Raw genomic sequence first — 72,089 nt, forward strand, 5'->3', positions numbered from 1 at the left:
GCAAGAGGGTAGTCTTGCAGAAGTTCCCAGTTATGGGGCAATGTCCTGTCTAGTGGGGTAGGAGGTTGCAGGGGCTGCATGGGAATTCCTGTGGGGTGGTTTTCTGCCATGCTAGTGGAGCTCCGGTGACTGCCTTCCAGCTCCTCTCTGTACTATGCAAGGCTTTGAATAAGGTCAGAAAGGACCCAGGTGCTTTTGTCCCGCACTCTTTCAGGATTGGGGTGGCATCTGAAGAGGTTGGAGTACTAACAAGATTATGAGTTTGGGGATATGGTCATCTGATTACTTATGCCACTATGGCGGTCATTCTGACCGCCATGCGGTCACCGCCATTTGGCCGCTCTGCGGTCAAAAGACCGCGGAGGCCATTCTGGCTTTCCCGCTGGGCCGGCGGGCGCCCGCCGGCCCAGCGGGAAAGGCCCTGCAACATAGAAGCCGGCTCCGAATGGAGCCGGTGGTGTTGCAGGGGTGCGACGGGTGCAGTTGCACCCGTCGCAATTTTCACTGTCTGCTAAGCAGACAGTGAAAATCATGCTGGGGCCCTGTTAAGGGGCCCCACGACACCCGTTCCCGCCATCCTGTTCCTGGCGGTAAAAACCGCCAGAAACAGGGTGGCGGGAAGGGGGTCGGAATCTCCATGGCGGCGCTGCTTGCAGCGCCGCTATGGAGATTCAGCCCAGACAAGGGAAATACGGCGGGAAACCGCCAGATCCCCTTTTCTGACCGCGGCTTTACCCCGGCGGTCAGAATGGGCAGGGAAGCACCGCCAGCCTGTTGGCGGTGCTTCCGTGGTCATCCACCCTGGCGGTCGATGACCGCCAGGGTTGGAATGACCCCCTATGTGTGCTTGGGGGGAGGGGAAGTGTTGATTGTCCTGGGGGTGGGGGGCTTTCTTTTGGATTTTGTGTCTCTCACATGTATTGTATTTTCAGGTGCTGTCACATGCCCAGATGTTTTCGTACTATTTATATGGATTGTGGGGCATTTGTTTATCAAGTGGCCGTAGAGGCATGAAGTCCAGAGAGGTCATGGAGTAAATCTGGGCCTGGACGAGGTACTGTACGCAGTGAAATGTCAAGGTAGAAGAAAAATGAGATGGAAAGAGCTGTTGGAATGTTTGGGTGGCATACTTCAGCGTAGTAGGTGTCCTGATGTATTGTTGTTACACCTGGGTGAAAATTATATGATACTGTGCAAAGGTTTGGCACTACTCAAGGAGATAGAAAAGGACCTTAGGGAGCTAAAGCACCAATGGAGTGGTTGTCATATGGACCGAGTTTGTTCCACAGAGGGAATGGAGGGGGGCAAGGTGCCCCTCTGTGATTGACAGGGCACGGAGAAAGATAATCAAAGAGATGCATGCCTTTTGTAGGGAGGAAGGTTTTGGCAGAGTAGAGCACCCTTATTTGATATATGATGCTGTTGAGTTCTTTTGGCCCCCCTGCTCCTATTCGTCGCACCCCTCCAGCCCCCTGCCCCCCGCCCCCAGCTGACCCCTCCTCCCCCCCTCCTCCCTCTTATGGCGGCCGCTGCGCGACAGAGTTAGCGACCCTTGACCCGAGGGTAGGTCGCTCCCCATGCCGCTGCAGCTCCACCAGCCCAGGCTCCTGACACCTCCCAGCAAGACCTGCTAAAAAACAGTAAGTACTCCCCCCGCCCAGCCCCGCGCTACTCACCTCACTTCTCCTGTACCTCTGTCTTCTGCCTTCCGCTCTCTCCTCCTACCTCTCTCCGCACCTCTGCTGTCCTTCTTCCCTTCGCTCTCTGCTCCTCTTCTGCAGCCCTCTTGCTGCGTGTTCTGCTCTTCCTCAGTCCCGCTCCTCTTCCTCACCACGTTCTCTTCCTGCTTCTTTCTTCATCTTTGGTCTTCTTCTGTGTTCTTCACCTGTGTTCTCCTTTCTCCTCTGCACCCTGACCTGCGTGTCCTTTCTTCTTTCTTCATCTGTGTTCTTCATCTGTGTTCTTCTTCCTTCCCTGCACCCCGTCCTCCGTGTTCTCTCTTCTTCTTTGTCCTTCTTCTGTGTTCTTCATCTGTGTTCTTCTTTCTCCTCTGCACCCCGACCTGCGTGTCCTTTCTTCTTTCTTCATCTGTGTTCTTCTTTCTTCCCTGCACCCCGTCCTGCGTGTTCTCTCTTCTTCTTTGTCCTTCTTCTGTGTTCATCTGTGTTCTTCATCTGTGTTCTTCTTTCTTCCCTGCACCCCGTCCTGCGTGTTCTCTCTTCTTCTTTGTCCTTCTTCTGTGTTCTTCATCTGTGTTCTTCATCTGTGTTCTTCTTTCTTCCCTGCACCCCGTCCTGCGTGTTCTCTCTTCTTCTTTGTCCTTCTTCTGTGTTCTTCATCTGTGTTCTTCATCTGTGTTCTTCATCTGTGTTCTTCTTTCTCCTCTGCACCCCGACCTGCGGGTCCTTTCTTCTTTCTTCATCTGTGTTCTTCATCTGTGTTCTTTCTTTCCCCTCTGCTTCTCAGGTCTCTCCTCTTCTGCCTGACTCCTCTTCCTCGACTCTTCTCTCCTCTTCTTCTTTACTCTTCTTCTTGGCTCTCCTCTCTTCTGTTCTTGACTCTTCTCTCCTCTTCTTCTTTACCCTTCTTCTTGGCTCTTCTGTTCTTGACTCTTCTCTCTTCTGTTCTTGACTCTTCTCTCTTCTGTTCTTCTGTTCTTGACTCTTCTCTCTGTTCTTCCTCACTCCCCTCCACCTCTGTAACCCCTCCCTCCCCTATCTCTCTCCCTTACTCCCCTCAACCTTTAACCCCCCCCTATCTTTTCTCCCCACCCCTCTACCTGACCCCCCCACCCTCCGCTTTCCCGCCGCCACCTCCTGCTTGGCCTGCCCCCCTGCTCCCATTCGTCACCCCCCTCCTGCCCCCCGCCCCCAGCTGACCCCTCCTCCCTCTTATGGCGGCCACTGCGCGACAGAGTTAGCGACCCTCAACCCGAGGCTAGGTCGATCCCCCTGCCGCTGTAGCTCCACCAGCCCAGGCTCCTGACACCTCCCAGCAAGACCTGCTAAAAAACAGTAAGTACTCCCCCCGCCCAGCCCCTCGCCCAGCCCCGCGCTACTCACCTCTCTTCTCCTGTACCTCTGTCTTCTGCCTTCCGCTCTCTCCTCCTACCTCTCGCCGCACCTCTACTGTCCTTCTTCCCTTCGCTCTCTGCTCCTCTTCTGCAGCCCTCTTGCTGCGTGTTCTGCTCTTCATCAGCCCCGCTCCTCTTCCTCACCGCGTTCTCTTCCTGCTTCTTTCTTCATCTTTGGTCTTCTTCTGTGTTCTTCTCTGTGTTCTTGACCTGTGTTCTCCTTTCTCCTCTGCACCCTGACCTGCGTGTCCTTTCTTCTTTCTTCATCTGTGTTCTTCATCTGTGTTCTTCTTTCTTCCCTGCACCCCGTCCTGCGTGTTCTCTCTTCTTCTTTGTCCTTCTTCTGTGTTCTTCATCTGTGTTCTTCTTTCTCCTCTGCACCCCGACCTGCGTGTCCTTTCTTCTTTCTTCATCTGTGTTCTTCTTTCTTCCCTGCACCCCGTCCTGCGTGTTCTCTCTTCTTCTTTGTCCTTCTTCTGTGTTCTTCATCTGTGTTCTTCATCTGTGTTCTTCTTTCTTCCCTGCACCCCGTCCTGCGTGTTCTCTCTTCTTCTTTGTCCTTCTTCTGTTCTTCATCTGTGTTCTTCATCTGTGTTCTTCTTTCTTCCCTGCACCCCGTCCTGCGTGTTCTCTCTTCTTCTTTGTCCTTCTTCTGTGTTCTTCATCTGTGTTCTTCATCTGTGTTCTTCTTTCTTCCCTGCACCCCGACCTGCGTGTCCTTTCTTCTTTCTTCATCTGTGTTCTTCTTTCTTCCCTGCACCCCGTCCTGCATGTTCTCTCTTCTTCTTTGTCCTTCTTCTGTGTTCTTCATCTGTGTTCTTCATCTGTGTTCTTCTTTCTTCCCTGCACCCCGTCCTGCGTGTTCTCTCTTCTTCTTTGTCCTTCTTCTGTGTTCTTCATCTGTGTTCTTCTTTCTCCTCTGCACCCCGACCTGCATGTCCTTTCTTCTTTCTTCATCTGTGTTCTTCATCTGTGTTCTTTCTTTCCCCTCTGCTTCTCAGGTCTCTCCTCTTCTGCCTGACTCCTCTTCCTCAACTCTTCTCTCCTCTTCTTCTTTACCCTTCTTCTTGGCTCTCCTCTCTTCTGTTCTTCTGTTCTTGACTCCTCTCTCCTCTTCTTCTTTACCTTTCTTCTTGGCTCTTCTGTTCTTCTGTTCTTGACTCTTCTCTCTTCTGTTCTTGACTCTTCTCTCTTCTGTTCTTTTGTTCTTGACTCTTCTCTCTTCTGTTCTTCTGTTCTTGACTCTTCTCTATGTTCTTCCTTACTCCCCTCCACCTCTGTAACCCCCTCCCCTATCTCTCTCCCTTACTCCCCTTCACCTTTAACCCCCCACCCCTCTACCTGACCCTCCCACCCTCTGCTTTCCCGCCGCCACCTCCTGCTCGGCCCCACCCCCCCACTCCCATTCGTCGCCCCCCTCCCGCCCCCAGCTGACCCCTCCTCCCGCCCTCCTCCCTCTTATGGCGGCCGCGCCGCTGGCGCGCTGAAGGAGAGCCAAAGGCAAGCCCGTCTGCGCCCGTCCGCGCCTGGACCGCGCCCACCTCCACGACCCCTGGCCCCCAGCACTCCCAAACCCCGCAGCACCGCTACGACCCCATCACCCTCCACGCCCTCAACTCGGGGCGCTCCAGCACCTGCTTCCAAGCCAACCCAAAACGTACCCACGGACCCTTCGCATGCCACACCTGCAAACTCACCTTCCACCGCGAAACCACCCCGGCCGCCAGCCCACGCTCCAACAACCACTTCAAATGCATCCTGATCAACGCACGCTCCGTCCACAAGCACGCCATTGAACTTTGGGACCTCCTGGACTCCACCGCACCGGAAGTCGCCTTCATCACTGAGACCTGGATGAACGCCTCTTCGGCCCCCGACATCGCCATAGCCATCCCCGACGGCTACAAGATCTCCAGGAGAGACCGCACCAACCAAGTCGGTGGAGGAATCGCCATAGTCTTCAAGGACTCCATCAACATCACCACCTCCACCGAAGACACCCCCCTCGCCTTCCGAACACCTGCACTTCCAGATCCACACAGACCCCAGGACCACCCTCAGAGGAACTCTCATATACAGACCCCCTGGACCACGCGCCCTCTTCAGCGACTCTATCACTGACTTCATCTCCCCGCACGCCCTTGCCTCGCCGGACTACATCCTCCTCGGTGACCTCAACTTCCACCTGGAACAGAACAACGACCCCAACACCACCGCCCTGCTCGACAACCTCGCCAACCTCGGTCTCAATCAACTGGTGAACACCCCCACCCACATCGTCGGACACACGCTCGAACCCATCTTCTCCGCCAGCAACCACGTATCCTTCAGCCACTCCTCCGTAATACACTGGACCGACCACAGATGTGTCCACTTCACCTTCCGACGCGAGACTCGCCACCTCCGCACACAATCCATCCCACACCGACATTGGAACAAAATCCCCGCGGAACAGCTTCTCTCCACTCTCAGCGAGAACCAACCCACCTTCTCCTCTGACCCCAACGACGCAGCCCTCAGCCTCACGCATTGGATCACCAACTGCGCAGACAACCTCGCTCCCCTCAGACGCCTCACAACAGAGACCAACACCAAAAAACCTCCCTGGTTCACAGACACCATCAAAGAATCTAAAAGAAACTGCTGCACCCTCGAGAAAGCCTGGCGCAAGGACCACACCGCAGATAACATGTCTGCCATCAAGAACGCTACTCGAACACCACCAACTGATCCGCGCCACCAAAAGAAATTCCTTCACAGACAGACTGGACAAGAACACCCACAACAGCAAAGAACTCTTCAACATTGTTAAAGAGCTCTCCAACCCTAACGCCAACGCCATCACGCCCTCACAAGACCTCTGCAACTCCCTCGCCACCTTCTTCCATCGCAAAATCACCGACCTACACGACAGCTTTGGACACCAGACCCAGTCAACCACCACAGAACCTACAAGCCCAGCCATCACCCTCAACGCCTGGACTCACATCCACACGGAAGAGACCAAAGCCACCATGAACTCCATCCACTCCGGTGCCCCCTCGGACCCCTGCCTACATTTCATCTTCAACAAAGCAGACGACATCATCGCCCCGCATCTCCAGACCATCATCAACAGCTCGTTTGCTTCTGCCACCTTTCCCGAGAGCTGGAAACACGCAGAAGTCAACGCCCTACTGAAGAAACCTACGGCGGACCCCAGCGACCTGAAGAACTTCCGCCCCATCTCACTCCTCCCCTTCCCTGCCAAAGTCATAGAGAAGACTGTCAACAAGCAACTTACCAACTGCCTTGAAGACAACAACCTACTCGACCCGTCTCAGTCCGGATTCCGAGCCAATCACAGCACAGAAACCGCCCTCATCTCATTCACAGACGACATCAGAACTCTGATGGACAACGGAGAGACAGTCGCCCTCATCCTCCTCGACCTCTCGGCTGCCTTCGACACCGTCTGCCACCGAACCCTAATATCCCGCCTCCGCTCCACCGGTATCCAAGGACAGGCCCTGGACTGGATCACCTCCTTCCTCTCCAACCGCTCCCAAAGAGTCTACCTCCCACCTTTCTGCTCAGACCCCACCGAGATCATCTGCGGCGTCCCGCAAGGCTCCTCGCTCAGCCCGACTCTCTTCTATGTCTACATGAGCCCCCTCGCCGGCATCGTACGCAAACACAACATCACCTCCTACGCCGACGACACTCAGCTGATACTTTTCCTCACCAAGGACCCAACCAGCGCCAAGACCAACCTGCAAGATGGAATGAAAGATGTCGCAGAATGGATGAAACTCAGCCGTCTGAAACTGAACTCAGACAAAACGGAAGTCCTCATCCTCGGAAACACCCCGTCTGCCTGGGACGACTCCTGGTGGCCCACGGCCCTTGGCACCGCACCAACACCCTCAGACCACGCACGCAACCTCGGATTCATCCTGGACCCACTTCTCACCATGACCAAACAAGTCAACGCCGTATCATCCTCCTGCTTCCTCACCCTCCGCATGCTCCGAAAGATCTTCTGTTGGATCCCCGCCGACACCAGAAAGACCGTGACCCACGCCCTCGTCACGAGCCGCCTGGACTACGGAAACACCCTATACGCAGGAACCACTGCTAAACTCCAGAAACGTCTGCAGCAAATTCAAAACGCCTCCGCCCGCCTCGTCCTCGACATACCCCGCAACAGCCACATCTCCACCCACCTGAGACACCTGCACTGGCTTCCCGTCAACAAAAGGATCACCTTCCGACTCCTCACCCACGCACACAAAGCCCTCCACAACAAGGGACCTGAATACCTCAACCGTCGCCTCAGTTTCTACACGCCCACCCGTCAACTTCGCTCCGCCAACCTCGCTCTCGCCGTCGTCCCTCGCATCCGCCGCACCACGGCAGGTGAAAAATCCTTTTCCTACCTGGCGGCCAAGACATGGAATTCCCTCCCCACCAACCTCAGGACCATTCAGGACCACCTCGCATTCCGGAGGCAACTCAAGACCTGGCTCTTCGAGCAGCAGTAACCCCATCCCCCTAGCGCCTTGAGACCCTCACGGGTGAGTAGCGCGCTTTATAAATGTTTGTGTATTGATTTTGCCAGGATAGGGTGCACTGGTCTCGCTTCAGGATGGGTTTGAGCAGGGCAGGCTTTAGGACTGGTGGCGCCCTGTGCAACAGTTTATTGTGGCGCCCCCCACCCCATGACCTCCTCCTCGGTTTCACTCACTACCACCCGGCAAATGTGCCCCTCATCTCTCCATCGCTCCCCTTTCACACACATTCATGTGTTTTAAAGCACTTGTAAAGGCTGGCTTTAATAATCCACTCAGCTAGTCACATAAAATATAGGGGCATATTTAAGAGCCCCTAGCGCTATTTGAACGCCACATTAACGTCATTTGTTTACGTTAACGGTCAAAAATGCTGTGCCATATTTACAAAGTGGCGCAATGCATGCATTGCGCCACTTTGTGTCCCTTTGCACCACATTATGCCTGCGCCAGTCAGAATGTATGCAAAGGTGGCATTCCCCCATTAGGGAGATCCAAAAAACATGGCACAAAGAAATCTGACAGATTTCTTTGCATCATTTTTTCCTCGCACTTTTAACGCCTGCTCAGAGCAGGTGTTAAAATGAGGCGTCTGTTGGTTACAATGGGCCTGTGGGTGCTTTGCAGGATTAGCTTCAACATTTTTAACACTAATCCTGCAAAGCGCTGGACTAGCATCAAAAATGTTGACATTAGTCCCCTAACTACCACCATGTTGTGCCGTATTTTAAATACAGCGCACACATGGTGGTGTTAGATTGACTGTGGAACCTATTCGAGTCAGCCTCCCCAGGCGCCACCTTCCTGACCGAAAACTGGATGAACCCCTCCTCAGTGCCAGACATCGCCATAGCCATTCCGGACGGCTACAAGATCACCCATAGAGACCACACCAACAGACCAGGAGGAGGCATCACCATAGTCGACAGGAATACCCTCAGTATCACAAACAGCACCGAAGACACCCTCAGCGTCGCCGAACACCTGCACTTCCAGATCCACACCGATCCAAACACCACCCTCAGAGGGACCCTCCTTTACAGACCCCGGGCCCCGACTGCAGTTCAGCAACTCCATCTCTGACGCCATCGGCATGCACACCCTTACATCCACAGACTACATACTACTTGGGGATCTGAACTTCCACCTTGAGAACACCAACGACAACAACTCCACCACCCTGCTCAACAACCTCGACAACCTCGGCCTCAAGCAGCTCGTCATGACACCCACCTACTGCGCTAGTCACACGCTCTACCCCATTTTCTCCGCCAGCAAACACATCTCCTTTAACCACACCACCGAACTCCACTGGACCGAACACCACTGCATCCACTTCTCCTTTGACAAACCCACAACACACCATCTCCCTCAGCGAATTCCCCACTGCAGATGAAATAAGGTTACTGAAGACCAGCTGATCACCACCCTCTCCCATAACCCACCTATCAACACCACCAACACAGCAGCTCGCAACCTCAGTCAATGGATCGACGACTGTGCCAACACTCTCACCCCGATCAAGAAACCTTCTAACAGATGCACCGAAAGAAAGACCTTCTGGTTCACTGCCGAACTCCAAGAATCCAAGCAAACATGCTGAAGACTTGAGAAAAAGTGGCGTCTAGAACATACTCTGGACAACCACACAGCCTTCAAGAACACCATCCACAGACACCATCAACTCATCCGTACCGCCAAAAGAACTGCCTTCAAAGAACACATTGACAACATCGCACACAGCCACAAGGAGCCCTTCATCATCGTGAAGGAACTCTCCAACCCCGGCGCAAGCATCAACGACATCCCTCCTTCACAAGACCTCTGCGACTCCCTAGCCACCTTCTCCTACTGCAAGATCGCAGACATCCATGACAGCTTCAATACCCAGACCCCCGTCAACCACCGACACAACAGACTCACCGCCCCCCAGCCACACCAGCCTCCTGCTCTCCTGAATCCACCTCAATGATGACGACACCATCAAAATCATGAACACCATCCACTCCTGCTCACCATCCGACCCCTGCCCTCACCACATTTTCAACAAAGCGAGCTCCATCATTGCACCCCAACTCCGGAAGATCATCAACAGTTCCTTTGAGACCGGAGAGCTGGAAACACGCTGAGATCAACGCCCACCTCAAGAAACCCACGGTGGACCCAAAGAACCTCAAGAACTTCTGGCCAACACCCTCCCTCATCAGGGATCCCCCCCACCGCCATAACCAACCTCCACGAAGGAATGAAGGCCATCGCTGAATTGATGAAGAACAGCTGCCTGAAACTGAATTCTAATAAAACCGGGGTCCTCATCCTCGGCTCCACCCCCTCTGCCTGGGACGACTCCTAGTGGCCTCCCACACTGGGAACCGCACCGACACCCACGCAACCATCACTATCAATGACCCAGCAAGTCAACACCGTCTCCTTCTCCTGCTTCAACACCCTCCTCCTGCTTCAGAAGATCTACAAATAGATCCCAACTGGAAACAGAAGGACGGTCACCCAAGCCCTCGTAAGCAGCAGACCGGACTACAGCAATGCCCTCTATCCAGGCCACGGGCAAGCTCCAGAAAAGTCTGCAACGCATACAGAACTCCTCTGCACACCTCATCCTGGACATTCCTTGCCACAGCCACATCACAGCCCAGCTAAGAGACCTGCACTGACTCCCCGTCAACAAAAGAATCACGTTCAAACTCCTCACCCACACCCACAAGGCACTGCACAACACCGGACCAGAATACCTCAACAGACGGCTTTCCTTCTACACCCCGACCCGACAGCTTAGCTCCGCTGACCTTGCCCTCACCACCATCCCATGCATCCACAGAATGACCGGTGGTGGCAGATCGTTCTCCCACCTCGCTGCCAAGACGTGGAACACTCTTCCCACCTACCTGTGACAAACACAGAACCTACTTACCTTCAGGAGACACCTCAAGACTTGGCTGTTCGAGCAGTAGCATCCCCCCCCCAGTGCCTTGAAACCCTCACGGGTGAGTAGTGCGCTTTACAAATGCCTTGATTGATTGATTGATTAGGGGAGTGCTAAGGGGCACAAGAAAAGTGGTGCATCACTGTGTGCTACGTCACTTTTTTCAAATATGCCCCATGGGGGCATATTTAAGAGCCCCTAGTGCCATTCTAACACACATTAGTCTAATTTTTTTTTAAGCTAATGTGGTGTTAGAAGGCCACTTTGCAACCCTTTGCGTTACATTATGCCTGCACCAGGCATAATGTATGTAAAGGGGGCATCCCCCTGTTGGGTGGGCCAAAAAAATGGCACAAACAAATCTGACAGATTTCTTTGCATCATTTGTTTCCGGCACTTTTAATGCCTGTTCAAAGCAGGCATTAAAATGAGGCTTCCATTGGTTACAATGGGCCTCTGGGTGCTTTGCAGGATTAGCATCAACATTTTTATGCTAATCCTGCAAAGCGCCAGACTAGCATAAAAAATTCTGACCCTAGTCCCCTAACTACCGCCATGGTGCGCCGTGTTTTAAATATGACGCACACATGGTGGCATTAGGGGGTGCTAACGGGTGCAAGAAAAGTGGCGCAGCACTGTGTGCAGTGCCACTTTTTTCAAATATGCCCCATAGGGCAGTGCTTAATTTGTAAATAAAAAAGGTACCGGTGCCCAAAGCCATCCTCTTAAACACGGGGCTGCTGCAATTAAACATGTGAACATGGAACACAGAGGCAGCGTGATCCTGAAGCCATCTCAGGACTCTTAAATCCATTTACAGGTATTCCCTGGCCCTTCAGCTCACTCTTGCGGATTTCTACTTTTTCCCATTGTAACACTTTTTCATTTTTCTATTCCTACTGCCATGGTGCATCGTATTTTAAATAAGGCGCACACATGGTGGCGTTAGGGGGCGCTAAGGGGTGCAAGAAAAGTGGCGCTGCACTGTGTGCAACGCCACTTTTCTTAAATATGCCCCATAGGTCTGTTTTTTTCAGCAGACATAGGCCCTCATTCTGATTCTGGCGGGCGGCGGAGGCCGCCCGCCAGAATTCAGCCCTCCATAATACCGCTCTGCGGTCAAAAGACCGCGGAGGGTATTATGAGTTTTTCCCTGGGCTGGCGGGCGGTCTCCAAAAGACCGCCCGCCAGCCCAGGGAAAAACTCCCTTCCCACGAGGATGCCGGCTCGTAATCGAGCTGGCGGAGTGGGAAGGTGCGACGGGTGCTACTGCACCCGTCGCGTATTTCACTGTCTGCTACGCAGACAGTGAAATACTAGCGGGGCCCAGGGGCCCCACGACAATCCTTACCGCCACCAGCCGCCAGGAACAGGATGGCGGTAAGGATTGTCAGAATCCCCTCGGCGGCGCAGCGAGCTGCGCCGCCTTGGAGGATTCTTAGGGGCAGTGGAAAACCGGCGGGAGACCGCCGGTTTTCCCTTTCTGACCGCCGGTGCTCCCTTTCTGACCGCGGTGCTCCCGCCCCCGTTGGCCCTGGCGGTTCTCTACCTCCAGGGTCATAATGAGGCCCATATTAACCCTCTAAGCTACTTTATATTGAATCAAAGCTGCCACTAGGCAAAACTCCCAGCTCTCTCCCTAGCAGGAACATTAATCACAAGGGGTATGTTGTAATTTTAATTGTTTCTTGAAGGCTAACCACACAAGGAAATTTTCAGCAGGTGCTTTTAATTCGCAAGTTTCTGAAGTTATTGCTAAACACAGCACCCCCCTGAAGCACCCCCCTGAAGCACCCCCCTTAGGTCAGCACCTGGTGAGGTTGCACCGCTCACACCACCCTCTGCATAATTTTTTTTAAGTTCGCAGGCCAGGACAAGGGTTTTTTCCTAAATGCGGGGGTCATAAAATCCCCGGTCAGAAGAATGGGGGGAAGGAGGGCTTTTCTGAGTGGCGGTTGGATGTCTTACTGATATGATTCTAGAACAAGGTTTTGTTGTTGCTAAAAATAAGCAGGAAAACTGGGGGTGTTAACAAAAGTTAGACAAGGATCTAAAAGTTACACTGTAGGTAGGCAGATAATTAGATAGTGATACATCTAGGTTATGTTGTAGGAGAGTTAAACGCTAAATTCTAAATAGCAAGTTAGGATTTTGGAAGTTTTGTAAGATAATTACTGTAAAGGGGGACAGATACTTTAGGGTTGGGGAATCAGTGAATTTAGGCGGTTTGTGTATAGTGAGGTTTAGTTTTGTAAAGGTAAAGGTCTAGGGTTTTAATTTGTGATGTGCACCTGGTATCAATAAAGCGGCATTTTTCACACCAAACTAGGAATCTGTGTTATTGTGCTGCCCCCTTTCACCCAATGGAATCTCGGCGATGGTGTTACTTTTTGGGGATGGGAAACTTAGTTATAGTGGCAATGCGAGTGGATGGGAATTTGGACGAGGGTATCATTGTGAGTTGATAGGAAACTCTGTACTGGCATCACAGCAAGATGAGAACCCTCGTGCTAATGACCTAGAGAAAGAAAACCCAGCCCTCAAGGCACAGCAAGTAAATGACACAATTGAGCGAGTGATTCTATGAGAAGGGAGACTAGATCCTGGAGTCAATGTGAAGCGAAGAGGTAGGAGGTCGTGTGCTGATGATGCTATGAGTGGAAGCGTGCTACAAGGGCCCTGTGAGGAAACGTGGAGCTGAAAGATTGTTGTTCATAACACTATAAGGAAAGGCAAGATTTGCAGCACTCTTGACAACAAGGACTGGACATTGGCAGAAACAGGAACTCGCAACGCTTTAAAGCCTTTCATATCTATAGTACATCCAGTGCAGTTTTTTTGCTTGCCATTCTGCGAATTGTAATCATAATTTTATAACGGGATAAATAGCCCTAGATTGCAAAGCAAAATTCTTGGCTGAATAAGCACACGTGACCTGGGAAACTTGTGAGTTCTGAAACTGCTTCTGCTAAATCTATGTCTTCTGATGGGCCTCTTTGAAGCATGGTGATAGTTTATCAATCCTGACACCTGTGAGCTGTCACAACTGCAAATAAAGACACTGCAAGCCTTCATGTAGCAGCGATTTACTGTGTAATGCCAGAGGCCAAGTGTCAGAACCAATAGTCATTGAGAGGGAAGCAGGAATGAGGGAAACTGGAGAGGTGCAGGAACAAATAGAAAGGTGGTTAGAGAGATTACAGCGGTGAGTAAATTAATATAAAAGGGAGCATGATTGAATTGGGATGGAGAAATGTAGATGTAAGAAAAGAGGAGGGAATGAAGAGATACTGGGAAAAAAGAGAAAGAACCGAGTAAACTGTCTAATAGTCTGATGCTGGATGGTGGCAAAGGCTGCTGATAGGTCCAAGAGTACTAGTGCCCTGCCACTCCATTATTGCACACTATAATTTCAGGTCATCCGAAATGGACATGAAGATACCTTCTGTGTCTCTACCTGGGTAGAAACCACTTGCTGGCTAAAGAGTGGATTACTCTGTTCAACCAAATTGGAGACCTGGAAAAAGACTACTCTTTCAAACAGTTTTATTAGGAATGGGCCATTAGAGATTGACCTATAGTCATATAGTGGACACAGCACAGTTTCGGAATGGACCAGAAACAATACAAGAAACATGTCAGACACCAGTAGGCAAAGAAACCTTGTGCCACAGGTAGCCCACTGCTCCACCAGGTCTTTGCCAGATATATGCTGGATATACGTCTTGATAAGAAACAGATATCCACATCCTTGTATCATGTTCAGGAGCTTCGGTGCTGCTCTCTGCCTGTTCGGGCAGTAGGGACACGTTTCACAGGTCCACGCTGTGCTCTGCCATTCAGTGAATGTCTGCAGAGGCCAGCTGTCCTGTGACTTGAAGTCTCACTTATCTTCCTGAGGTGAGGCATTCATTAGGAACACGGGTAAAAAGAATCCTGTCCCCTGAAACATTAACCAAGCAGGACCCCTCTGTCAGCGTCCACGCCTGCTAGGTCCTGTGCGGTTTGGACGGTGCCACCAGAGAGACAGGCAGGCAGACAGGCAGAACGACATGACCTGGCAGAGCCACGCGCTAATCTGACGTTCACATCACAAAGCGAAACTAATTTGACGAGTCAGATATTAAGTATTTGCAATGGTTGACAAATTTCTGGGGCACGTTGAACCTGTGTGTGATATTTAGTTTTCAGGCGCGCACCACATAAACATTTGTGTTTGCTCCGGGGCGGGGTTTTAGCTAAATTGGATCGTTAAGAATATCTGAGTAACAAACCCTAATAAACACTTTAAGTGATACCTTAACTCCGCATGCACAGAATAACTCAAACGTAAATTTATAGACAATGATCGTGTCATAGAAAAGACAAGAAAACATCCCCTCACCAAACTGCATTCTGAAAGCGCCTCGAATTAGCCTTCAGGAAACACCGCAAGGCCAACCTATTCCTTTCCCAAGTTCAGAATACCTGAATGCAAGCTCTCACGCGCACGTCCTTATTCACAACTTTCATCGACTCACACCTGCAACCACAGTTGTCTCTCTTAACCACGCAACATCACACCGCAGCCACATGCTATGTGCAATACTCAAGAGGCAGCTTTGTATTTTTTGACAGTTTTATGTAGCGAGAATTAGGCCTAGGGCATTGGAATGCTTCATACAAGCGCCAGATGACGTCACACAAAGTCAGATTTTTTTTTAGGTGCAAGATGGTTAAGTAATTTGCAAATGAGGATAGTGAGTGGACTCCAGGACTCGAAACTGGTTCAGTACTTCCAAAGCCTCCAGTTCCGGCCATTAGAGTACATCTTCTCCCCTTACATTTGATAAGGCTTTAAAGATTGCACCTTTGAGGGGCAGAGCACAGCGATACTTGGGTGGGTTTAAAAAGAGAGGCGGCTACTATCTCCTCTCTTTAATTCAGAGGTGTCACAGCTGTGTCCGTTTTCTTGCGTGTTATGTTAGATTTAAACAATATGACAAACGCGCAAAATAATTATCTAAACATCATATCTAAAAATGGGCCTATTGGAGTTGGTTAATCGTTAACGGCCCCCACGCCAATCAGTCGTCCATGTAGACAACATCATGTAAACATGACGCAGTATTTGTTGTATTATAATACAGAATTCCAAGTCCGTTCTGTATGAACCATCCTAGTGGCATTGCTCCCTACCCCTATCCCGTGACATTCTTCTCTTAACAGCTCCAAGGGAGTCGCTGAGTCACTCCGCAGTTAGTTAGTAGTAGAGACATTTCTCAAAGTAAGAAGCAGCGATGGAGGGTGACGGCCTGGGCGCTGATGGAACAAGCTAAATAGCTGCACCCATGTGCGATAACTAGATACGCAGGTCATCGTGCCCTGCCAAGGCACCGCGGCGCTGGAGGGCGACCGCCAGGCAGGCGCGGTGTCACCACGCTCCCGCTGCCTACCGAGAAAACAGCCATTAGCGAAGCAGGACGCGCAGCGACCCACCCGAAGCCTTCAACAAGGCCCCTCTAGCGTTTTAATTATAAAAGTAAGGGCCATTAAAGAAAACAACCTGTCCCTCATACAAGACTCTGGCAGCGCCCCAAACCCTGGGAGGGAGGGAGGTCGCCAGAGCACAGGGCGCGATGCCCGACCCACGTCCTTGATCGTATTTTTCACTTGCGGTTCTCCCTTGGCCCTTCGACGAGATGGGCGTCTTTCATGACTATTTTTGAAGTCAACCAACTGAAAACAGCAGTTTCATGCATGCCAACATTTCGAACCAAACATGAGGGAGACATGAAAACAATGGGGGGAATTTATCTTTCCCACTGACTAACAATGAAACCAGGGCACTTATAGATGGAACACCCCAAAAATAAAGCAATTTTGGCATTCAATGTTGGAATTCTCCCTCTTGAATCGGGTCTATTGGCACATATGCAGTTTTGAATCAGTGTTACATCACTATTGTGGCACAGCCCCCAAACAAAATCATTCTGCTGTCACCCTTTCATGCAACACTGTGCATCAACTCTGCTTGCTGTCGTTTGTTGTGTGAAAAATGAGTGAATATGCCCCTTACAGGACCTACCCAGGAGCCATTGTAATTGAAAACGTGGTATAACACCCAGGGCCGGATTTAGTGTTGGTCCCAATCATTGTTGGCCCCTCCCAACTGCCTCTTTCTCCACGGATTCCCATAGTTCCACTCTCCTACAGTGCCTCTCATCTTTCCATAGCCTTTCTCTCACATTTAATTTCTTTCATAGAGCTACTCATTCTAATGTAGGCTGTCAGAGCACCTTATATCACTTGCATATTATACAGAGACAATGAATCATACATATGTACAAATCAAATTATAGGATCAGTTACATAAGGCAATGAGGGTTATAAGGTGTAGGTGTTACATGCCATCCACACTGGCAGGCATCATATGTTGTGATCTTGTTGTGGGGAAACACAAGCTCACAATTTAAAACATAACAGACTGGTTGGAGTTGTCTAGACTAACAAGAGGATCTCTGCAGCAAAAGTAGTAACCAATTGAGTTAACTACATAAAATACAAACCTGTCATCTGCATGTTACATGTGTTCTTTTCATCAGGGTTAAAACCCTTAGTGCTACTTTACGATGAGTCAAAACTGTGACTAGACAAAACTCACATCTCCCCAGCATATGCATTTTACGCTTGAGTTAATCTTGCCCGCGGCACCCTTCTATGCTCTAAAATCGGCACTAATCACACAACTATCCATTAGTATTTTTTTTTAATGACGATTCACTTGGAATGTTATTGTTTCGTGTGCGCCTATAAAGACTAAAGTTGACTGTGATGGGGCTAGATGAAGTCATTATTTGGAAGATGTATCCTGAGAGCAAGTGAAAGGGTACTTGGAAATGTGGGGTGGAAAGCTGACTTGATGAGTAACTTTAATGTCTGGTGAGAGGCGGTGAATGATTGACAGATGCAGCGTCAAGTAGTACATGCTGGGTGTTTTGGAATGCAAGGGAACATTGAAGTTGTAACTGATTGCCAGCTCGAGTTTGTGAAAGTTTAAGAACTGGAGCTGTTAGGTACTTGGCAGGTTTGTTGCAGAGCTTCGGGAACCGAGTGATTGGCATTTGTGCTCGAAATAAGGAGATGGTGTGTGAGCGATGAAGTTTGAGGCTGCGAGTGATTGAAGATATGATAAAAGCGGGTGCCTGTGTGCGCATCATTTGAATGGATGATTAGTGTTAGGAGTCGGGGCGTGTTTGGCAGGTGTGGTAACATTTGTTACCGTTGTCTGCCTGGAAGGTATGAAGAGATCTGGGCCAGTGTGAGGGAGGTATGATGAACGTTGTTGCTGGTCCATGATCGGAAAGTGCAATGGGAGTTGGAGTAGTGTGACTGAGGAGTGTGATGAGAGTTGGTGCAGATTCTTGATCTGAAGATATAGAGATAGTTGGAGCGGTTACAGGATGAGAGTGGAAGATGTATTGTGAGTTGGAGCCAGTAAAGGATGAATGGAGGTAATGGGCAGATCTGGTAAGTTCTTTGGAAAGTTTGATGTGAGTTGTTAGTGACTGGGAAAGTGTGATGCAAGTATGAACCAGTGATTTCTTGGGAAGATGAGATATGAGTTGTCATGAATGATTGGACGTTGTGATGTGAGTTGTAGCCCGTGGGAGATTGGATGGGTTGGTGAGAGTAGACAGGTAACTATTGGTAAAGTTGTAGCTGGCAAGTGGTAGGTAAAGAGGCAGTGTGAGATGTGAATGACAGGGAAGGTGCAATGTGAGTTCTGATAGACTGAAAGATATGGTGTGAGTTGAACCAGTGATTGATTGGGAAGACGTGACATGAGTTGTGGTACATAAAGGGAAGTTGTGGCGTGGTCTAGAGCTGGAGGAAGTAGGACTGATGATTCACTGGGAATGTGTGACTCGGAGATGGTGAGTAATGGTATTGATTCAAAATCGGTTGTGAGTGAAACAGAATGTATAATGAAAGATAGAGCAGGATAAGGAGGTTCAGTGTATGCATGGAAGGATATTTGTGAGATCAGAGGGCATGCACAATTCGTTTATCTGCTGTTTGTCAAACCATGGCCCAAAACCAAACATTTCCGCTGCTCTCTTTCCAGCCATTTTGCTGTCAAAGTAGCGCTCATATGCTGGCGTTGATTGCACCCGAATAAGGAAAGATGTTAACTTTTACATCAGGGCAGAAGGCAGTTTTTGTTAGGAGGAGATGTTGAGCAAGAAAATGATCCACGAGGTCAGAAATACATCATGCAACCTCGAGGAGGCCTCCTCCTTCTCAACTGCCAGTGTTTTCTTCGTGACACGGGTGTACCTGATTTATGTTTCTATGTCCTACAATAAAGATGCAGGCATCGCATAATTTCTGAAAAGCAAGAAACTGCATGAAAAACCCATCTACGAGGCTATCGTATCATATCTCTGTCAGTTGCGTAATGCAGTTTGAGTAGGATACCTGCACATTTTTGTGGAAGGCTGCTACGAAACTAAGGGTCTAGTCACCTCACAGATATTCAAAGGGCCTGGGCCCTGCAGGTTGCCCAACAACTTCTCTGCTCTCTTATCACTGCAGGGGCCTTTGTGAAACTCCCGACATCTCCTAGTGAGGATCCAACATGGAGAGCCTGATACACATGATCCAAAAGAGCTCCGTCTCGAGGCTGCTACCACAGGCCTCCATCATTAAGCATAAAAACCCATCCCCACCTTCCTCTATTTGAGCTCAGCCTTTCAAAAGCTTCCATTAACCTTCAGGTTTCCTGCTTATCATAATCCTGCTCTATCTTCATGGTTTTTCACATGTCCCTTCATACTATATTGTCCTTTTGACTTACATGGATGGTCTGGTGATGCTTCCCACTGATGTACAGTGAAGAGGAGTAGTTCTTGGCTGGCCACGACTAAAATGATCTTTAAAAAAAAAATACAGGTGCTATTAAGGTTAAATTCTGAACAACAATCCAGGTCCTTTAAACAATCGCTGTGCCTTGCATGAGGCATCAGGTTTGCTACCCTTGCATTAGTTCCAATGTGATCCATGATGTCATTGCATATTATTGTTGCTGTGCTCCTGGACTCACGGCTTTTTAGGTCGAGCGCGCAAGCTCTATCTGTGGGCTTTTAACCACGTTCACCGCATGCCCATCACTATAACTCGTTCATGGGCTTACCTTTTAAAAATCCTTTGTTATTATTGGTAAATACTTTATGTTTGTCCCTCCTTGGGGCAGTTTTGTTACTGCCTTGGCCATTGACCCTGTTACATGGATAATTGCACGTTTGCCGATACGTTTGACTGCGAGCAAACTTATTTTTCCTTGTGTGTGTCTTCTTAATACTCACGCTCATGGTGGCAGTGGCTCTTTGAATTGACTTGCTTATGTCAACTGTTTTACTTTTCATTTTCAATTTATGTGGCAAGAAAAGTCCAGTTAGGAATTTACAACACTAATAGCTCTAACTCAAGCATACACAAGACCCATTGTATTGCAAATTCCTGTTCTATCTACACCCACCATCTACTCCTGGCAGGCAAAGTGGAGGTCCTGGAACAAGGGCATACAGTTGAGCTCTCCAGACTGTTAGCAGCCGACATTCACGCTACATTTGCAGTTCCTAACATCAAGGAAGAACCACTGGAGAAGCTGACAAAATCACATCTAGTGAAAGCATATGAACACTCAGACACAGTAAAGAAGAACACTAAGGCATGTTCTTTGAAGGTCAACTACCATATGAGAATGTCTGTCCTGTGTGGAACCGGAAATGCTTAATAGATGGTAAAAACAAAGATCTACTCACCCTGTGCTCAGAGGAAGGCTAGTAGAGATCTCGCTGCATTGCGTCCAAAAGAGAGACATTCATTAAATGTGGGGAAATGTGACTAAACGTCAAGAGGATCAGGAACTGAAAACTTAGAGAACAAGATGATATGGTTCTCTTGATAAAAATGTATGAAAGACAAACAAAATAAATCCTAAATGCAAAACAGTGATTTCAACGAGACTCTGGTAAAAAATTTCATCATCAATGCTCATACTAGTATTTGTCCTAAATGTATACAAGAATGAGGACTTTCTAAAGGACTATCCATCGCTGTTCCCAGGTGTTGGCTACATGCATTATCAACTTATAAAGCTGCATATTGACCCTTATGTATAACCTGCAGCTCTCTTCCATCAACACACCCCATTCCTCATCTGAAAGAAAAGGGAAGCTGAAGTAAAGAAACTGGAGGGTGAAGATGTCCTTGAGAGTTTGTATTGTTTGACCCACTTGGCTTCTCTGTTTATTCTGAACGAAATGACTTAGGATCTCTGTGTGCATGAGGCTCCCTAGTCAGGCAGCAATGAAAGAGAGACACCACAGGCTTTCTATATATGGCTTAGAGGTAAACCTCAACTGAGTTGAATGATTGTCAAATATACATTTGCATTCCCTGCACATCAACATTTGTTTAAAAAGAAACCCTTAAAAGGGACCACTGTCTTTTTTCTCAGAGGCAGCCCACTACTATTCAAAAGGTACATCTGCTAGTGGGTTATCACTCCATGTCAGTCCCAAAGATTGATGCATATCATTTCAACTTCCAATGAGTAGGGGGACAACCCTTTCACAACCCCTTCCCTTCTCTTTTTGATTCAGAATGCAGTTGCGGCTTGTGGGGGTTACAGGGAGTGAGGCGGTGCACGGGGGAGGGGGTTTAGGAGGAAAGATTAACACAATAAAAAATAAAAATAAAAAAAAACGTACGCCGTGTGTCCGATCCTCTTCTTCTCAGTATCAGGCACGCACAGGCTCCAAGCCTGCCCTGCAGCCAATCTTGACGCAGCTCAAAGCAGCGTTAGGATTGACTTGGAGCGCCATGCCAGGGCACTCCCAGGCAGATTGGGAGCCTGTGCCTGCTCTCTCCAGCCTGGCAACACAGTGCAGGGGTGGAAAGAGCACACTGCGCATGTGTATTTGGCTGGCCTCAGACAGCGGGCCAAACACACATGCGCACTGCGGGGAGTGCACAGTGCACTCCCTTCACTGCTCGTCATCTGCAATGCCACGTCCTTTTAACAATGAAAGGATAATAAACTTAGTTTATTATCCTTTCATTGTTAAAGGATTTGCAACAGTTGCTGCTGGCGGGGGGGGGGGGGGGTTGGGGGGAGCACTCCTCCGCCATAGCAGAGGAACTGCCACTGTCAGAATGTTGAAAAATTCATTTTGTAGGTCAAGCAGACATTTCAAACTTATTTAGTATAGTTGTGACTTGTTTTGTGGTCACTAAACCGAAGATTTTGTTAATTACATGCATTCCAAACACAAAAGCACCACTTATATATGCTCTGCGAACCAACCGTGAACCTGAACTCTAAACTAAATAACCAGTTCCAAACTCTTTGTTGTGTTCTTTCCCCTTTGATGTTTCTCTACAATTGGGCAGGGGTTTATGTTTAGATTCTGAATAAAGACGTGAACCCTTTAAAAAGTTTTTCATCCAATGTGATCTATGCCACAAACACCTGAGACACTGAGCCCACGACAGGATTAAGGGGTTTATTTACAAGCCCCTTTCACCACCTTTCACTTTCAGCAATGCTCTGCGCCTTATTTAATTTTTGTCACTAATCACTGCATGGGTCCCCTGATGCAGTTTTCTGTGACAGAGAGTCATACAATGGGTGTTGCTGTGGGTGTTCCACGGCAACACTCATTGCATTTTGTGCTGTCCCAGATTTACAAGGATTCGTAAACCTGAGGCAGCACCAAAAACTAACACAATCCCTGAAGTGATGTTAGAATGGCACAACAAGGGGAAACACTTTTATTTGTTGTCGTTTTTGCTTTTTCTATGTGTGCTGCATTCTGCAGCACACATAGAAAGAACAAAACGCCATGAATGATTGTTTGTGTGCAGGCATCCCTTCCTGCACACAAACAATCATTAAATAATGATGATTTTCTACTTCTATGTGTGCTGCACTTTGCAGCAGACAGAGAAGTAACAAATCACCATTATTGATTGTTTATGTGCAGGAAGGTACGCCTTCCATCACATAAACAATCATTCTCTGCAACGCAGGCACCTTTGCATGATGGTGCAAGGGTCCTTGCATTGGCGCAAGCAGCTAAATTTAGCACCAGAACTAGGGGAAACACAGGGGTTCACCATATTTTCATAAATACGATACATCCCTGCATTTGTGAAGTGACACAGCGAGGCACCACCAGTTTTGGTGCAGCGCTGCACCACTTTCTTGTAAATCTGGCCTTAAGTTTTCTGTGCCCCTGGTAAGTAAGCCCCAATTTGAACCACAATGCGACTGTGCCTTATTTCTACTGCACTCAGGGCAGTACCCTGGTCATTAAGATTGGTGGGGGAGTGAGCTTCAGATTTTCTGGCAATCAGGCTGGCATATAATGTTTGAATATATTATACAACAAGCAGTGTGCATGGGAGGGCCCTAAGAGGCAGTGGAAAGCAAGAGGAACATGGATTGGTGGCGGTAGTAAGTGAGGGAAAACAAAGGGCCATATTTACAAGACCCAAGCGCCTCCTTGTACCACATTAGTGTATTTTTTTTACGCTAATGTGGCTCAACGAGGCAAATATCATCACCTCATATTTACAAAGTGGCGCAATGCATGCATTGTGCCACTTTGCGACCCCTTGCGCCACGTTATTCCTGCGCCAGGCATAATGTATGCAAGGGTGGGGCCAAGTCATTGTCTCAGTGCTGTCCTCACCCTGGATTTCAATTAGGAGTAACTCAGTTGACGTGTCATTGATTACCGTGGCACTGTCCCTGCTATCCTGATCTCTGGGGTCATAAATAAGTGATAGAAGCAAATAGAACCTGCCCCCTAAACCTACCTTCTCTAGTTTCCACTCCTTGCTATCTCCATAACCTCTAAGCTGCACATAAGAGATTGTTGTGGGCCCCAGGATGTGACAAAGCGTCAATCATGTGATGTCACTGGTTGTCAAAGTGTGCGTGATGTCACTCATGGCATTACTGGACCCCTTCCAGTGCCCAGCAACAGAAGAGGCCCTAAGCCTCCATTGTGGGCGGGTGGCTGAGGGCTGTGCTTTGTCATCCCATCCCGTCTGCGTGAGCTGGAGCTCCGCTCTGATTCAGAGGGAGGGGTCGGCCGCATGGGAGCTCAGCCTTCTTTTAAGAGACGTTTCCATGGGTGGTGCTAAAGTTCATGTCCTGAAGCCCTTGTTAGACTGATGCCTGTGATTTGTGGCTGTTCATACCAAACTCCATAACTCATCCCTCTGGCGTTTGGATAGCCAACTTTTGATTCAGGATTCCCAGCCTTTGTGAGAAACCAAAATAAATGGCCATAAATCCTCTTTTGACACATAATTGGGTGAGCAGCTGGGGGCGGGGGGGGGATATCTTCCTCTCAAAAACAGCAGAGTTTTAAAGTCTCAGGAAAGGATGTGCACAGAGATTGTGCAAGTCACATATTTGAATGTGATTGTGCGATTCCAGTTTGTGTGCCTGGTACAGAAAAATCATTCAGAGCCAGATGAATCACTGAGATGCAATTATACAAATTGTTTGTGTATGTTAAATTCAATACACCGTTGTGCAATTTAAATTTTAGCTCAGAAGTTTCCTACTCTATCTTTCATGTACAGCCATTTATGTCGATTATGAAGAAGGGATTGTGCAAGTGTAATTTGTTCATGCATGACACACGTGACCGGGTGCGTAGAATTTGTTCAAACAATAAGGGGATCACATTTCTGCACAGAATGCCTTACTCAGGAACATGGCATGCGAACGTATTAATCAGATATCTTCATGAGTTGACGTATATTGTATTTGTCCACAAAAGAGCACATCTTTAATTCACACATGTATCATCAGTGCGTAAAATGTATGCGAGCAGGGCTACAAGATGAACTTGTATACACAAATCTCCAAGTACATTTTAAGCATGCACTGATGCAAGTCAAATCGGTGGACAGCGTGGCACATGTTGAATTTGTGCACACGATAGAGTAAGTTGAATTTATTTGTGTGACACACAACTCATGTGTGATGACATTTGCTGCTTGTTTAAGGGGTACGAATAACTGAGGACTTTCATCATCACAAGCTTAGCTTTTGTAAGAAATGTGCCAGGTGTATCACACAAATGGGGTGGTGCCAGAAGTGATTATGGTACCATTGCCAACTATGTAACTTTGCACAAGGAGGCGGAGCCAGCAGGGCCAAAATGGCGGACATGGAGTAGAGACCACCTGACCCCATATGCAGGAATCCAACTCTCCTGTCCACATCCACCCCATCAGATGTATAATAGAACAACGCATGTGTATATCACGCATGCCTTAACAGCCCGGTCTCTACAACGACTCTGTCTTTACCACACATGCCTTTAAAACGAATTTCATTGTAAAAGCATGTTTGATAAAGGAACATGTGTAGTAAATTCTCCTCCGCCCTGCTGCCATACACCTAATACCATACTTCACTCCGCCCAAGCACTTAAAACTGCCCTTTCCACCCCCTGCCCTGAGCCCTCAACCACCCTGCCAGAGCCCTAAAAGTAACCCTACCCTGTTCTAAAAACGACCTTAACCCCCAACCACATCCTGAACCCTAAAAACTACACTGACCTAAAAACTACCCCGGCCCCCCGACCCCTGCCCTAAACCCTAAAAACTACCCCACTCTGTCCTAAAACTATCTGACTTCCCCGTCCTGAACCCTAAAAGTAACCCTACCCTGTCCTAAAAACGACCCCAACCCACCCAGCCCTACCCTGAACCCTAAAACCTACCCCATGCTGTTCTAAACACTACACAACACCAACCCCCACCCCTGCCCTGAACCCTAAAACCTACTCCGCCTTGTCCTAAAAACTACCCCCCCGCCCTGTACCCTAAAATCTACCCCGCATTGTCTTAAAAACAACCCCAACCCCCACCCTGAACCCTAAAACCTACCCCTTCCTCTCCTAAAAAATGATCCCCGATCCCCGCCCTGAGCCCTAAAACCTACCCCACCCTGTCCTAAAAACTAGCCTGACCCTCCCCACCCTGAACCATAAAACCTACCCAACCTTGTCCTAAAAACTACTCGACGCCCCAGTCCTGTATCCTAAAACCTACCCCGCACTGTCCTAAAAACTGTCCGACCCCACCCCCCCACCCTGAACCCTAAAACCTACCCCACCCTGTCCTAAAAACGACCCGACCCTGCTCTGTCCTAAAAACTACCCCAACCCCGGCCCCATCCCCACTTACCTCTCTCTCTGCTCCTTCCTGTTCTGCTGTCTCTGCCTTCACCACACATATGCGTGGTAAAGGCATGCTGTCTAAAGGTATGCGTGCTAGACACATATGCGTGGTAATGGCAGCATGGTAAATGCATAGTGTTGCATTGACTGCATTGTAAGTGATGTTCCCCCCCACCCCCATCTGGGCCCTACAGCAGCAATAAAACTGTGTGGGCCATCCTGCCAACTTTGGATTAGCTCCCTGGCTAGGGGAGTCCATTGGGGAGTCATATGCTCTGGGGAACAGCTGGGTGACGTGGGCCTGTGGCCTTTTGTAGCAGACCAACCCTGTTTTAGAACCAGGTGCTGAGGTCCAAGGACAAGGTCATTTTGACCAACCCTCAATGCTGCTGGAGGATGTGGGGATCAGCTTGTGCTGGTGGGCCTCTATTTGTGACTCTGGGGCCCTGAGGGTCGACTCTCAAGGGGCCCCGTTTCCAAGGATGCTGGTGAGGCCAGATCTTTGCAACCAATTTCTCAGGCTACATTAGGGGAGTATTTCTGTGGGTTTGGGTGTGTCGGTAAGAGTGCCCCTTCCTGTGATTTCATCTGTAATACATCAAGTGGGCAGACTCCTCCTCGGCGAGGGCCCTTGGACACAATTTTGTAGATACTGGGCAGTATATGTGCTCCAAATACAGACCTTTCCTTGATAGACTATCTGTCTTACTGGCTCACTTAAAACCCGGGAGAGGCAATTGGTAGATGACCCAACAAGGCGCAAAACCCTTAAAGAGTGTCGGAATTTGAAGACCCCTTGGTTGAGAAGCTGAGATGCCTGGACTATCTAACCTACATTGCCCAACCCCATAATGATGATGACAAATCTGGACACAAGTCCCTTACAGCTTTGAGGGCACCATCAGGGCGCTGATCCTTTCTCAGCATGGGATCCTCTTGAGGTTCAGTAACTAGTACCAGCATTTTTATGAGAACTGCTCTGCTGCTGCCTCTACTGTGACTACAGTTGCTTTTTGGCTAATCACCCCATTCTTCACATCTCCTGGGGCTGCCAATAGGAGATTGAAGCCCCAAACTCACGTCAGAATGTCATATAAGCCATACGGTAACTATCTGGGGGGAAATGCCAGGCACAGAAGGCTTCCTGGTAAAAATCTACCCACAATATGTGGAATCTCTAGCTCCAAAACATGCCTCCCAATACGAGGTGGCTGCTGAGGAAGGTTCTGTTGGACCTGTCAGAGTCTACTTATGATTTTTGCCTTCTGTGGCTAAACCTGTTTTTGTTGACATTAGGGCTCTGTGCACTTTTTCCCTACAAATCAGTGGAAAAGTGCTTGTGCCCCCTCACTAAAACATTGTACAATTGACATATACCTGATTGGTACCTACTTGTAAGTCCCTAGTAAATGGTAATACAGGTACCTGTAAATTATATATTACTAGTGGGCCTGCAGCAAGCATTGTGCCACCCACTAAAGTAGCCTTTTAAAACATGCATCAGGCCTACTATTGCAGCCTGTAGTGCAGTGTTAAACTACTATTTCAACCTGGCAAAATAAGCCTTCAGACAGGCATGAACATTCCTTTATAGCATCTATAAGTCACCCCTAAGGTAGGCCCTAAAGGCTCCTAGCCCAGGGGCACTGTATTTAAAAGGTTTGACATGTATACTTACGGTTTACATGTTCTGGCAGTGAAAAACTCCTGAAGCTGCTTTTCACTGTTGTAAGGGCCATCTTTCCCACTGACTAACACTGGGTTACCTTGTTGCATTTAAAAAGTGATAACTTTAGATTGGGAGCAGGTAGACATATATAGCTTACACTCAAATACGTTGTAATTAAAAATTCTCTTTAATGGGAGCGTTCGATTTTAAGTCACAATTCTGAAAATGTCACTTTTAGAAAGTTGGTATTTTCTTGTCCTAACCATTTGTGCCACCATCCTAGGTCACATGACTGTGAAAGGCTCTGCTGTTGGGGCTTGTGTATTCTTTTCAGACTGTGACACGAAGGGGATTAGGTGTCAACAGGATGGGTCATCCTGCCAGGACAGCTGGGGGTGGAGCTGCACCCAGCCCCTCTTACCTTTCAAATGGCATGCCTGCAAAACAAACAAAAGAGCCTGATACTAGTTGTTTTGTCACCCTGGCCTTTTTGGATCCTTGACAGGGTAAGGGAAGACATTTCCAGAAGCAGATGTGTGAGTAGTGTAGGGGATCCCCCCACTTCAAAAGCTGGACCTCCAGAGCCATTTCAGTACAATCCTAGACTTGCTGACAGTACATGAGGAAGCACTGCCTTGTTCTCCAGAGGACTGCCCTGCTGCTTGAGGCCGGCATTGTTACCCAGGGACTCTACTGCTGCTTGAGGCCTGCTCTGATCTCTGAAAAGGGAGACTGGTCCTGCTCCCTTTATCCCAGACTACCTGAGTGACTTCAAGGGTCCGTTGGCTGACCTCCTAGTCTGATCTACAGGGACATCACAAACTCCACAGCCCTCCCTGCAACTCCCCAGCTGACCTGCTGCACTGGACGTTCACATATACCTGCCCGAGTCTGGCTAGGCTCTGTTAGAGTGAGTTCCTGATCCCCAAAAGGTGCCTCCCCATGTCCTAGACACTTGGCTGACACCACAGTGCACTTCTCAAGAAAATGTGAAAATCCTGAATTTTTGGCTCTTAATGGCTCTGAATGGACCAGTTCACACCGAAACGGCAAACCACAACAACCGCCAATGAGAAGCTTCAGATTCTTCACACTTCAGTGACCATCAACGGTGGCCAGTCACACCTTCCTGGCCTATATCAGAGTCTTTGCGTCTAGACCTTGAGAAAGCATTTGATATCGTGTCTTGGTAGTACTTTGTTTTGGATTCAGGTATCACATAGTCCAGCTCATCTCTTTACACTAATCCCAATGTGCGAGTCCAGTTAGGAAAGTTAATATCCTTTCCATTCTCTATAAGCAGAGGGACACAGCAGGGTTGTCCTCCCTGCCTTTTTCTTAACAACAGAACCCGTTGCTTGTATGGTGAGCAAGGAGGTTTGACTTAGGGCATTCCCAAGGCCCAAATAACATATGTGGTTTCCATCCTCATCTGAGTTAAAGACCTCTTGAAATACTAAAAGTATGACAGGGAACAAATAGGCAAGAAAACAGATGATACAACCTAAATAAATGTGGGCTCTCTCACACCAGTAAAGGAGATTTACAAAGTAGGAAATGGAGGCACAAAGCTCTACTTCTGATGCTCATGACGGAGGGGATGATATTGTCCACCAAATATGCACCAGAAATTACCATTGCTAAACTTGTAAAAGTATATATGTTGGGCCCAAAGTTTTTCTCTGAAACTTGGTGTTCGCACTACCGAATGCCGGCATGCCAAATAGCAAAGGTGCTTAGTCTTGATTCCACTTCATGCTCATTTAATCTATCACTGAACACTGTCTGCCTCTTTATCTTACCTTTGCTGATTCTTTTTTATCCCTGTATTTCCCTTCCTCTTTCTTTCCCCAAGTGCCTTTTTTTAGGGCCGAGCATTTGAGAGCATGTGGTAGAGCAAGCGTCTCGCTTGCGAGACACTTATGTTAACAAAAAAGGGCTTGGTGCCCGCCTGTTGTCTACCATATGTTGGTTTGCCTGGCACTCTTATTCACAGCCCCATAATTTGTCACTACAGACCTGGCATCGTTTGCGTTCCTCTCTGTGGAGCAGAGACCAAGCACTGACCGATTCAACTTAATCAGTGCCCGTTTGCTGCTCCTGACATTGTTGAGGTACTATTTGATCTTTTTAACTTCTAGGCCCTGCAAACAGAAGGCGTATGACTGGCAAAAACTTGCCCAGCAGGACAACCACCCCACCTCACCCCACATCAATCTTCCCCAGACCACTACAATCCACCCCAGACCAATCTAGTCCACCCCAGTCCAATCTACCCCACTCCAATCCACCACGCTCACCCCAATCCAATCCACTCAAATCCTCCCATCCCCCCTCCAATCTGCCCCAATCCAATCCAAAACAATCTGCCCACTCCAATCCCAAAAAATTCTCCAATCCAAACAATATTACCCATTCCAGTCTAAAATACTCTGCCCCACTCCAGTCTGCCCCACTCCAATCCAAAACAATCGGCCCCACTCCAGTCCAGAGCAGTCTGCTCCACTCTAATCCAAAGCAATCTGCCTCACTCCAATCTGCCCTAGTCCAATCCAAAACAATTTCCCCCACTCCAATCTGCCTCACACCAATCCAAAACAATCTGCCACACTCCAATCCAAAGCAATCCACCCGCTCCAGTCCAAAACAATCTGGCCTCTCCAATCCAACACAATCTGCCCCACTCCAATCCAAAATTATCTGACCCCCCTCCAATCTGCCCCACTCTAATCTGCCCCACTCCAATCCAAAATAATCCACCCTGCTCTAATCTGCCCTACTCCAATCCAAATCAATCCATCCACTCCGATCCAACCCAATCCAATCCAACCCAAATCCCTCCACTCAAATCCATTCCACCTCACTCCAATCCAATCCACTGCAACCCAATTGTAGTCCAATCCACCCAACCAAATCCAATCCAATCCAATCCAATCCACTTTAATCCATCCCACTCCAGTCCACTTTAGCCCACCCCACTACACAGTAGTTTATTTCACCATAATCCACCCCACTCAAATCTAGTCCATTCCTCTTGAGTCTAATCCACCCCAATCCAATCCACCCAATCAAAACAACCCCTCTCCAAAAATTCCAGCTCACCCCACTCCAATCCACCCACTCCAATCCACCGAACTCCAATCCCCACCCCAGTCCAATCCCCCTCACTCCAATCCACTCCACTGCAATCCATTTCTCTCCAATCTACCTCACCCCTTGTCAATCCAAGCTACCCCACTCCATTCCACCACACTCCAATCCACACCACTCAATCCATTCCACCCCTCAAATTGACCACACCCCACTCCAATCCACAGAACCGAATCCAATCCACCCACCCCACCCCACCCCACCCCAATCCAACCAACCCCACTCCAGTCTAGTGCACCCCAATCCAATCCCCCATTTCAGTCCACCCTCTCCAATCCAGTCCACCCTATCCAGTCCACCCCTTCAAATCCTCCTCATGTAGTCTACCCTACTCCAATCACCCGCTCCACTTCAATCCATCCCACTCCAATCCAATCAGCATCACTCTACTCCAATCCACCCCACCCCAGTTCTGTTTACTCCATGCAGTCTGATCCACTCAGCCCACTCCACTCCAAAAACCAATCCACCCCACTCCAGTCCAGTCCACCCAGTCCAGTTAAATCCACCACACTCCAATCTAATCCACCCCACTTCAGTCCATCCCACTTTACTCTATTCCCTCCACCCCACTCCAAACCACCCCAATCTAATCTAATCCAAACCTCCCCAGTCTTATCACTCCAATCCACCAACCCCAAACCCAATCCAATCTAATCCACCCACTCCAATCTAACCCCCCCACTCTAATCCGCCTCATCTCATTTCAATCCACCCCACTTGAATGCAATTCACCCCATCCAGTCCAACCACTCTACTCAAATCCAGTCCACCCTACTCTGCTCCAATCCAAATACTCCCCACGAACCCAACCCACACTCCACCCTATTCTACCCCACCCCACTATATGCCACTCCACTCTATGACACTGCCTGCCACTCAACAACTGAACTCTACTCCTCTCTACGACAATTTACTCCCCCTGCCCCACTCTATGACACTCTACTTTATGACACTCCACGCCACCAACTTTTAGCCATTCTGAACAACAACCACGCTGGTGTACAACATGGCAAGAACGCATTGATAAAGCAAATAGGTCCTGCATAGGTGAAAACTATTGGCTTTGCCAATGCTTGTTTTATCTTTCTTAGGGCCGAAGTCTGCTGACAAAAATAAATAGCATTCCCTAAAAATGGGTTTTTGTGACCCCTGGCTCAAATTATGCACTAGGCATACCACTTTGAACAGGCCAACATTGTAATTTGAATACACTGGAATAGGTAAACATTTGCATGCGGACGTGACTGAAACATACATTGAGAAACATAAAACACTGTTATTTATCTGAAGATGCTTGTGCTGGTAGAAGAGGACACTTTTGTGTGGGTTATGGAAAATGGAACAAAATAACACTATTAACGTTTCTCTCTTGGTTTACAGAAATGTCATTTGGAAATTAATAAACTCGTGCTCTGCCACGGGAGGGTAGTTTTTTGAGGACAGGACTACCCAGAGGACACCACACCACAGAAGGTAACGCCCTAATGCCAGGAGAGACACACGAGGCTACTGGGAAAAGAAAGAAAGTGACAAAGGTCAATTTATGATAATCGACACTTACATCTGAAGAGAGAGGCAGTGTTCAGAAAATGAGCATTAGATCTGTCCGTGTGCTTGGCAAGCTGCAAAGATTGCTCCATGTTTTTCAACGTTCCTCTAGCAGATTACAAGGCTCTGGTGACCAAGGGGAACTCATCACAAGTTGTAGTCAGACTAGGTTAGGGAGAAACCCATGGTGTGTATTAGATAGACTGTAACAATGTTTAAGTAATGGTTGAGACTGCTTCTATTTGCAACTGGATTCCAACACTTGTCTCAAGGTGCAGGGCTTCACATGATGTTGGTTGTAGTATGGGTTGGACTATTATGGAAGTGCAGGGTGAGTTATGCGAGGTTTGGTGACATGCTCCATACATGGTGCAGGTGCAGAATGGCACCTAAGCATAAAGGGCCAGATGTATAATGCCTTTTTGCATTCGCAAACGGTGCGAATGCCCGTTTGCGAATGCAAAAAGGCCTTTCAGAATGAATGAATGGCATTCTGAACGCAATTTAAAGGAATTGCTAAAATAGCGATTCCTTAAAATTGCGACCCCATTTAGAGAATCGCAATTTGCAATTCTCTAAATGGGGCATCGCAAATAAGGAATCCTTATTTGCGATTCCTTAAGCACATGTATGAAGCAATTCCTTAATTCGAATTGGGCATTAAGGAATCGCTATTACCACCAAGTTGACCTTGGTGGTAACCATGTGCAAATTTTAAAAATGCATTAAAAATGCATTTTTAAAATTGACATGTAACACACACATGCCCTTTTACCTTACATGTCTTCCAAAATTGTTTTGGGGTGCAGCAGAGGAGGCCTTATGCCCCCAGCACCCTCGAGTTTGCATTTCCCAAATTGCGAATTCCAGTTGGGAATTCACAATTTGGGAAATGCAAAAAATTTGCACCTATGGGCAGACAGGCCCATAGGTGCGAATGGGGGCTGTATCGCAATTTGCGATTCTGTAACAGCATTTGCGATTTTTAAGAAATCGCTATTACCGAATCACAAATATGATACATTGCATTTTGCGAATCAGAAATAGCGATTTCTTAAAAATCGCTATTTCCGAATCGCAAAAGGCTTTTTTCATGCATCTGGCCCAAAGTGTTGAGGATTAGTGTGAGAATAGGCACATTCATGCATTTTAATGCCAACTAATTTTAGGGTTAATTATATCAACTCTGTAAACACGGAAGAACCAGATTTTTAGAGCTCTTTGGAATTCACGAGGGCTGCAGATCACGCTTGTTCTTTCATGAAATGATTTCCATGTATTGGCTGTTCGGATTGAAGAGTGTCTTCCAGTAAGAGATTTATCGAAGAAAGTGAACAGATAATCGTAGGGCCAGGCTAGACAGAAGAACTCTGGGTTAGTAGTAGATGCTGACGTTTTGCTGAAGGGAGTGGGGACCGGAACCATGAATGGTATGGTGATCCATGACCTTTGCTTTGAACGTGATATGTCAATCCACAAACAGCCATAGAATGAAATGCAGGTGAAATGTGCAACCTCAGATAAAGGTTAAGAAGTTGTCAACTGAATCTTCTGCATTCTCTGTAGTTTCTGAATCACTTAGCGGATTGTCCAAAGGTTTATACCACTGGGTTCATGGCTACATCTTGAATGGAGAGTACTAGGATGATGGTGGCTTGGACCCCTTAGTAGGATCCCCTAGTAAAGTAGGACTTGATGTGAAGCATATCACTTTAAAGGATCCCTTTGTAACAATCTTGATTCAGGCAGTTTTGAGTACCTCTTTAAGTGGTCAAAGATACTTAGGGGCATATTTATACTCCGTTTGCGCCGAATTTGCGTCGTTTTTTTGACGCAAATTCAACGCAAAACTAACTCCATATTTATACTTTGGCGTTAGACGTGTCTAGCGCCAAAGTTCATGGAGTTAGCGTCATTTTTTTGCGTGAACAACTTCCTTGCGTTAATGATATGCAAGGTAGGCGTTCCCGTCTTAAAAAAATGACTCCGATGCATATGCGTCGTATTTATACTCCCGGGCAAAAATGACACCGGGGAGTGGGCGGGTCTAAAAAACCCGCATTAGCGCTGGATTTTAGCGCCTGGGCAGGGCAGGCGTTAAGGGACCTGTGGGCTCAGAATGAGCCCAGAGGTGCCCTCCCCTGCCCCCAGGGACACCCCCTGCCACCCTTGCCCACCCCAGGAGGACACCCAAGGCTGTAGGGACCCATCCCAGGGACATTAAGGTAAGTTCAGGTAAGTATTTTTTTTTAAAAAAAATTGTGGCATAGGGGGGCCTGATTTGTGCCCCCCTACATGCCACTATGCCCAATGACCATGCCCAGGGGACTGAAGTCCCCTGGGCATGGCCATTGGGCAAGGGGGCATGACTCCTGTCTTTGCTAAGACAGGAGTCATTTCAATGGGGGTTGGGAGTCGTAACAAAATGGCGCAAATCGGGTTGAGGCGATTTTTTTGCCTCAGCCTGACTTGCACCATTTGTGGACGCCCATACGCCGGCGCTGCCTGGTGTACGTCATTTTTTTTAACGCACACCAGACAGCGCCGGCGGCTAACGCCGGCTAACGTCATTCAAAAAATACGGCGCCCGCATGGCCCTTCAGAATGGCGTTAGCCGGCGCTAATTTTTTGGGCGCAAAACTGCGTTGGCGCAGTTTTGCGTCAAAAAGTATAAATATGACCCTTAATAGCATGAAAGGATTACCATTGAACGTGAGAACACGGGAGATTTGTGGAGCATCAGGGATTGAGAAGGAGGGACTCGTCTTGTACCTCCCGTCTATTAAATAACAAGCATTTGCATCGCAATGAGTCTCTCATTTGCTCGAGTTAGAGCTATTAGCGTTGTAAACTCCTAACCAGACTTTTCTTGTCACATAAATTGAAAAGTAAAAGTAAAACAGTTTCATATAAGCGATCCCATTCACAGAGGCCACCATGAGCATTAGCGTGAAGAGAAACCCGAAGGAAAAAGAGGTTCGCTCGCAGTGAAACTTATCGGCAAAAGTGCAATTAGCCATGTAACAGGGGCGATGGCCAAGGCAGTAACAAAATCTCCAGGAGGGACAAACCTAAAGCAGTTACCAATGTCTTTAAAATAGTTATGAAGGGCAAACCCACGAAGGAGTGGTAGTAATGGGCGTGAGGTGGGCGTTGTTAAAAGCCCAGATACGTACCAACACATCAGAAAAGCAGCGCTTGCGCGCTGCTATGCTCAACATTAACACGGCATTGAATTATATGCCCTCAGCCACGGCACAGGGAAGATGCAACCAAGGCTGAGGGACAGACAGAAAATAGTAAAGTGTAACTGAAGTTGTTTCTGTACCTAAGAAAGGATGCACATTTTACATCAGTGTTTTTGCTTTTCTGTGTGGAGATACTTGTTCGATGTCTTTAACTAACAGCGCTTTTAAGCAACAAATATTACACTCTTGAAAGAATCCACTTACAACGAATGCTTGCGGGATATGCTTTTGTCAATGTTGGGCATGTCTGAAGAAAGTCACAGTTAATCATTTGGGTCCCCCCCATATGATCATTGAATGGCTGTTGCATTATTCCTCCCGCCGACCCAATGTGAGGCGCTTACATCTTGGTTTTGTTCATAGGGCAGGGCTCCAGACTGGGTAAGCAATGAGAGCCTGTGAGGGAACATAAAATACAAATGGTTGCAGTAGCAAGAGTCCAAGCTTCTGTCCCACACAGTGGCGGTTTCTGTATAAGGGCGCCGGGGCTCCGCCGTCCTTACATTTAAAGTAAAAACGTGGCAAACATAGCAATGCCTAATCTGTTTAATATATCCTTGTAAATTGCTTTGGGGCACTGTCTGTCTCACTCACTGTGTTACTGCTGTGATCGTCGATAATAGTAGGGGGGACACGTGACTCATGCTCTTTCACAGCTTTTCTCAACATTTCCTGGGCGGTCCAAAAGTCTAAGTATTCGCCGGGCTGACAGCCTCACAGCCGGAGACCTGTGAGGTCATCAGCTCGGCAAAGACTGAGCATCAAGGCCCAGCCTCCTCCCCCTGATGACGTGGAGGTAAAGTTTGCCACGGGCGTTGCATATGCAAGCCCTGTAGCTCTAAGCCTCCACGTCAATCAGGGAGTTAAAAGCATTGTCACCACACCCTTCCCCAACTTGTCACATTGTGGGGTGGGTCCCACACCCTGTGACGGGATGGAAATGGGTGTGGTAGACTGGCTGCAGGCGGGAAGGCTAGAAATCGAGTCTACACAGACTCGAGTCAACTTGTGGTGTGAGTGAGAAACACTGCTTCGCGCACATGATTTAGAGCTGGATGCCATTTTAGCTCCGGTGTGTGGCTGAGTGTTCAGACACATGGCTGGATATTTACTGCAGTCTGCAGAGTCGGCAGTGTCCTTGTGAATAGCACTTCAAGTTTGTGTGGTTACTCTACTTCGACTCATCCGGTGACGTAGTGCTTTACACCTCCTGCACAGAGTCAGTGACGGCATTCTGCACACGGACAGCAGTTGGTTTGTCGACTCGTCTTCCAGGTAACGCACATGTTGCAGGCCATCTCGGAATGGGAATACCGACCAGGTAAGAAGATGAAATGAAACTGAAAGTGGTGGGAAAGGGAACCTCGGCAGGGAGATGTCAAACAGAGCGAAGTTTACTTCCGAGGTATTTTTAACTGTTGCAGCTAGCTAACTGTAGCACATGGATATTCATAGGAACAGGTCGGGACTGAATCTCAACTGTTGATGCTCTGTTCATGCACCCTTGATCCACGGTAATCAGGTTATAACCCATGACAAATATTAGGAATAAAAAGAGTTTTTCTTTTCATAATAGAAGTGTGCATCTGGACAAGGCAACTTAACAGGGCGAGATGAGCCATGAAACTGTAAGACTGGGTCAGGTTATGAGTTTAATCCTTCCTCACAAGTATCGGCAAACGTACAAAAAGCGTACGTACTATAACTGATCTGCGCTGCAAAGTGGGGGGAGAAGAGTGAAATGTGTGCCGTTCTGTTGCACCAATTCTGTATTTTTCAAGTGCCAATACTCTCTCCTGTTCTGTCATTCGCTGCCTCGACGACCTGCTTTTGTATGGGGTGGCACCCGGTGAGTCTGTCATTGTTTCCACCCTACAATCCCTAGGTTTTTGTTTATCCGAGTATTCTCTCACTGCTGCCCTTCAGTGGTACCCTGGGCCCCTCTCTCACATTTTCTTTCTTATGTACAGCTGATTATCCCAAAGAAGGATGTTGGAGCGCTTTACATCATACACACACACGTTGTACAGAGACTGTGAACCAAGAGTGTATCTGTGTTTGTGAAACATTGTGAAAGACAATGGGTGCTATACTGTATGAGAATAGTGCATCATTCACATTAGCGATCACTGTATGTGTAAAGTATCTACTCTGGGGAAACACAGCTCAGCTTTGGGATAGGACATTGTGGCTGGGGTTGTCTGTACTAGTGGGCATTCATTAGTATCCAGGGGGAACCCTTCTGGAAGCCTGGAATAGGGAAGGATTGAAAGAGATTTTTTTTTTAGCCAGTACCTCCCAGTTTGCATGCAGTGCTGAGTCGGGTTCATGGCTCACTGTGCTACCTTTGAAGGACTGTGACAGGGAAATGCAGGTAACAGAAGGATTTCTGTCTGTGACATGGATGGTGACCCACTGAGCTGTTTACTCGTGAAACAGACCTATGACCTGCATGTTACATGTTGTGCTTAGCAACAGGCACGTTGACCCTCTGTTCTGCTTTATGATGGGTTGGAACTGCAGGTGGATGGGATATTGATCTCTCCAGAGGGTCTGATGGCCATCAGAGTTGTCTTGCTATGCTATTTACACCCCCCGGGTTGCTGAGCACAACAGAGATTCTCTGGGTCAGGTGCCTTTGGGGCGTGCCACCCCAAAGCTGGTACTGCTCACCTCTCATGCACTGTTTCAGTTTCTGGCCCTATCTTCTGATCATTCACAACATACAGCAGTCTTTGACAGCCTATGCTCTTCTTCAGTGAGCACAAGGTGTCACTCCTTGTGGTATCGTGAGTTTGAAGCATTGGCTGTTTGTTGTGGTGAGACCTAAGCATTTGCATGTGTTACAAGAGTGAGACTTTCCTAGTTGTGAGTGTTTTTAAAGACCTGGCTGCACACAAAATCCCATGTCTCTAAAGCAGCAGGTGAGATAGTATCAGTCTTGGAGAGACGGAGATCAGTGCAGTAAGAGGCTGTATGTACAGTTTTCCATGACGTCCAAGTAAGTTTTTAGAGCTCCTAATGAAACTGCTGGCCTTAACACTCTAAGGTAGAGCCTGATGTTGCCTGTGATTGATGGATGGCAGTGTTGCCTCCTGAGATCCCAGCGGCACAATGAGGAGTCAACAACCTAAGTGATATGACTGAAATCTATAGGTATGACTCACTCTGCATGAATAAGTGGCTTTTTTAACATGGCGAAGAGTTTCACATTTTTAGATGAGATTAGATCACTAAATTAATGGAATTAATTTAAAGAGATAGTTTCTAAATGTGAACTTATTAGAAACATTATGCCCCGTGAGCCCCCGCCACAACAATAATGCCAGTAGTGAATTATGGCTAGTCATTTGTAAAGTACAGCCAATATTTGGCCAAGATTCATTCCCGACATGGAAAAACGTAATCTAGTAAAATATACACAAGAGGTTTTTGTACTGCCTGAACTTCTCTATTTGAAGCTTCTCTTATATGTGATAATGAAGAGAGTGGAGGCTCTCTGAAATAACATATCTACATAGAACCACACCGTTTGGTTAAGTGGGGAAGCTGGGATTGGCACCAGAAATTCTGTATTCACACGATGCACTTCAGGCACTGGGTACCTTTTTCCATTTTATATCAAAGGTTAATGCTCTGTCTTTAATTCTTTGCACATGAGGTTAGAATGTGGGTGGCAAGCAGAAGCTACACGAAGGCTTTGTTTGATTTGAACCTCAAACTCAGCAAGTGCCAGGCATCTGGCTCAAGTCTTCAGTCCCTTGGTCCCCTCAGTTTTATAGTGGTATGCATGCAGCGTAATTCTCCAAGATATGGTCACTCTTTCAGGTTTTTAAATATTGAAGACTACATGGTCAAAGTTGATTTTTTCACCAAATTCTTTATTAAAAATTAGCTTTAGAAAGCAGCATTTGCTCCACTTTATTAACATTTTTCTTTGGTGGGGAGAACTTCCGTCCACCCAACCCTTCCATGTCAGTCTGGCTCGCTAAGGTAAACTCGCAACATCTTTTATGCCCCACCACCTCCAAAAGTCACCGGCCACCACTGGTCCCACACTGATCAGGAATACTGTGAACAGCAGCAGTTCACTTGCTTCTCAGTCACGAAGAGCAGGAACAGCCTGGGCCGCAATCCTACATCTTTCCCTCTCACGTTTAGAAGAAAAACATCATTACACGATGAGCTTACATCCAGAGCAGGGGCGGTGTGGACATCAGTAGCAGTGTAAGCTTACGATAACGTTGCTGTTTTACCGGACTATCGCAGGGCTTTACGACTCAAGTTTTTTCTCCAGATCCAGAGTTGCAAACAATCCTGGATGAGGAGACAAGAGTGACGAGGAGGGACGGGAAATTAGGATGAAGCAGGGATGAGTCGGAGTGGGGGAGTGAGTGAGGGAGGACGCTAGGAGGCCCGGCTCTTGCATTCCACGCGCCTGTGGCACTGCCCCTAGAGCAGCCAGCGTCCCTCGGAATAGAGTGTTGTGAAACCTAATCTGTTGAACCAGAACCATCACACCATGCTGTGCTGCGCTATACAATTTTTGTGTGTTGCTTGTGAGGGAAAATGTGTGTTGACCATTGGTGAATCTTATAAATAAAAACTTGGGCAATTGCGACGAACACAGAGTTCTTCAGTTTATCCTATTGTGAATTGGGAGACCTCGTTTTTGCCTCATCTACTTTAGAAAGACCCTCCCCCAGAATGCCTATCGGTAATTAGTGTTAACTGACATAAACATCCTTAGTACTTTAACAGAACTTGGCTGAACAGTTCATATTTGAGTAGTTTATGACTTTCACTATTTCAAAAGCAATGAGGCCTCGTGTTTGTCCTTGCCTCTTTTAGAAATGTTATTCTGTTTTATGGGTGAACTAAAGATGGGTTTACATTCATGATTTTGTTCTGTTGGGAACTGTTCCCAAAATTTTATATTGGAGCAGCTTGGGATTTATTGGCATTATTTATGCAACTTGAAAACTTTTGTTTCAACACTTTGCTTCAGTCTTACCCCACACCTGAAACTTACACTGTAGGTAAGCCTGTATATATTCGTAAAGGTAGTTTCAACCCTGACCCTAAGACTAACGTAACCCTAACACTCTTTTCTTTGAATCTAGGTTGAAAGTTGAAAAAATCAGAAACGTTAAGGGAGAAACATTTAGTGATAAACCCTCTAGTGAGAAAATGCAACAAGCATTGGCAAATCCAATGGGTCTCGCCTATGTGAGCTACTGACTTAGCCAACGACTTTTAGGTAACTTGTACAGCAGCATGGCTGCTTTTCAGCATGGCTATATTCAGTGGTTTGATGTAGAGGAGAGTGGGGTCGAGTGGGTTAGAGTGGAGTGGCATAGAGTAGTGTAACGTGGAGTGACCAGAGTTTAGTGGTATAGAGTGGAGTGGTGTAGAGTATGCCTAGAGTGGCATTGAGAAGAGTGGAATGACATAGAGTACTGTGAAGTGGGATAGAGTAGAGTGGCTTGTAATAGAATGGAGTGGAGTAAAGTTATATGGAGTGGCGAAGAGTGGAGTGGCGTAGCATGGCTTTGCATACAGTGTGGCATAGAGTAGAGTGGCATAGAGTTGAGGAGAGTAGGATGGAGTGGCGTAAAGGGGTGTTGAGTGGCATAGAGTCGTGGGGAGAGGCATAGAGTGCCTTAGAGGCGCACTGTGTGAAGTAGAGTGGCTTAGTGTAGAGTGATATGGAGTGAAGTGGGATAGAGTGGCTTGGTGTAGAACAGAGTTTTGTAATGTGCATTGAAGTACAGTGGTGTGGCATAAAGGAGATAGGCGTAGAAAAGAGTGGCATAGAATGGTATTGTGTGGAGTGGCAAAGAGTGGAGTAGAGTAGAGTGGAGTGGCATTGAGTAAATTGGAGTGGTGTGGCGTATAGTGGAGTGGCGCACAGTGGAGAAGAGGGAAGTGGAGTGGAATAGCATAGAGTGGATTGGGGTGGAGTGCTGTAGAGAAAAGTGGCACAGAGTTGACTGGTGTGGAGTGGAGTGGCACAAAGTGGAGTAGCATAGAGGGTAGTGGCGTAGAGTAATACAGTTGTGGGTGTAAGTAACCAAAGCATCAATAGAGAGGACAGATACTTTGAAAGCAACATAAATAAGAATCTGTATGCTTGCGTTAAAGGTAGAAAAGCACATTGTACATCTAGGAATAATACTGAAAGGCTTATAAAATTAAAAAAAGTGTGTTGAAAAAGATGAGGAAGAACAAAGAAGAGGAATAACACATGTACTTTGTCCATGCTCCAAGGAAGAGCTAACACAAGAATGGAAGGGAAGCCTATGCTTGCTAAGCAATCAAAAGATTGAAAATGAGACGGATAATGAAAACAACAAATGGTATGCTGTGGGCAGGTTGTAAGCCCACTGAATTATAAACAATATGTCTTGCAGCACTGGCACATGCGAGACCCAAAAACTGAGAAAACATTTAAAGCTTCTGGCAAAACCTTCCTGTTATCTCTGTGGACAGATAGCCAGAAATAACAATTTTGACTGATATCTCCCTGTGAGATAACAAAGATCACATGTTTAGATCCCTGGACTGGGGATTAACCTGCTGGACCTGGAATTATCTATCCACAGTTTTCTCACAAGAACAAGGTGTTCAACAAAGATATTACCTCCTTTTCTAAGCGAGTAACAATTATCTTTGGGGAGCCAATGAGGGTCGAAGTGTGGCCTAGAAATTTTGGCTCTGGAAACACTGGACCACTCAGAGTTCTCCGTAGTAATATTCCCTGTAGGGAACTTGTAATAGAGGCCTTAGTGAGAAATTATTGATTAACCAGCCACCTTTTTAGAAACAGTGGTGTGCCATCTTCAGAAGAGGCAATACCAGTGCACTTGTTGAAAAGTTATATTAGCACTAGATATGCTGGAAAGGATGGGAGGACAGATTCAGAGGATTATGGCCATGCCACTACACTACCAGAATGGTGAGACATTTAAGCCCACTTTAAAAGAAACAATTACAGCTATAAATAAATGTCCTTCTTCTAAAGCTCCAAGACCAGATGGGGTGCCCTCAAATTTGTTTAAGACTAATATACATCTCTGGGGTCCTCTACTAACTAATATCCTTTAATCAACCTGCAGAATAGGGGAACTGGACACATGGTCCCAGTAACTGATTGCCCTATCTTCAAGAGAGGAGATTTATATGAACCACAATGTTATTGCCTGATCTCTCTACTGAACATATTGGTCAAGGTGCTGCAAAGAGTTATTTTGCCCAGATTGGAAGTATGAGCGGAGGAGCACAGCATTTTGACAGCTATCAAATGTGGATTTCCAAGAGTTATAGACAAAGCATAACAGTGCCTCAATTTATCCCTCTTAACCTCAAAATACGCAGTTACTGCAAAGGGCTCTATCTATCTAGGTTTTAGGGTTTCAAGTGTGTTTGACTGTGTCTGTCATAGTAAATTGTGGCACTTGATGGAGGATATGGGAGTAGATGTGAATATAATTAACATCATCAGAGATATCTTTACAGGGAACACTGCTACGTTTAGCTTTGGAGAAGGGACATGCACGTAGGAGTTCTCCATAGTTTGGGAAGTGAGGCAGGGTGTGTTCTTGCATTGTTTCTATCTTCACCTTATTTAGTAACAACCTGAAGAAGGTTTTAGTGGAGGGTGGAAAGGATATGCCTCAGGTCGGTCATGAACCAGTCCCTGGGGTCCTTTATGCAGATTAAGTGTTTCTGATAGCCCACACACCCACCGCCTTTTGGATTTTGATGGATACAAATTCAGCTTACATGGGAGATCTGGAGCTAAAGGTTACTATCACCAAGTCATTCATAATGATGTGCAGAGATTTAGCATCCAGGGTGGTACTTTCAAACAAATATACAAGTTTTCTTACCTGAGCATTAGTTTTAATTCCAGCAGAACTTGGAGACACCAGGTAGATAGGAGCTGTGATCTGTTTTTTAAAGCAATCAATGCACTGTTTTTGTTCTCATCCCAACTAAGTCTAAAACCATTTAAGGAATTGTGCACCATATATCAAGCAAAGTGTTTATCAGTGGCAACATATGGGTCCGGTCTCTGAGGGCATGTAATTGTGAGGACATGAATTACGCAAGAGAGTGCATGCCTTGAGCTATTATTATCATTGCCCATAAGCTGTATGTCTGTCTTATGCCACTCTGAATTTGGGCTGTTATACATAGAAGATCTTATCAGAGTAAAACCCCCACTCCTTTGGTCCGGTGTATGGACCAAACCAGAAGCAGCATTAAATAGACGAGTAGTGACTGGTTGCTGAAGTAAGTACACTGGCTCTTCTTGTTCTTTCCTTACAAGTTTATTTCCAGTTATAATGTACAGACAGAGATACATGTGCTCGCCATCCCCAAACCGGCACAACTCCAACCTTTCATATGAAAACATTCCAATCCCCAGTCACAGCCTGCCCCAACATTCCACTGCCCCAACATTCCACTGCCCCTGATGTCATAGCATTCTTCTTTTACATACAAACCAATACATCACTACAGTTGCTTATTACTCAAGAGGGCATTAGAAATACCTTGTTAAAGAACATAAATAACTTATGCAGCTGGTCAAATAGACTAAGGGCCTGATTACGACCTTGGTGGAGGGGATTACTGCGTCACAAACGTGATGTATATCCCATCCGCCGTATTACAAGGATATAATGGAACATGTAATACGGCGGGTGGGACATCCATCATGTTCGTGATGGAGTAATCCCCTCTGCCAAGGTCGTAATCAGGCCCTAAATTTCTTTGATAATGTTGAATGACTGTTGGATGTCAGTGAAGTAGAGCTCAAACTTATGTGTCTTGAGGTCTTTGAGCATAGATTATCAGACATAAGACATAAAACGATCTTTAAAGTATACAGTGAGTTGACAATAGAAGGGGGTTTAAAGTTACTTATCATCAAGTTTAAATACTCTGTTGATATTTTTTTAAAGGGTTTATCACAGTGCTACTTTTCCGCATATGAATGATCGGTCAAACACCTTGGCCAAATGCCCCTGTGACAGCCGCTCCACTCAATGTATGTTACATTTTACTCTGTTTTGAGGGTTTTATAAGGTGCCAAGGTTATGACATCTGAGAACTGTTCTCACACAGTGTAACATGAGATGCAGCAGGTTGGCACTAAAGTTTTTACAGCAGTTGCAATCTCGCATAAAATGCGCATAATATGCACCTCTGTTTCCCCCTGCGATCCAGGGAATGTATGGCACACCGTTGGACTGATTATATGCACTAGGTGGTGACGTGTTACTGTCCTTAATATCTCCTTTGTATCTATGTTATGCTTTATGAATTTACGAATCTATGATTTTAGGAAATCCATGACGACTATTTGTTTGAATATATACAGTGGTCGATGGAGGAATTGTGTCTTTTAAATTGTTAATAATAATGAATTGTATGTTTTATGCTTCCTCTCTGGACATTTGTAAATAGTGTTTTTATGGCTTTGTTTGTTAGCGTGCTATTTTACCTGTGGCATGTCATATGAATGAGGTCTTTAATGGGGGATTAATTGTATGAAAATATGGGATAGGTATTGAAGTGACTCAGGTTATAGGTGGTTTAACTGAAGGGTCACAGATTTTATGGGTTCTAATTGTTGTGAACTGATTGTTCTTCTATTTATTTTATTGTATGTACATAATCTGTGCTTTTATGGCTTTTTTATCAAGCCGAATAAAGATTGTTGATGATGATAGACACTTTTAGGCATCCTTAATCTTTTTTTCTCCAATGTACAAAAGCCTTCTATAAGACAAGGTAGTGTTCTGACTCTTCAGAGGGCTTCTGCGACTCTTTCTGAATTGCAAATAGGAAGGGGTGTGAAAGTGGCGTCCTGTGTCAGTTTGAATTCAAGAAGGCCTGTATCTATGGTTTGTGACCATTTAAAGAACCAGAAAGTGATTCACAAAGGGAAGATGTCCCCTGGGAAACAGTTTTCTCTTTGAGAGACGTGACTGGGACATTCGGGGGACTAGGGTTTGGTAGCAGATATGGGAGCATTCAAGGTGGCAGGGGAGCATCAGGACATAGGCGGGCTGCAATGTAGGAGCATGAGTTGGGGGGAGATTAAAACTATATATACAGAAATTAAGCACAAATGGGTGGGTAAATAATTGGTGAGTTGCTGGAAGAGGAAGTAAAACAAAGCGTGAAGTGGCCATTATTTGAGGGAAAAAGCAGCACATAAGTGAGAGTGCAAGACAACACATGCACTCCCAGGGTGTGCTGAAAGAAAAAGTCATTCACTGAATGTGAGCAGTAGAATTACACGCCAGCCAATCCAAAGGATGGTACATAAGCTATGCTACCGGGTAGAGACAAATACAGGGGGAGGAAGGAAAGCCATCAAATAAAAAGCAAGCAAATAGTAGTGATAAGAATGCCAATCAAGGGTCAGCAGAGGGCTGGCCTCAAGCCCACTGTACCTTTTGGTATGGTCTAAAAGAGGTATTTTGCTTTTGCTTATCTATAGGTGAGACCTAACAAAGAATGGCTTTCAAAGCATGTATCCTAATTCATGTATCAATATTTTTTACCAGAAATTATTAATCAAGTTTTAACCATTCCACCATCAGGACTCCGACCAATCCTGGTAAAGCACCCATTGCATTGGTTGCATCTATGCTCATACCCAAAGCAGGACCATCCCTGGCACATGTGGGTGGTCTGTGCCCCTCATCTGTAGTCCCAGAATGCCCGCTGTGTGGCTTACCAGTCTCTCTCTCTCTGCTGAAGACTGAGACTAGTGGGACACCCAGAGGCCTAGGGTTGTGCTACACTGCCCGTATTACCTCCTACCAACAGCATGAAAATCATACGGCGTACACACAGCTCTCCTCCGACATACGGCCAGATTAGACCAGTCACTGGTACTTTGTACGCCCAGACACTCCTTTGGGGATATACAGACTGGTGGTGTCATATTGCTCTGCCATCCACTCCCCTCACCGCCTTGGCTAAACATTGATCATATCGGGGGATATTTTTTAGACCATGGTATGCAGAGGCACCAAACAACGTAAGTTATCATTTGACTGGCCTAGAGCGACCAGCAGATCTGGGGCCCCATCTGACATGGGGTTGGGTGCTGCTGGGGCTGGGGAACTGGAGAGACTAGACGGCAATGGATGCCATCAGCGTGGAATTCCACGCTGGCTTTCGTTCTATTGATGCCTGGTTCAATACCCTCACAAACAGACTCGACCGTATGGGAGAGCGCCTGGACCGCTAGAACATCAGACTGGATGGCACAGAGGACCGCATTTCTGGAGAAAAGTACTACAAAGAACCTAAAGCAGCTGGAGACTCTTAAAAGCCATAGCCATCAAAAACGAAGATTTGGAAGCAAGGTCCTGCAGCAACAACCTCAGTATCCTGGGTATAGCGAAATCCACAGATGTAGGCCGCCCGACCTATTCGTTGAGCTCCTTACTGAACTCTTTTATCACCAAAGTTTTACACCAATCTTCGTGGTGGAGCAGGCCAACTGACCCCTCAGTCTGCGCCCAATTCCCGGCACCCCTCCACGTCCTATAATTGCCCGTCTTTTCAACTTCCAGGACCGAGACACAGCACTTTGATTGGTATGCGAGCTTGGCCCAGTGAAGTACAAGAGCTCCACAATCTCCTTTTTCCCAGATTTTACGATGGTGGTGCAGGAGGCATGCTGCAAATTCGCATAAGCTAAATACATGTTGTGAAAACTGGGTCTGAAATATGGTATGCAATGGGGGCTTAATTGCCATAGCGTTGTCCCTCCTTGAGGAGCTTTCCACATTGGAGATTGACTGTTTGAGCTTGGATTCGCTGGGTGGGGGGCAAATGTTGCTATGTTGTCTTTTTTTGCTCTTCGACTTACCTCACAGAAAATGTCTCCAATACCTGTTTGACCCCAATGCTCATTCCTAGATGGCAGGAGTGCATAACACTAGGGGATCAGTAGCTAAACTTACAATTCTATTATTGGAAAAGTAAAGGCCTTAACAACCACGACAAGGGCAAACATGTATTACACTACCTAAACGGGCACGGCGCCGGCATTGCATTTCTACGGGAGACTCATCTTCCTCCTGTGGGGTCCCCCACATTGCATAGCTGCGGATCATATTATTCTGGGGGTGTATTAAACATGATCGTTGACCCTTGGACTCCACTGCCACCACGCCATGTGTCAAACCACGTTCCCTACGGGTCTTTTGCATTCTCTATGACACTTATCTCCGAAGGCACACTTGGCACTTACATTGCGCTTCTAGCCCTGGATAAACATTCTACTCTGCTCCCCACAACACATGGACCCGTTCAGACTACTAGTTCATATCGGCAAATGCCGCCCCTTGGCTGATGCTTTGGCCCACCTCCCACGCACACCCTCCGATCACTCCCTAGTCCAGATGGTACTCTGGATCCCTTTCTATGCTCTGTGTTACACGGTGAGCTGGTCTCTTCTGAGCTCCGTGATGCCGCCGAACTAAACGCAGGCTCCCTTACCACACAGGCCACCCTCGGGAGCCCTTAATAGCCTACATTCATGGGGACTGCATATGTAAACAAGCAGGGGTTCCTCGGGACATAGGTCGAAGCTTAGCTCACGTAGAGGCTGCTCTGATGGATATTGACAGAGCAGATGCCCAGCACTGCGCTGGGCCACAGCCACATCATTTTGCTGCACTGCCAGATGAATATCAGGAGCTGGCGGAGTGAGAAGCAAATTATCTGGGGAAATATGCCAGGGCCCGACGTTACGGGGAAGGTGAACGCCGGTGCCTCACTTTGGTGAGGCTCCTTTGCCGCCCAGAAGTAACGGAGATATCCCAGAATTAAAACTGTCTGATGAAACGTGAGTAACAGACATTAATGCCATTCTTCCTGAACTCAATCGATACTTTGAGCAGTTGTACAAATTCCACACAACTAGTGAGAGCACAGACCTGGCTAACTTGTGGAAATTGTGATGGCGTGCGCACTGATGTCCAGAGACAATTTCAGGAGTGAGGATATAAGAGAGGCAATTCCCTCCCTGGATGGGTCCAAGGACCCTGGTTTAGACAGGCTCTTGGGTATCTTTTCTAAAACATATAAACACCTGCTTACCCCACATCTCTTGGTAATGTATACAGAATTGCTTGACTCGGGGGCTCTCCTCCTATGTTACGCCCCTTGTTATTACTCAACTTTGATAATAAAATGCTTGCTAAGGTACTTGAGACTCAGCTCTCACTGTTTATAGACCAGATTATCTCACCTATGCAATTGGGTTTCATTCCTCCTCGTTCCACTTCTTTGAACTTATGCACCATTTTCTCAGTGTTGAATAGAATTTGCCCAAGCATCCCTGATGCTGTAGCTCTCCTGGATGCTGAGAAGGCTTTTGATTCCTTAGAATGCCCGTTCTTGCGCAAACATTGCTTAAATTGGGACTGCTGCGTGGGTTTATTTTGCTTCTCCTGCTATTGTACTCCCACCCGATGGGCCGTATCCAGGCCATTGGCTCCCTTTCAGCCCCCTTCGAAATTACTAGAGGGATAAGACAGGGCGGCCCCCTGTACCTGCTCCTCTTCATCATAGCCATGGACCCACCAGTGCACCATCTCCAGGAGAGGCATCTACTTCATGGCCTACATTTCGAATCAGGCCCGTGCTTCGATCCATCCATGCAGACAAAATTTTGCTGTTCGTCTGACACCCAGTTGCCAAATTGTCCCAATTAATTGAGAAATTATAAGATTTGATAGATACTCCGATCTTATTGTAAAGTGGAATAAATCTGAGATATTCCCACTCACAGGTGCCGCCACCTTTGAATTGTGCCTATTCCCCCTAGCATGGTTTGATGGCCCAGTTAAAAACCTGGCATTATGTTACATCATGAAAAGGAACATGTGATCCACCTAAATTATGGCCCTGCCACAGACCACCCAATTGAAACGATGACTTCGGCTCCCACTTTCAATGGCAGGTCGTATTGCAATCATTAAAATGGTTGTACTACCTGGTTTTCTATATCACTTCTTGAATATACCCATTTCCTCACTAACACCCTCTTTGCCACACTTCAGGGCCTTCTATTATGACTCCTCTGGACTGGCAAAGACCACAGATTGGTTGGGACAGCCTGGTGCTCCCTTTTGATTCAGATAGTTTTATTGTCACAAATTTTCACTTTTACTGTCTAGCCACAAAGTGTCTCTTTGCTCACTATTGGTACCACGCAGATGCATATCTCCCTTATGCCAAACCTAAGCGAGACCAGGCGGGGTCTATGCCGTTGCACTCTATAATTGCAAAGGACATCCATCTAGATCCCACTGATATCCAAACACTCTCCACCAAAATTTGGGCACAGTGGGAGTTCATCTGTATACTGGGGTTGTCTTCTTTATTCACCTGCATTGTTGCTGACAACAATCAATGGTTCCCCATCACCCAGGAGAAATTGGTCCAGCGTACACTGTTGTGGCACAAATTGCCCACATTCAGGGATTTGTTTCCAGATGGCCATGCTCTCTCACATGCTGTTGATGCCAGATACGTGACTGCTACCTACATGGACCATTTTGTATTACGGTGCATCCACTGCAGACTGCAGGCCCTGATTCCCTCTTATCCACTGACACCAGAGGAATTCTCCCCCTTGACATTGATGATAACAGACACTGATGGAGGGAGGCTGTTCTCTAAACTGTACCATGCCAGTGCAGCTGTATTGCTGACAGATGACGGAAAACTTAGGGACATATTTATACTCTGTTTGCACTGAATTAGCGTCATTTTATTTTACTCTAATTCGGTGCAAAACTAACTCCATATTTATACTTTGGTGCTAGACCTGTCCCGCACCAAATTTATTGGACTTAAAGTCATTTTTTGGAAGTGGAAACCTACCTTGCCTTAATGAGCTGCAAAGTAGGCATTCCCGTGCAACAAATTACTCTATGGCCTTAACGCCATATTTATACTCCTGTGCAAAAATGGTGCATGGGAGGGAGGAGGGGTCAAAAAATGATGCAAAGCTTGCTTTGTCCTGTTTTTTAACTCCTGGGTCAGGGCAGGCGTTAGGGGACATGTGGGCCTATTTCCATAGTGAAACACCATGGAATAAGCCCACAGGTGACCTCCCCAGGCCCAAGGGGCACCCCCAGCCACACCCAGGTAAGTAAGATAAGTACAGGTAAGTATTGCATTTTATTTTTTAAGGTGTCATGGGGGCCCTGTAATGGGCCCCCATGCATGGCACAGGGTGCAATGGCCATGTCTAGGGGACCCTTGTCCCCTGTGCTTGCCATTGGGATGGTGGGCATGACTCCTGCCTTTTCTAAGGCAGAAGTCATGTGGCATGATTGGTTTAGCACCATAAAATGATGCTAATCTGGTTAGAGTCATTTTTTTTTACTCTAACCTGCCTAAAGTCATTGTTTGATGCTAAACCCCCTTCTTCTATACCGCCAGCCCTACCCGACTAAAGCAATTATTTTTTTACTCTAGCCTACCCTTTGCACCGTTTTGCACCATTCCATAAATATGGTGCCCGGCTGGTGCACAGAAATGGTGCAAGCCGGTGCTAAACTTTTTTGTGCAAAACTGCTTTAGTGCAGTTTTGCACCAAAAAGTATAAATAAGGGCCGAAGAGAGAAGTGAGAACACTAGCCGGGATACATCCTGACCGATGATTTTTGGTACTACTGTTGCAACCAAACCTAGCTCGCCTCTCCCAACCACAGACACAAATTCAGTTATAAGTTCTTGCATAGAGTGTACACCATGCCCAATGCACTGGCCAGAATTGATCCCACGAGATCCTCTAGCTGCCCAAAGTGCCACGACAATAAGTCCAACTTTGCACACCTGACATGTACATGTGGTTATATAGTGGAGTTGTGGAGCACAATATTTTCCTGGTTCTCTGTAATGATGGGTACCAAACTTGCAACCACCCACCCCTGGCGCTGCTGGGTTATGTTAAAAATATACCAAAATGAGTTTGCAAGCTTACTGCAATTGCTTTGTTGCTGGCAAAGCAGGAGATTGCTCTACATTGGGGAAGTAGGCAATGCCTGACTGCCACTGCTTGGCTCACCAGCATGACATACTGAGATACCACCAGTGAGATATATAATTACAACCCTCAACCTCCAGGCCAAAAGACATCTGGCAGCCACTATGGGATTATCTGTTGTCAACAGAGCCTGCAAAACAGGACTGAATTGTAACGCTTCTGTTAGTGCATCGGTTCTTAATAAGTCAACTCACAAGGTGACGCGTAAAGGGCGATGAACCTTTTGATTCGCATGGAATGTCCTAGTCATGATGAGACCATAGTTCAGTAATCAATTCACAAGAATCAATAATCATTAGACAAATCAGTAATCAATAATTAATGAAACCAATAAGCATTACACCATGACTTTTCAGCCATGAATAACCACACATCAGAATAAGTTTTAGTAATTTTTATTTCCCTTTCATTACAATACTAAGGGCCTATGGAACTCGTAATACGGCTGGTGGTATATCCGTCACATTTGGGACGGATTAACACCTCCTCCAAAGTTGTAATCAGGCCCTAAGTCAAGAGAGATTCATTCAAACTCAATTCAAACTCATGTGAGAACAGTATTAATTAGTTAGGAGACGCAAAAAACATAATCTAATCAAAGCTTGCATCATAGTACACTCTAGAGCATTAGCACAGGTCAATAAGAGAATCAAATTCAATAATTCCACTCTATTGATGAAGTTCAGCAAAACAGTCCGTCAATCATTTGTCTCTGTATTCTGTCAGTCGTCAGATAGGAAAACCCTCATCTAAACCAGATTAGAATCAGCATGTGGGGCTTCATGCAAAACAATTTAGAAACAAGAATTTAGAAAACATCTAGCTAAAAATTACTACTAAGACAGCGCAGTTGGTACCTAGAAAGGAAAGGCACAAAAATACATTTCAGTCATATTGTCATATCTACCTATCCATGGTATGGGTCAGCAAACAGAATCAGTCTTCGTCCTCAGGTCGCCAGTTGATCAGCATCGCATCAGGCTCTCAGAGCTCCCAGAGCTCAATGACAGAATTTCGAGTCTCTTCTTCTCAATATCGCATCTCATAACGGGGTAAGATCTAATCTGCAGTCTCGCAATTCTCTCCCCTAACATCTGAAGTATTTTCCCTCTGCTATGTTTGTTATATCAAAGTCACCCAAACTATCCTCCAATTTCCAATTGGTCAATTAATTGTACGTTATCACTCTACCCAATAGTGTCCATATACCAAATCTAGGGATTCTAATATTTCACAGTTCACATGTCGTTGATTGGTTCGCTTTACGGTGTTCTCATCATCCGGTTCATCAGGTATTCAGTCAGTGTCTTCATTGTTCGCGTCCTGGCAAAGTACATCTCATACATGTTATACATAAGTCGATACATTTTTAGAGGCATCATCTCCTGTCCGTCAGTTCCCCTAGAAAGCTTCGACTAAGCATTTTATTAAACAACGAGCAGTTCACGTTTTTTTCATTTTGTCAGCATTTTTCCATTAAACGTTAAGAAACACAGCTTCTGCATGAGGCCTGGCAAGACTAGGCCAAGAAACTTGCTTAGTTAAGGCCCACATTCAACAAGCAGGAACATCGTTTATAACTCTCAATATGACATACCACTACATTAATCTAATACATTATCAATATTTCAAATGTTTTAATCATTTATTTAGTACATTTCGTGAACACTGGTGGCCATTCTTCGAGGTCACAATTTCAAACGTGCACGTTATTTTTCTACTTTATTTTATTTCCACTAAATTCATTATTAAAAAATACATAAACATTCATTAATAATTTCTAATTAATACATCTGCGTTAACACTTTTGTATTTAGTATGTTCCGCCATTTGAGTTACCCTGAGATCAGTTCACATGCTACCCGCCCCCTCAAACTTACCTACACTTATGTTGTTGTAAAATGCTTACTGCCACCATTTTACTCTTCCGAATACAGTATCACATTGTCAGTTACTCCATATGTGCCCACAACTAAAATGTTACCATGTATGTTTTGTTGTTAAACGTAAAATTATAAATAAAGTTAAAAAAAAGTTTTAACCATTCTCTTTTGATGAAGTAAAATCATTTTATGTGCATGTGCTGCTGTAATTCGTTTTGTAAATTAAATTTAGGTATATTTGTTTTGTAATCAAAATGATTTGCAACCCACATTTAAAATTTAAATTAAATTTAATAGTTATATATTTTTTCTCTATATACTCTAAATGACTAAATTGTAATTAACTAAATAACTGTTGTGAATAAACAGGGGGAACAGGGAGACCTACACCACCACCCCAAGTTATTCGAGTTTATTATTACATGTAAATTAGCTTAAATACCTTTTATTTATTTAGCTTCTTACTAGTTTCTTTGAAATTAGATGTTAACGTATTACTTTTCTTACCTTTTAAGATGAAGTACAAATGCATAATTCGAAGTGATGGCATTCAAAGTAATTGTAGTATAGGTAATAGTACTAGTCCTAGTAATGAGAAGTAGAACTAATGAATTTAAAGCTATGGTTGTGCACTTATGGTATTGTCTAGTTTTCCCCTTTCAGCATGCCTTAATAAAAGTGAAAAGGATATTAACTGTACAGAGCATCTTGATCCCCTATCATTCTGTAGTTCCAATCAGAAAAAGGGAGTAAGTTGAACATGTTTACTGTCATACATGCATGAATGTCAGTTGAGGGCAACTTTGAAAGTGTAGATGACTCTGGCTTTTAAAATGGATCTCTTTAAATGCAAGAAATCACCGCCAAGTGGTGTGATGAGAGGAAGTTCATGCAGCGGTGGCCGCTGCAAATCTCAAGGGGAGGGGTGGGGGATTAAAAAAAAATATATGTAATAATACAAAAAAGTACCTTTTCCCCGTCATCGGTGCCGCCGCCTCCACCTGCTGCTTTGCGCCTTTGGTCTTCTTGTGGTGTCCCAGCATTTGCTGGGAGACCATCACAGGCTCCTCAGCAATCCTGCTGTTGCTTTCATGCTAAACCTAGCATGAAAGCAGCGGCAGGATTGGTCTGAGTGGCTTGGACTGCTGCTCAGACACAGCCCTTGGATCTGTGCAGTTTCTCCAGCTTGGCTGTTAAACACAGCCGGGCTGGAGACAGGGTGACCACCTGGCATTGAGGCAAATTCTGGACAGGACTGTAAAAAATTCAGGACAAAGGGTCAAAGTTCTGGATAAAAATTCAGGATGAATGGTCAAAATTCTGGACAAAAATTCAAGAACAAACGTCATTTTTACAGACACACCCAAGAGAGGCCATACACCATTACATTATCAGTGCATTATTTAACTTTTTTTAACATAGCACTATTTATTCATTGTGGTCTTTTTATGATTGCCTCCTGGTATGCTACATTCAGGTGTCACATTACGTCCTTGTTCAGTAGTAAATTAATGCCCTTCAGCACTGTGTCACCCCTATCCAAATCTACCCAATCTTTCTTAAAGAGAAAGTATCAAAAACATTTTGATTGTGTTTCTGAACATTTTAAAACCTCTGGCAAACAGTTTGGGAAACATTACGGTAATTAATCTTATGCCAGTTTAAAAAAAATTGAACAAAAACATCTGGCACACCCCATGGACTTTCAACCTAAAAACAATTTAACGAGGCAGGGCAGATGGTGTGGGCAACAGTCTCACACATAATGTCAGGATGTGAGGTACCCACAACTTGTCTGTAGTCTCACAGCACAAGCGTGTATGTCTGAGACTCTACATTTATCTCAGAAATGAGAGCCCGTACTATCAATTAAAGATAATAAAAGAGAAGAATGAAATCAATATCAAATGGGAGGTTTTTCTAAGACCCTGATAAATATGGAAGGGAAGAACATGGTGGGACAAATCTGAAAATCAGGCAAGATGGGTCCACCAAGACTATCAGAAGGTATTGAGTACCTGGGGTGTTGTCTCTACAGACAGAAGAGAAACAGAAGAGGCTCTGTCAAGTGGTTGAACAAGCAGCACCCAGCCACCTTGGCAAACTCTTCTGGTGCAATGGTCCGCTGTTAGTGCTTGTGAAGAATGAGCAGGGGCCAGACCATCTGCAAGGTTGAGCAAGGCAATTGCCCACTTTGTCTATGTCTTAAAATGGTTTTGAAATTTAGCAAAGCCAAACTAGTGATATGGGTCATCCCTAACTGTCAAGGACACATAGGGGGTCATTCCGACCCCGGCGGGCGGCGGGCACCGCCCGCCAGAAGACCGCACCGCGGTCAAATGACCGCGGCGGTCATTCTGACTTTCCTGCTGGGCAGGCGGGCGACTGCCAAAAGGCCGCCCGCCCGCCCAGCGGGAAAGCCCCAGCAACGATGAAGCCGGCTCCGAATGGAGCCGGCGGAGTTGCTGGTGTGCGACGGGTGCAGTGGCAATCTGAATGGGGCCCTGTTAGGGGGCCCCTGCAGTGCCCATGCCAGTGGCATGGGCACTGCAGGGGCCCCCAGGGGCCACACGACACCTGTTCCCGCCAGCCTCTTCCTGGCGGTGTAAACCGCCAGGACCAGGCTGGCGGGAAGGGGGTCGGAATCCCCATGGCAGCGCTGCTTGCAGCGCCGCCGTGGAGGATTCACTGGGGCAGGGGAAAACCGGCGGGAAACCGCCGGTTCCCCTTTTCTGACCGCGGCTTTACCACCGCGGTCAGAATTGCCCCAGAAGCACCGCCAGCCTGTTGGCGGTGCTTCCTCCGTCCCCGGCCCTGGCGGTCCATGACCGCCAGGGTCGGAATGAGGCCCATAGAATCTTCAAAATATTTGGGATGTAAATTGCGCATACAAAATGTAAACATTTTAAAATGTTATTAGTGTTTTATGTAACATATGGCACTGTTTGCCCCTTTGATTTAGTCACTGGGGCGCCGTCAGGTAGATCTTTCTACTCTAAAGCTACCCGTGACTGCAGGTGGATTAGGCCTTCTGGACTTAGATTGCTAGTATTCAGCTGCACAGGTCCAAGGGGTGGCTCCCTGGCTTTTTACCTGCACCCCTGCATGAGTTGGGGTTTATCCGCAAAGACTTTTAAGGGGGGGCTTAATGCACCACTCATTGTTTCCTACTAACCATTCTACAGATCACCATCATGGGTTATCATGCACAGCTTTCTCTTGCCTTGCTATAACCTGTAAAGTCACTGACACAAAAAACCCTGTGCTCCTGCACTACCTGTGCTAAGCTTTCCCACTCGCACAGGACGGCTGTGCTCAGAGCAACTCCATCAGTGGCATGCTGCAGGTGTCTTAAAATTGAGGTATTTGTTTCTGGACAGCGAGCTACTAAATTTCCAAACCCTTGTGGCAGACTGCTATCTTCACCCCGGTCAACTCTTTACCTACAACCACCTTAAACGATCATTAAATGCCCCATTTCATGTCTGCCACCTAGCACTAACCCTACATGAGGTGTGCCAGGAACTCTACACCATAGGGACTGGTGGCAAAGTGATAAACCTCTGCTAGATACGGACTGGACTAAAATACTGGACTTTCCCCATAAAATATCCCACGGCTGTAACTTTAAGTACATTCATAGAGCTTCCTTGGAAATGAATTCCGCCCGTTGCTTGCCATTGTTTTTGTGGTTTGTAACTCACATTTCATTACTTTCAATTTGCTGGCTTTATTTGTTTTAGGCTATGCATCTTGAGTTGTCCCTTCCCTTGCCCAAATCTTATTTACGGTATCCTTCTGAGTGCTCCCTTTCTGTAAACAGGCCTGCAAATCTTGTTCTTACCTCATCACATTTGCTGTGCATTCAAAGAACAAGGTCAAATGTCAGGCTCTGTCTTCGGTGGGAACTTAGGCCCTCATTACAACCTTGGCGGGCGGCAGAGGCCGTCCGCCAAGGTTTTACCGCTGAGCGGCCGCCTATGCGCCCGCAATCCCGCCAGCCGCATTATGACATCTCCGCTGGGCCGGCGGGGATGTCGGCCGTAACATTGGAGCCGGCTCCTAATGGAGGCGACGGTGTTGCGGCCGTGCGACGGGTGCAGCTGCACCCGTCGCGCTTTTCACTGTCTGCTGTGCAGACAGTGAAAAGCAGTGTGGGGCTGTGCCTGGGGGCCCCTGCACTGCCCATGCCAAGTCCATGGGCAGTGCAGGGGCCCCCAGGGGCCCCGTGACTCCCCTTCCCACCAGCAGACCGCCATGGTCAGGCTGGCGGGAAGGGGAGTCGTAATCCCCTGGGCAGCGCTACAAGCAGCGCTGCCCTGGCGGATTAAAACTGCCGGGACAACCATGGTGGGAAAACGCCGGTCCTGGCGGTGCGACCGCGGCGCCTCCGCCACGGTCGTAATGAGGCAGATTGTACCGCCAGCCTGTTGGCGGTACAATCGCCAAAACAACCCTGGCGGTCGCTGACCGCCAGGGTTGTAATGAGGCCCTTAGTGTTTACTTTTCTTTCTCTGACTTCAAAGTGAGAGCATTTATGCAACAATCTTGCTGGATACTGGGGTTAGGAAAGAGTTTTGTTCTACCACATGACAACATTTAAATAAACTTCAGAATATATCAGAACTAGGAGTACACATGAAGTACATTTTTGTTAATTCTGAACTGTGGTGGAAACAAATACTGTTATATGATTAAAACAAATCATTGCATTAGGTGATGCAATTTCCTCCCATCAACGTCTGTTCACTGTAGAGTTTTATTTGAAAAACTGTATGTCTGTGCAATATAATGGTCATTTTAATCAAAAACGTGTTGTCTGTAATGGCAGTGTGTTACCACACCTTGCATACTCCACCTGCTCTTCACCACTCCACACCACTGCACCCTACTCTGCATCACTCTTCTTTACACCACTCCATGCCACTGCACTCTTCCCCACTCTGAACCACTCTACTCTGTACCACTCTACTCTATGCCAATGCACTTTACGCTCCTCTACACCACTGCGCTCTGCGCCTCTGCACGCTATACCACTCCACTCTAGGCAACACCGATCTAGTCTGCACAACTCCACTCTATGCCATTCTGCAACACTGCACTGTACGCCACTGCACTCTATGTTAATACACTCTATGCTAGTGCACTTTACTCTGTAATACTCAACTCTGTGCCTCTGCATTCTACATCAATACGCCGTATGTCACTCTAATCTATTCTATGCCACGGTACTCTACAACAATTTACTCTATGCCATCACACTCTATGCCACTCTGTGCAACTCCACTCTACCCTGCACCTCTCCACTCAACGCCACTTCACTCTACTGTGAAACAATCTACTTTATGCCACTGCACTCTGCGCTACTGCATTCTATTCCACTTCACTCTACCTACACCTCTCCACTCTATGCCACTGCACTCTACTCTGAAACAATCTATTCTACGCCACTCTGCCTCACTGCACTCTAAACCACTACACTGTAGTTCAATGCCCTCTACGTCATGGCACTCTAAACAACTACGCTATATGCCATAGCACTCTGGCACTCTATTCTGCAACACTGCACTGGCCACCCCTATACTCTACACCACTCTACTATGTACTACTGCATTCTTCACCAATACACTCTATTTCACTGCACCCTATAACACTCTACTTTGCATAACTCCACTCTACATCACTGCACTTTACAGCACTATAATCTGCTCTGCACTGCCCCATTCTACACTATTCCACTCTGCACCACTCTACGAGACTGCACTCTATGCCACTCAAGCATACTCTGCACTCTATGCCACTGCACCACTCTACACTACTGCACTCTCTGCCACTCCATTGTATGCCACTCTACTCACTACACTCAATGCCACTCTACTCTGCCCCATGCCACTCTATGCCACTGCACTCTACGCCAATGCACTCTAAACAACTGCACTGTACACCACTGCCCTTTGCTCTGCACCACTGTACTCTGTGCCACCGCTGGCTGTACCACTCTACGCCACTCTACACCACTACACTGACACTACTCTGAAACATTGCAGTCCCTGCCACTGTACTCTACTCCACTCTACTGTGTACTAATGCATGCTACGCCACTGCCCTCTATGCCATTGCACTCTACAGCACTATACTCTACTCTGCACCACTCTACACTGTTCCACTCTGCACCACTCTACTCCACTGCACTCTATGCCACTCTACTCTGTTCCATGCCACTCTGTGCCACTGCACTCTACGCCAACACACTCTAAACTACACTGTATGCTACTGCCCTCTGCGCCACTGTACCCCACGCCACTGCTCTCTGTGCCACTCTGCAGGACCAAATGTGCGTCCGGATCTTCTGAAAGGGTAGTAAATAGTGAGGGATTACATGGTTGTACCGTTTAAAAAATAATAATCCATCCTGTGGTGCCCTAAGTGTAGCTCACAAATCCTTCTTGTTTGGTCACTTACCCTTTGTGTAACTGGGGCCTCTTATTCTGTCCCCCTAAGACTCTGATTTCCACAGTCCTAAACCTTTAACCCCTGCCGTTTTCAACATTTATGTCATCCATAATTTCCATCATCCCTAGTTGAAGCTTTTGTTTCTAGCTCTAGCAATTGACATTTTTTGTGAAGTTGATAGGATCTCAATGTCTGTAGGAGAATATGAGGGCTTCCTTATTGAAGTTTGGATATACACCAATGGCTACAACTAATTAAAATAGGAGGCAAAATGCAGATAATTGTATTTAGTGCTAGGAGTCACATAGCAAACTTGACAATGAGAAGCCCTCATCCACTATTCTCTGGCCCATAAATTACAATTGCCACAGAGCCAAAAAAACTCTGGGTCATAATATGTAACTTTCTTAGTTGAAAATCAACACACAAAGAATGTTAACAAGTATAATTTACTGTATTTATTAGGTCATAAACATTTCCCATATTATCCTGATGTATGAACTTTGTGCAGAGTCCAAGGGCAAACCCAAGTCACTGGGTTCAGATTGTGTCAATTAGAGGCTTTTATCTCTGATGTGCTGGAGATTACTCTTACTATTGTGTCCAAAACTGAGCACCAAGTACACCTGTTCCTCAGGTAGTGAGGTTGAGCAGTCCAAAGCTTACTCAGGGACCAGGGAGGTGGCATGGGTTGAAAGACCCAAAACTCAACAAATCAAATAAGATCAGTTAATAAATGAATGGCCAACCAGGCCACTGTCTTTGAAAGAGAAGAAGTAATTTACTGAATCATGCACAATGTAATACTCACCATATATCTGTCATGTAGAAGGATACAACAATTTATACTGCATATTCCTATACTATGCAGCCAGTGTGGCTACACAACCTAAGGTGTGCCTGTGAAACAACCTCTAGTGGTACAATTTATGAAAATAGCCCCACGCTGTTTCTGTGATTCTTGTTGAGGGATTCAGAAGACTACAAACGGTAAAACGTCAAGATACCAGTCTCATACGAATTAGAATTATACATGGCAGGAGGCATTTCTTTAAAAAAAAAATGTGTTTATTGGACGAGTTTACTACAGTGATACACAAAAACGTAGAAAAGAGTGAGGGCCACCGTTAGACCTAAGTGTACCACATTATGTATCAGCACATTTAAAAAAAAAGAAATTCCTCCATCAGAGCATTCCACAAGGGATTACATGATACCCCATCATCAACATTCATCTACCTCTAGTCCATAGATTAAAAATAGGAAATAAAACATATATGATAAGAATACAATCCCACAGCAATTAATTTCTATTGGTAAAACCTCCAACCGATCACTGGATTCCTCTATGGGGGTCATTACAACATTGGCGGTAAAAGCCGCTTACCGCCGTGCAGAAGACCGCCAACATACCGCCGCAGCCGCGGAATCCCACCACAGCTATTATGACCCACATCTCGGAAACCGCCGAAATTCAGACACCCACACAAGTCCGCCACACCAAAGGTCAGTGATAAACTGGCGAAAACAAATCCTCCACCGTCACGGCAACAGAAACACGCCCATGCTATTACGACCCACGAATCCACGCGGCGGTCTTTCAACCGCGGTATTCCATTGACGTTACACACCGCCGCGCTCAAAATACACACACATCTCCAAAACACCGCCACATTGGACAATTGGATTTACACACACCTGATACACATACAAACACCACTCCCACACACCCAACACAATATAAAACACACACCCACAAACTCCTACGACCAAAAATTGTAGACGAAGGCCAGAGAGTGACAAAGCAATAGACAACCCTACCACACAGAGGCACACAACACCACACAAAACACCACACACCACTACACATCACCACACTCATCACCACATACACCACCCCACACACATCACCTACACCACCCAATGGCCCGCCAAAGACACCCCAGGTTTTCGGAGGAGGAGCTCAGGGTCATGGTGGAGGAAATCGTACGGGTAGAGCCACACCTATTTGGATCACAGGTGCAGCACACCTCCATAGCTAGGAAGATGGAGCTATGGCGAAGAATAGTCAACAGGATCAACGCAGTGGGACAACACCCAAGAAATCGGGAGGACATCAGAAAAAGGTGGAACGACCTACGGGGGAAGGTGCGTTCCGTGGTCTGCAGGCACAACATTGCGGTTCAACGGACTGGCGGCGGACCTCCACCTCCTCCTCCACCACTAACAACATAGGAGGAGCAGGTATTGACCATCATGCATCCTGAGGGCCTCGGAGGAGTCGGTGGAGGAATTGACACTGGTAAGTCTAATCTTAACTATCATATCCCCCACCCTACCTGCATGCTATCACACACCCCCACTCTCTCCCCATCCCCTATCACTCCAACTCCTCACTAATGTACTAATAACACAAACCACACATCCCAACACCAAGCCCTGCATGACACAACAAAGCATGGACACCCATCACTAAAGCATGCCCACTGCACATACCCATAACAACCCCTAACCATCATCACACAAGCCCCCACACAGGAATGCTAGCACTGGGGTACACGCTCACCCACCCGTTGCACACCATGACACACAAAGATGCAATAATCATGCTTTCATACCCGAGCAGGACCACTACCTAACGTCGCCAGACAGGAGGGTCCAGGCATCTCTACCCCACCCACAGAAGAGGCCCACAGTGATGACAGCAGCTCTGGCCAACTGGATCCATATGACCAGCCCGGACCATCGTGGGCCTCGGGACAGTCGGTTCCCCTCGCACAGGCACAGCCCAACACTGACCTTCCACCCTCTGGAAACACCAGTACAGCACCCACCCAGCGGGCCCATACCTCCGTACCCAGGACACGTCAATCAGCTGTGTGCCCACCACTACAGGGAACCCAGGATAACCCACCACCCCAACAACAACAGGGACCTGGGGCAGTGGTAGTGGGCACACGGTCCAGGGGACGGAGGCACAGGAACACAGGGGAACTGGGAGGGCTGCTGTGCGAGAGGGGGCGGACAGGCCAAGGGAACCCACTCTCCACGAGGCCCTCTCCTCCATCATGGGGGTATACCACCACTCCCAGGAGACAATGGCAACGGTCCTGGCCAAGTTTCAGGAGACCCAGCGCCTGCAGGAGGAACAGTATTTGGGCTTCAGGGAGGAACTCAGAATCATCAGCTCCGCCCTGGGCACCATCGTAGGGGTACTGAAGAACATACAGAACACCATGAGGGACACTGTGGCACTCCAAGGGGCCCCTGACACTAGCATGGACGATTAACTGCCCACCACCACCGCCGGCGCTAGTGAACATGACGCCCGCCACAGGACCACCACACCAGCACCCCACCCCCTGCAGACGGACAACCACCCCGGAAGCGGTCCCTGAGATCCAGGAACAGGACAGAGCACGATGGCAAGACCCCCGCCAAGAAATAATACCACCCTGATTGTCATCCCACTGTCCCACTTTGTCACCCTGTCCATATTGGAACTGCCCCAGCTCCACTTCCTAAGCCCATATGGGCAGTGCACCTGTGAGACTAATAGACTGGACTCTGCCATGGACATTCCTCCACCATCACCCATCACCATTTACCACCCCCCTCCAATATTTAGCACTGCAATAAACACCCTTGAACCACAAAACAATCTGGAGTCAGTCTGTGATATTGAAAATGTGTATTAGCTATAACAATGACAAAATCAGTTCTCAATAGTAATGTCAACATACCTATGTCACAAATCACAAGTCCATGAAGGATGCAACCAGATGACACACGTTGGTAACCACACCTGTGAAACCGTAATGGAAATGTACAACTCAGTTACCAAATACTGCTTGAAATATGCAGACAGGATAGAGGTAGAAGTGTGAAAGTAAAAGTATTAGTAAAGAAAGTGTTCTCACCTGTGTGTCACTGGAAATATTGCTGTATGACTGAGTCCCTGTTGTCAATGTCTTCTTCCTCTGCTTCCTCCTAATCACTGTCCACAGGCTCCACAGCTGCCACAACACTTCATCTGGACCATCCTCCTGCAGAAAAGGCACCTGGCGTCGCAAAGCCAGATTGTGAAGCATGGAGCAGGCGATGATGATCTGGCACACCTTCCTTGGTGAGTAGAATAGGGAAACACCTGTCATATGGAGGCACCTGAACCTGGCCTTCAGGAGGCCGAAGGTGCGTTCGATCACCCTCCTAGTCCACCCATGGGCCTCATTGTAGCGTTCCTCTGCCCTGGTCCTGGGATCCTCACTGGGGTCAGTAGCCATGACAGGTTGGGGTAACCAGAGTCCCCAAATAGCCACACCCGGTGCCTCTGGAGTTGACCCATCACATAAGGGATGCTGCTATTCCGCAGGATGTAGACGTCATGCACTGAGCCAGGGAACATAGCATTTACCTGGGAGATGTACTGGTCGGCCAAACATACCATCTGTACATTCATGGAATGATAACTCTTCTGGTTCCTGTACACCTGTTCACTTCTGTGGGGGGGACCAGAGCTACATTGGTCCCATCAATGGCACCTATGATGTTAGGGATATGTCCCAGGGCATAGAAGTCACCTTTAACAGTAGCCAAATCCTCCACCTCAGGGAAAATGATGTAGCTCCTCATGTGTTTCAGCAGGGCAGACAACACTCTGGACAACACGTTGAAAAACATAGGCTGGGACATCCCTGATGCCATGGCCACAGTGGTTTGAAATGACCCACTTGCTAAGAAATGGAGCACTGATAGCACCTGCACTTGAGGGGGGATTCCTGTGGGATGGCGGATTGGTGACATCAGGTCTGTCTCCAACTGGGTACACACTTCCTGGGTTGTGGCACGGTCAAACCTGTAGGTGATGATTAAATGTCGCTCATCCATTGTCAACAGGTCCACCAGCGGTCGGTACACCGGAGGATTCCACCATCTTCTCACATGTCCCAGCTGACGGTGCCTAGGAAGGACAACAGCGACCACAGAGTCAAGCAATTCAGAGGTATGTACCCACAGCTACACGAAACACGAAACAAATTCCCAAAAAGTTGTCTGTATGTGTGTGTAGTCCAGGCCTCGGTATGTGTGACGCAGTAGAAAATGAAGCCATGTGGGCCCCTGAAATGGCGGATGCCTGACCTCTAAAGTGGGACAATGGGATGTGAGGTAACTGCGCTGGCGTTATACACCGTCGCGGTTGGCGGTCGTAGACCGCGGCGCAATGCTGCATTGGTTAACATTAGACCCTATGGGTCCCAGGAGCCAATGACGAAGTGCGCCGGCGGTGATGATACGCACCGCCGCGGACGTCACCGCCGCGGACGTGACTGCCATTTTCTATCTGTTCAATCACTCGATACCTAATCTTCGACAGGAGAGGACCTATACTGCAAGTGCTGCTGTGACCTCGGTCTGGAAGAGACAATGGCACGTGCGTCTGAGGAAAGGGCCCCTGCCTTCACTGCACAGGAGTCGGAGAAGCTCGTGGACGGGGTCCTCCCCCAGTACACACTACTCTACGGTCCTCCAGACCAACAGGTGAGTACATAGAGTGCAAGTTGTATGGGCTATGCCTGGGTGGAGAGGGCTGGATGTAAGAATGAAGGGGGCACAGTTCAGCGAGCATGAATGAGTGTGAATGCATGTGCCACATGGCAAGGGCAGGGTTGTGGGCCACTCACTTCGAAGGTGCAGTTGTTAATGACATCTCTTCTTCCCCTGTACATTTCATGTAGGTCAGCGCCCACCAGAAGAAGGATATTTGGCGTGTCATCGCCAAGGACGTCCGGACCCTGGGGGTCCACCAGTGACGGAGCACCTACTGCCGTAAAAGATGGGAGGACATTCGCCGCTGGAGCAAGAAGACGGCGGAGGCTCAGCTGGGGATGGCCTCCCAACGTGGGAGGGGTGCCCATCGCACCATGACCCCCCTGATGTTCCGGATCCTGGTGGTGGCCTACCCTGAGTTGGATGGGCGCATGAGGGCATCACAGCAGACACAAGGCGGTGAGTACACTCTCATTCTGCTGACTTTGCGCGCAGTGGAGGAGTCTGGGTGGGGGAGGAGGGCTGTGGGTTTCCCTAGGCCAGGGCGAGTTCCGTAGGCTAGGCCCCTCCGTAATGCAGGCCATGCGGCACCCCACCCCTCCTCTGTAGAGTACCAAGTACATGTATTCATGCCCCTGTGTCATCTATGTGTGCAGATGTCGGCCATAGCCATGTAGGCCATATCCCAGGAACTGCATCTGTAGAGCCCAAGAGCGCGGCGTAGTGCAGGGGGCTGCTGTGTTTGTATTGTCCGCCAACGGTAGCGGTAAGCCATGCACTCAACCAGTCTTTCTTCTGTCGTCCCCCCCCCCTTTTTGTGCTCTCCCTGTTCTTGTGTGCATCAGCATCATCAGGCGGGGGTGCAGTGGCACCGGAGCACGAGGGGGCTGCATCCCACATGGCCATGGAGGGCCACACCACAGACTCTTAGTACACCAGTGGGACGGAGGGCGAGGGGAGCTTCACGGCGGTCACCGGATCAGCAAACAGTGACACGGACTCGTCCTGCGATGGGAGCTCCCTTGTGGTGGCGGCACCATCTGTGCCCCCCACTTCAAAAGGTACAGCCGCCACCCCCCCTACCAGCACCGCCCTCCCAGCAGCCCCTCAGCCTTCGGCCCGTGCCCGCTCACCCAGGAGGGTGGGCATCACCTTTGCCCCAGGCACCTCAGCCCCTGCCCCTGTCACCCCTGCTGCCCTCAGTGAGGAGGCCATTGACCTCCTAAGGTCACTCACTGTTGGGCAGTCTACCATTGTGAAGGCCATCCAGGGTGTAGATAGGGAGTTGCAACACACTAATGCATTCCTGGAGGGCATTCATTCTGGTCAGGCTGCCCATCATCGAACCCTGCAATCTCTGGCCTCAGCACTGATGGTAGCCATTGTCCCTGTGTCTAGCCTCCCCCCTCCAACTTCCTCCACCCAGACCCAATCCCCTGTACCTCTGCCTATCCCAAGCACACCATCAGACCAGCCTGCACACACCTCAACACACAAGGGCAGCTCAGGCAAACATAGGCACCACATCACCCACATACAGACACAGCAACATCCACTGCCTCCACTGTGTCCCTCTCCTCGTCGTCTCCCTCCTCCCTCCCAGTGACGTCTACACTCTCACCTGCATGCACTACCACTACAGCCACTAGGACTCGCACCAGAACACCCATCACCACACCCCGCTCACCTGCACTCACCACCCCCACTACCATTTACACGTCCCCTGTGTCCTCTCCCAGTGTGTCTGTGACGCCCCCTCCCAAAGTACACAAACGCGGGCACACACACACCCAACATCCATCCACCTCACGACAGCCTCCAGAACATGCACCTGCACCCAAATCACCTAAAGTTACACCTCCTACAACCACCTCCTCTTCCTCCACTCCCAGACCCCCTCCAGCTACCCGTCCCAGTGTTCGTCAGAAACTTTTCCTGAGCAACGTTGACCTCTTTCCCACCACCCCCCCCTCCAATTTATAGGTCCCGTAGTAGCACCTCAGCCTAAAAAAGTCTGGTACCAGTGGTGCCTGTTAGAGGTATGTGGAGTGCACCGGGCACCAGGGCAGCCAGTGTGACACGGAGCCAAAGCACAGCCAGTCCCCCCCCTGTGAAGCACCAGAAGTTGGACAGTGCCCGACGGGGGAGGGTGAAGACTCCTGCTGGCAAAGCCGCTCACAAGGGTCCCGGGGGGAGTGTCGAGTCAGCTGTGAGCCCTCCCAAGGTGGGGAAGGGGCAGAAGAAAGCGCCAAAGTCTGGGAAGAGCAGCACGGCGGAGAATGCCGCCATCATCCCCGCTGCCCAGGACGCCACCGCCAGCACAATCGTCACTGGTCAGGAGACCACCGCCAGAGTCAGTGCCCTGGAGGGCAGCACTATCGTCACTGGTCAGGAGACCACCGCCAGAGTCAGTGCCCACCACCGCCAGAGTCAGTGCCCTGGAGGGCAGCACTATCGTCACTGGTCAGGAGACCACCGCCAGAGTCAGTGCCCTGGAGGGCAGCACAATCGTCACTGGTCAGGAGACCACCGCCAGAGTCAGTGCCCTGGAGGGCCCCGCTAGCCACAGCCCCGCTGGGCAATGAGGGACTGGCATGCCAAACACCGCTGCACAGGACAGAGACAGCAAAGTAAAGCATCGCTGAACAGGGCAGAAACCACCATGGCAAGCACCGCTGAACAGGGCAAGCACCGCTGAACAGGGCAAAGACCGCTGAACAGGGCAAAGACCGCCATGGCAAGCACCGCTGAACAGGGCAAAGACCGCTGTGGCAAGCAACGCTGAACAGGGCAGGCACTGCTGAACAGGGCAAAGACCGCCAACTCAAGCCCCGCTAGCCCATGGGCGGCAGGGGCAGTGACGCAACTGGGACCGCCACGGGGTGAGTGATGCACTCTGGGCACCAGTCCCCCTCCAGAACCAGTGGAGACATGCATCCACTTCCTCTGTCCTTCACAGGATGAAGCACTCTGGGCACCAGTCCCACTCCAGAACCAGTGGAGACATGCATCCACTACCTCTGTCCTTCACAGGATGAAGCACTCTGGGCACCAGTCCCCCTCCAGAACCAGTGGAGACTGTTATCGACTTGAGAGTCTGTGGCTTTGCACTCCCCAGGATGGTCCAGTGGGCAACCCACCCACTGCAAAGACTTGTGAGACTGTGGCTTTGCACTCCCCAGGATGGTCCAGTGGGCAACCCACCCACTGCAAAGACTTGTGAGACTGTGGCTTTGCACTCCCCAGAATGGTCCAGTGGGCAACCCACCCACTGTAGAGACTTGAGAGACTGTGGCTTTGCACTCCCCAGGATGGTCCAGTGGGCAAGCCACCCACTGCAAAGACTTGTGAGAGTGTGGCTTTGCACTCCCCAGGATGGTCCAGTGGGCAACCCACCCACTGCAAAGACTTGTGAGACTATGGCTTTGCACTCCCCAGGATGGTCCAGTGGGCAACCCACCCACTGTAGAGACTTGAGAGACTGTGGCTTTGCACTTCCCAGGATGGTCGAGTGGGCAAGCCACCCACTGCAAAGACTTGTGAGACTGTGGCTTTGCACTCCCCAGGATACAGCAATGGGCATGGAGCCCCGTCGTGGATCTGGCGTGGTGCTGTCATCCGGCTGAGGTGCCCCCCCTTACATTCCCCCTGAGGTGCCTGTTGTATTTCTATCTGATGCCCCTGCAGTGTTCTCTCCATTTCTGGACAGGTATCTAGTGTGGGCCTCGCCCATGCATTTTGGGCCCAGTGGTCCACGGACATTGGATGGTGCATACCTGCACTACTGATCGTGATGTATATATTGTTGCATTTGTAAATATTTCTGTATATATTAGCTTACTGTATTTTGATACATTACAATGGTTGTAGTCATTTCCTTTTGTCTTTGCATTCTTCCGGGGGGATTGGGGGTTGTTACTGTGATGTTTGGAAATGCATTGGTGTGTGTGTTGTAGCGTGCGAGGGTCGGGGTGGGGGTGGGGGTGTTGCGTGTGTGTGTCCGAGACTTTTGCCTCCCCCCTCCCCTATGTCGTAGGTGCAGTACTCACCGTTGTCTTCTGCGCCGCCGTTGCTGATGTTCGTAGAGGAGCAGGAACACTATCGCAGGGAGTATTTGGAGTTCCGGGTCCATGGTGTCCTCCTTCCTCGTGGAGGGTGTTGAGGTGAGCGTTTTCCCATTGAAATGTCTGTTTCCGCCGTGTTTTTATCCACGGTGAATCCGCCCCGGAAAAGGTGGCGGATTGGCCTGTTGTAACACTGTGGGCGGTACTTTGTGTTCCGCCTGTCTGTTGGCGGTGACCGCCGCGCTGTTTGTCTGTACCGCCGTGGCAGTCGGAGTGTTAAAGTGGCTGACTATGTTGGCGGTTTCCACCACGGTCATAATTCCCTTTTTTTTCCGCCGGCCTGTTTGCGGTCTTACCGCCGCTTTAACACCATCCGCCAGGGTTGTAATGACCCCCCTATACCTTTCTACAGCAACAACAATTTATTGTTTGAATCGGATATCAGTGCATAAAATAGTTCTAGACTCTTCAATTTTAACATGTTGGCACTCCATTTTTCAAATGTAGGTATTAGCTTAGTTGTTCATTTCTGTAAAATGATTGATCTTGCTACTAATGTTATCATAAATAATTTTTTCCTATGATACGATCCTGCCTTAACATCGGAAGAAAATCCCTTTAGAGCCATAAGCGTGTCATTAGGGAAATCCATCTTCAGCATGAGCCTACAGTACTCCTGGATGGAGGAGCTTAATGAGGTAAGCGTCAGGCACTGCCAAATTATGTTGGTCCAATTCCCAATGGCCTCCATCGACACCTGAAACAACTTGATGAAACCTGGGGGTTCATTTTGTGGAATAGGGCAGGTGTTCTGTAAATTAGCCACTTGTCATAAAATTGCATGTGATGAAAATTCGCCCTTTTTAACATGGAAAAATTATACATATTTATTCTGTCCCATGACTCTTTCTCTATATGCAAATCCTTCCTTGACTGCCATCTCAGTTGTATTTTTCAAAGACCTCAGACTCTTTGCAATTTGCCAATTTGGCCTTCAAATACTTCACAGGACTGGGTGCTGAAGTGTGGATCAAATCTGCTACTAAACCCAGACTTGCCTTGATAGAGGTAAGGTCTAATTGCTTTATATATTGTGCGATTTGTATATAGGACGAAGAAAGCAGTACTTTCTCATAGCTTATGCTGGGTTCTATATCGGTCCACTTTTTCCAATGATTGCTGTTCAAAATATCCTCTATAGCGTAATATCCATTGACCTCCCCTTTGTGGACCATTTTTCCGTCTATAAGAGAGAGGGTTCCGGTTATTATATAGGGTAATTTGATGGCACCATTGATAGAAGGGATGGCGTACAATTTGAAAAAAAAACTGCTCCTTTCTGCTCAACCACCATTGCAAAGATTTATATAGAATTTTCTTAGGAAATTCATCAAGCATAAGCAATCTATAATTATATACTCCTGATAAATTAGGTCTAAGAAAAAAATAAATGTATGCCTCTCAACACCAGGGGGATTCAAAAATTCATACAAGAATTTTGGAAAGCAGGCAAAATAATATTCCTTCAAATTTGGTAATTCCAGGCCCCTCTCCAAAACTGGCTTATAGAGAATGTTTGTAGCTAGTCTAGGCCCTTTATTCACTCAAATAAAAGTTAAAAACATTCCCTCTCTTTCTCTGAAAAATGTAATTTGTAAAGTGAAAGGCAAAGCAGTGAATAAAAAAAAATTAAATTGGTAAAATGGACATTCATATCACAGCCACTCTGCCTAACAAGACTGTTGGCAGCCTCAAACCTATAATGCTAAGACATCGCTTAGGTTTAGAATTGACAAGTGAGTGAAATTCAGGATATAAAGTGCTAATAGTGCAGTAACATAGAAGTATTTCGGTTTTTAGTCCATTTGTCACCCACCAGTTGGAATTGATGAAAATCCTCAAATATCCATTTCTGAATATTTAAGCCTGGTTTCAAAAATAGTGCGATATCATCAGCATATAGTTTGATTTTGGACATTCTGCCGGACAGGTGATTCAGTACCATGGTCTGATCTTATGGCAATGGCGAGGGGTTTTATAAATTAAGCAAGTAAAATAGGATAATGGGCACACACGTCTTTTTCCTCTATTTACCTTGCATATACCTATATCGGTTAAATTTATTATTAGCTGAGTAGATGTCCCAATACATTTTTTGAATTACATGTATACATTTTATTGGCAAACCAAGTCTACCTAAAATACAGAAAAGGCTTTCCCAACAAACCAGGTCAAAAGCCTTTTTGGCGTCTAGTAGTAGGACATAGGTGGAGATTTGCTGCTGATTAAACAAATCTAGAGCTTCATACAAAACATTCAGAATAAATGAGACGATCGTCAATTCTGTGCCCTGTCTCCCCTCCATCTTCCTCTAATTTACTGAGATTTTACTTGCCAACACAGACCAACTGTTAGTCTTTCAAAGATCAGGATGAACTTCCTGATGACAGAGCAGGACTTGTTCGATGGATGATGTACCTTCGGATATGCCAACATAATATATTGCTTCTTTCTTATGCTCCTTTTTTAAGAAATTCTCAACATATTGAGGCAGTCCAATATACAAAAACAACCCTGTTCTCCAAAGGGGCTAAAGTGTTG

Source organism: Pleurodeles waltl, chromosome 4_2, assembly GCF_031143425.1.
Source record: "Pleurodeles waltl isolate 20211129_DDA chromosome 4_2, aPleWal1.hap1.20221129, whole genome shotgun sequence".
Taxonomy (NCBI): Eukaryota; Metazoa; Chordata; class Amphibia; order Caudata; family Salamandridae; genus Pleurodeles; species Pleurodeles waltl.